Source organism: Chanodichthys erythropterus, chromosome 23, assembly GCF_024489055.1.
Source record: "Chanodichthys erythropterus isolate Z2021 chromosome 23, ASM2448905v1, whole genome shotgun sequence".
NCBI lineage: Eukaryota > Metazoa > Chordata > Actinopteri > Cypriniformes > Xenocyprididae > Chanodichthys > Chanodichthys erythropterus.
The window spans coordinates 11894060-11966148 of record NC_090243.1 but is presented as its reverse complement, the minus strand read 5'-3'; the positions used below and the strand labels follow the sequence as shown (position 1 = coordinate 11966148).

At 37.6% G+C, this 72089-nt stretch overlaps 3 protein-coding genes and 3 long non-coding RNA genes across 7 annotated transcripts; all 6 read left to right on the top strand.

The window, feature by feature from the left end:
• The first annotated feature begins 14684 nt into the window (after nucleotides 1–14684).
• Nucleotides 14685–16269, top strand: LOC137014228 (uncharacterized). Its single transcript, XR_010893817.1, has 4 exons — nucleotides 14685–14812; nucleotides 15245–15371; nucleotides 15490–15571; nucleotides 15699–16269. It is a non-coding gene; the product is annotated as an uncharacterized lncRNA (long non-coding RNA).
• Nucleotides 16270–36088: 19819 nt separating this feature from the next.
• On the top strand, nucleotides 36089–37670 carry LOC137014192 (uncharacterized). Its single transcript, XR_010893813.1, has 4 exons — nucleotides 36089–36205; nucleotides 36642–36768; nucleotides 36887–36968; nucleotides 37098–37670. It is a non-coding gene; the product is annotated as an uncharacterized lncRNA (long non-coding RNA).
• Nucleotides 37671–44997: 7327 nt separating this feature from the next.
• On the top strand, nucleotides 44998–47770 carry LOC137013645 (uncharacterized). Its single transcript, XM_067377600.1, has 2 exons — nucleotides 44998–46758; nucleotides 46855–47770. The coding sequence occupies exons 1-2, from the start codon at nucleotides 46684–46686 to the stop codon at nucleotides 47410–47412; spliced, it is 633 nt and encodes a 210-aa protein (XP_067233701.1). The 5' UTR covers nucleotides 44998–46683; the 3' UTR covers nucleotides 47413–47770.
• Nucleotides 45058–55906, top strand: LOC137013646 (eotaxin-like). The gene is made up of 5 exons (XM_067377601.1): nucleotides 45058–45080; nucleotides 54746–54853; nucleotides 54933–55056; nucleotides 55150–55224; nucleotides 55356–55906. The coding sequence occupies exons 2-5, from the start codon at nucleotides 54781–54783 to the stop codon at nucleotides 55459–55461; spliced, it is 378 nt and encodes a 125-aa protein (XP_067233702.1). The 5' UTR covers nucleotides 45058–45080; nucleotides 54746–54780; the 3' UTR covers nucleotides 55462–55906.
• Nucleotides 55907–57015: 1109 nt separating this feature from the next.
• ccl34b.4 (chemokine (C-C motif) ligand 34b, duplicate 4) lies at nucleotides 57016–58734 on the top strand. Of its 2 annotated transcripts, none has more exons than XM_067377602.1 (4): nucleotides 57016–57174; nucleotides 58016–58142; nucleotides 58232–58299; nucleotides 58393–58734. In XM_067377602.1, exons 1-4 carry the CDS (start codon nucleotides 57096–57098, stop codon nucleotides 58413–58415), a joined length of 297 nt encoding a protein of 98 aa, XP_067233703.1. In that variant the 5' UTR covers nucleotides 57016–57095; the 3' UTR covers nucleotides 58416–58734. The 2 variants fall into 2 exon arrangements, with proteins under 2 accessions (XP_067233703.1, XP_067233704.1); XM_067377603.1 differs by lacking the exon at nucleotides 57016–57174 and adding an exon at nucleotides 57368–57527 and having other exon boundaries at nucleotides 58393–58733.
• A 2158-nt stretch (nucleotides 58735–60892) lies between these two features.
• On the top strand, nucleotides 60893–62738 carry LOC137014132 (uncharacterized). Its single transcript, XR_010893807.1, has 5 exons — nucleotides 60893–60952; nucleotides 61619–61674; nucleotides 61920–62007; nucleotides 62501–62565; nucleotides 62675–62738. It is a non-coding gene; the product is annotated as an uncharacterized lncRNA (long non-coding RNA).
• The last annotated feature ends 9351 nt before the right edge of the window (nucleotides 62739–72089 follow it).

Genomic DNA, 72089 nt, shown 5'->3' with positions numbered 1-72089 from the left:
GAAAACAGTGTGCAATTAAAAAATATTTTTTACCTAAGAACTAATCAATACTGTGAATGTGCTTTCAACATTCATACATGACTACTGTAGATGGCGGCATATACCCAAAAAAGAAAAAAGAATGAATGAATGAATGAATGAAAGAAGTTCATCACTAGAGGGGGCTAATGCTAATATTTATCTAATTACACAAATTATAAGTTAGGTGTGAAATAATGTGTTAATCACACTTCTACACTAAAAAAAGAATGGTTGGATAATACAATGAAGGCGATTGGTTTAATAAACAAATCAAAATATTTTATCTGAACCACATTAATCATTTAAGTTGATATGACAGAAGAAAAAATGTTGTGATAAATCATAAAAATCTTTTTTTACAGTGTAAGTTCTCAAAATACAATCTTCATGGAGAGTAAATGTTAACATCAACTGCATCTGAACATAATATCACTCCTTATTTTAGAGGGATAGTTCACCCAAAAATGTAAATTCTGTCATGATTTACTCACCCTCATGTTGTTCCAAAAACTTTCATTCATCTTCAGAACACAAATGACACAAATAAACCAGTTCTGTACTCTCCATTGACAGCTACGCAACTACCATTTTGATTCTTTAAAAAGTACAGGTTCTACATTTGAGAACTTCATGACTGTTAAAAAGTATGCATGTATATAAATAAAGTATTATCAAGCATACAGTATCAATGCAATCTGAATGTACTATATCTTTCACCGTGTTGGCATTGAGCTATAGAGTGAGTTGGGTTGACTCCTCTCCCATGGATAGTAAAGTAGTAGAAGTAGAAGATCATCCAGGTAATTTTTTGCCAACTAATTTATGAATAGTGTGAATGCAAACATACTACTCATTTCACAAACTGCTTTTCACTATAGGGAGATGCATGTTCAGACACAGGGTTGCTGTCTGAGGCAAATTCCTGGCTCCGAGCAAAAAAAGTCTCAACAGATTTTTTTTAAGTAATCCATCAAGTTTCAAGAAAATAAATATTATTATTAACAAATATATATCCAAAAATACTGTGTCAAAATTCCATAGGAAATTAATAGGGGTCAATTTGACCCCCTTTATGCATTCTTAGGGTATATAGAATTGTTTCCCCATCCTATTACAAAAAAAAAAAAAAATGACACCGATGAGGGAAACAAGAAACAAGTTTTAGGAAGAATTCATAAAATATCGAATAAATAAATGTTTTTATTGATAATATATTTCAAAAATCAGAGCATGCTGGGTCAGTTTAAAGAAAGATATATGTAAATATAGCTGTGTTTCATACTGTATAATTCTGGGTACCACCCTTACAGGAATTTTTAGAAGCACCTAACCCTGATTTTAAGCCTAAACTTGACATAAACTGTAAACTTGTCCCTCAAATCTGATTAGTTGATTGGAATGTTGTTCCAGGATCAATAAAGACATTGATCCAAGAACATGCTGTAATTGGTGAAATCGCATTCACCGTATTACTCATCAGTTTCATAAAAGAAATTTAAGGAAAATGACAGAAAGATTCTAGACATTTGAAAGCGATTCTATAATAATTACTCATAGTTCTAATGACTGTAGTAGCAGCTATTATCCATTTCGGTGGAAACTATGGTTACCACAGTAAATGTTTGAACAATGACTCAGATAAACTCAGTTTATCCCCCACAAAACATAATGAAGTCATGGAGCACATTCACTGTAGTCACTGGTCTGGTGCTTTTTCTCACACAGTTCTCACACAGTTGTCACAAGGGTGATATCTCAATAACTATACGATTTTGAGTCAAATGTCCAGTTACACAAATGCATACTTTCTCATTCAGTGGTTTTGTATGTGAAAGTCTAGGATAAATGCTTTTATGTTCCACAAATAGAAATTTGTTTAGTTCAGTATAACCATGTGTCAATTTAAACTGTATAAACTAACATTAAAAATCTCAAAAAACAAACAACAACAACAACAAATAAAAACATACTGTATATCGACTTAAGACTATATGGTAGAAAAGAGTATTCCTTAATACGTGTGTGACACAGTCATAACTATTTTCGAGTTCACAACTCTTATGTCTGAATATTTCCTATTTCCTGTTATCAGGTCGCTCATCTGTGGTTTTTCTAAGTGCTAACCGCTAATCAACAAACATTTTTCTCTGAGCTGGTACAGTATGCAGAAAAGCAAGCCAGAGATGTTAAGTTATTTAGAAAGAAAACACAGGAAAATAAAAACGTAGTCTTGATGAAACCACAAAACACATAGTATACAAGTTTTACTATTAATTATAATGTCATACTAATATGACACAATCAGTATGATTTTGTAAAACTCTATGTTTGTAGTTTAATAAAGGTTTGATTTTGAACAGTATACATTTACTGACTCATAGATGTTGTTTCCACTACGCAGAGCTGCACTTAAAAATATACGAGGTAAAATGTTGTGTGGGCCACAATGATGGTGCACATACCGTATGCACAGAGCATTATTAATATCCGCCTCATTGACTCAGTTGTCAGCAATGTGTGATGATTTCTATTTGAGCAACTTCCTGAGCTGTGGTTTCTTGTCTCGCTTTGCTATCTTTGCATGCATCACCTACACTACCAGTTGATCTTTCCTTAGAAATGCTGCAACGCAAATCAACCCAAGGGTCACTCAGACTCGGTTTCATTTTTGTGAGTTTATCCATGTGTATCAGTATCAGACCTCGATGTTAGAGTAAAGGGTGCAGAATATTTCAAGATAACAGTTTGTCTCCCCCTTCAGTATGAGGTGAGATCTAGGAAACAGGTTGATGAGATCATAAGCGACCCCTCACACTGTTCTTTTTGCATTTTCCAGCTCTTGCCTTACAAGAAATGCTTAAGAAATAATGAAACCAAAACAATCAGACACATCAGGCCAGCCCATTTTCGTGAAGCCCCTAGTCTAAAATTTGTCTTATGCAAAGTTCAAAGTTTTGGCACAATCCGTTTAACATAAGGTGTCGTGGTGGTTTTTTAAACAAGAATGGACATTGAGGCACAAAAATCGATCATTCTATCTCATTGTGTGTCATAGTGGACGACAACAGATGCAGCATCTGCAACACTCACAATGTCCTAACAGAAAGACTAGCATGTTTTGGGTTTTTGTGATGTCGACCAATAGGAACACTTTCAAACAGAATGAAAAGAGACTATGGTATTGGTGTTGCTAGGGGGAATTATGTACAAAACACGCCATATACAAAACACGCCACTTCAGTAGCCTTTGTTTGTTCACGCTCATGTTTCCAGAAGTCACTCACTAGTTCAGCCTGTTAAAGGCTGCCAGAGGTGGAGATTCCAGGGGTCAGAAAGTAAAAGTCCTGCCATATTTTTATTCCACCCACTGAAGCATTAATGAGATAAATAAGTGATTAATTGAGTGATGATTGAGCATTATTGAAGACACCTGATGATAACAAGCAGAATCACCAAAGGAGAAAATCACAATTTTTAAGTTACCATCATCGAGGTCAGGGTTTGTTTTAGTTGAGCTCTTGACCCTTGCCTTTTTAGTATTAGATTTTCTTTGGGCAGTTTAAACTGCATTAAAACCAACCAGACAAGCAACGTTAAAAGATGTTAAAAGGTGTTGGTTATGTTTTCTCAGAATCATTATTTGATCTGAATCACTGAGCTCATTTAGAGCCCAGTCTCTGAGTTAGATTTACATCATTGATTACAGCAGCACTGTGATTCTGCAGAAGATCAGCTTATACAATACAATTTTTTTTTTAAAAAAAAAGTCCTTATCAGAAAAAAAAAAAAAATATTTTAGGCACACACAAACATCAAGTATCAGCCTGTGAATCTCAACAACGGTGACAAGCAACATATTCTGATCAACAGATCAACTCTGAACATTAGAAAACAAGCTACTAAAAAGTCACAGAAAAACAGCAAAATTTTAATAGTGAGAATAAATTAAATTACTAAGACAATTAAGCTCATAATTTATTCATGCAGCAATGCATGATGGGAGCCATGGATGAATTTTGATTGGTGGCTCCCAGAATGCACTGCAACATGCTTTATGATGGCCACCACTGTTGAGATTCACAGGATGATTCTTGATGTTTGTGTGTTTAAATGAGCTCTGACTTTATTTAAATCAGAACTTTTAAAAAAGCTTATCTTGTGCTGCAGAATCACAGTTCTGTTGTAATCAATAATGTAAATCTAACTCAGAGATCTTAATGAGTTCAGTGATTCAGATCTAATAATGTTTACGTAAAAACATAACCAAGACCAGATCATCTTTTAACTTTACTTGTCTGTTTGGTTTTAATGCAGTTAAAACTGCCCAAACAAAATCTAATGTTAAAAAGTCAATGATCAAGAGCTCAACTAAAACAAACCCTGACCTCGATGATGGTAACTTAAAAATGGTGTTTTTCTCCTTTGGTGATTCTGCTTGTTATCATCAGGTGTCTTCAATAATGCTCAATCATCACTCAATTAATCGCTTATTTATCTCATTAATGCTTCAGTGGGTGGAATAAAAATATGCCAGGACTTTTACTTTCTGACCCCTGGAATCTCCACCTCTGAAGGCTGCATGAGATGATTGGTCAGGAAGACATGTTTTATGTCCATGATACAACAAGATTTTATAAGTCAAAATTGCATAATCTGACACAGTGATTATTGTAACAGACAAAAATATTGTGTATTCTGGCATTAATAATTAATAAACTTTATATAAGAAAGCACTGAAAATAATCGTCTTAATCGTCTTAAATCTAAATATCTTAAATCTTAAAGCTAAATTCATCCTTGTGTCAGAGAAACAACAATAATGTAAAACACAATAACAATGGCAGCACTGGGACTGAGAAAAATGGAAATGGTTTTAATTTTGTCTAAAAAAATTAAAAAGAAAGCACTTAAAAATTAAAATCAATCATTGTAAATGCTACATATTACTACGGAAGAGGATTAGGGCCAAGCAATAATAAAAAACTAAAACCATCTCGAGATTAAAGTTGTTAAATGTTGAGAATAAACTCATTAAATTATGAGAAAAAGTCGTTAAATTATGATAACAAATTTGTTAAATTATGAAAAAAATGACGTAAAATTTAGAGAAAAAAGTTGAGATAAAATGTTGAGAATAAACTTATTAAATTATGAAAATAAAGTCATTAAATTACGAGAAAAAAGTCGTTACATTATGAGAACAAATTCGTAATTCAACAAATTTGTTCTCGTAATTTAACGACTTTTTTCTCATAATTTAATGACTTTATTCTCAATATTTTATCTCGACTTTTTTCTCGAAATTTAACGAGTTTTTTCTCGTAATTTATCGAGTTATTCTCAACATTTTATCTCAACTTTTTTCTCGAAATTTAACATTTTTCTCATAATTTAACGAATTTGTTCTCGTAATTTAATGACTTTTTTCTCGTAATTTAACGAGTTTATTCTCAACATTTTATGTCAACTTCTTTCTCGTAATTTAACAAGTTTATTCTCAACATTTTATCTCGACTTTTTTCTCGAGATGGTTTTATTTTATTATTATTGCTTGGCCCTAATCCTCTTCCGTAAAATTACAAATTGAAAAATGGATATTCACTTGCCGATTTGCTAGATTACTTTTTATATAAGTTCCAAAAACTTATATGGGAAAAAAAAAAAAAAAAAAAAGTTGTGAGGAAAAACTACAGTATATCTCAATGCTTTTGTGAGCAAGCACAAAGATTCTAAGAGTAACACAAAACTTTTGTGAGTGATTGCAAAAACATTAATATAGTTTTCTCCCATCTCATATTTTTACACCATATTCTCTTAGGGTCTCTAATTTTAATCTAAATGTAAAATTTAGGGAATGAGCACTTATTGGCACAATTAAATATCTAAAATTGGCCAATATAATTAAACAAAATCTTTTGATATCAGACAATAACCAATATGGTGCCAATATATCATGCATTCCATGCCTAATTCTGATCGATTTGATAATTTTCACACCCCTTTTTATGAATCAAGTTGCTCAAAATCACATTGGTCCATTATATTGTATTGTATACTGTGTATTGTATTGTATGTTCATTATTGTATGCCATCTATCATACATGTATAGTTTGTGTATTGATATACAAATCTTTAATTGATATGGCATGTTTACCATGTCCTTTGGCACAACCCAGCAAATTCTTTTCAAGTTCAACTTTATAAACGTAGGGTGAATTCAGGTTGATTGGGACACTTTTTCCAAGTCATATCAATGGCAAAAAGTGTCCCAATCACCCTGAATTCACCCTAACTCTGAATCATTTGGTTTGCTTGAGAATGGAGTCTTCTGACTGAGCAAAAATTACATTCCATGACCATTGATCAAGTTCCCCAATCTACTCTGTGTTGGTAAAGCATGCAGCACAAAAAAAAAATTCTGCATGTTGGCACTGTGGCTGATCTGTAAGCCACACAAAGTCAACGAGGGGAAAAAAATAGCCACTCACGTTTCTAAACTGGTTGAAGCTGTGATGTTACTAAAATGATGTAGAACAAAGGTCTCAAGACAGACTTTTAAAACCTATGACTCTGCTGTCATGTGACTATGGGGATTTCCTGCTCTGACTGTGACTAAAGTCTCAAACTCACTTAGACTATAACTGTCCACCACATATAAAAATAACTCCTCTTGGCTGGAACTTATTGCATTTATTGCTAATTCTGTAGGTGGTATATTCCCGTGTTCCAAATATGTAAAAGAGAAGGATGTTTCGAGTAGTGACAGACCGGACATTATGGTCAACTTAACCAAATAAGGCAATGGTAAAGACCGGGGCTAGTTCTCACATGTGAAAGTTGTCACAAAGGCTTTTTCTCAGTAATTATAAGGTTTAGAGTCAAGAGTCTATTCCACAATTTGAAATTAATTTTCAAATACATAAAATTATGTTATGAATGAACCTTTAACATCAATGGAAACTTTGCATTCTTTATGGTTAAAAAAAGTTACTTTAGATTTTTAAAATGTTTACACTTAGAGAAACAAGGTTCTTTTAAGAACTGTTCACTGAATGGATCTTTTGGGAACCAACAATGGTTCTTCTATGGTATGAAACCTCCATTTGGAACCTTGGTTTTTAAGATATGTACTACACCAACACCTTTTAACACTAGAAGCGCCACGGGGTAAATTTTACCCGTGGCTGTTTTTCAAATGTACATAACAGGTTTTCAATAAAGCATTCAAGTCTCCCACTAATTGACTTTTACTAAAATTGTGTAATTTACAATCCCTTGGTGTTAAAAATTGTTTAGATAAAACCAGATCAAAAAACGGGGCATTTATACCTATAAGCGTTGCACGGGTCAAATTTACCCGCTATATAATGCATGTATTTTCGCGCTGTCATTTTCGCGTCCCCTTATGTTTAAACATTGTACATTGCTAGGCAACGCCTTTCACTCACTGAATTAGAGGTCATCGGTTCATAAATAAAGTCACAATGAGTAAAAGTCGGCGATTTATGGATGCCGAAGAGGTAGAAGCCCTAACTGCCATGAAAGAACGAGAGTCTGATGAGATCAGCGACGCGTCCTGGGAAGGCTGACAGCGATCCAGAGCCTCCGAGAAAAATTAGACTGAGTCTGTTCTTCAGGACAGGATTGCTAATAGTTACAGAGAGACAACATCAATAAACTTTGGATATAAATAATTAAGGTGAAGCTGCGCGCTTGAATTTGTCATTGCATCAGTGTGGTGAATTATTATTGTTCATTATTGTCTATAGGCTATTTTATTAAATAACATGGGTTATCCTAATATATGATTAATTATAATATTACACCACGCAAATATGTATTTACTTCCTTCTAATTATCGTTGTCAGTGCAGACTTGTTTAGCTTTACCGTTATGAAAAGTGATTAGTGTAGCCTGCATAAAAAAAGCCTTGAACATAAAACAACAGGACAAAAATATAGTTGATGACAAAACACAATCATTTCATGACTCTAGACACTTATTTGTAAAGACAGTGACATAATACAGTGAAATAATATGTTATTTAGCTATATAAAAACGGGCCTAATGTGCGTGGGTAAAATTTACCCGCATGGCAGTTTTAGGTACAGCGACCCCCGTCGGTTCTAGTGTTAATATTCTGCATTTATTGCATTTTATATCATGATTTACATTTTTTTTAATGATCTTATTATGGTCACATTCTAAAATGTGTACAGTTATTAAGCAAAGCAGCTGGCGAAACTCTTTTTAAAAGGTCCACTGTGTAGCTTTTGACCCTCTAGAGGTTAAAAAACAGAACTGCATGCATTTAGTGGAAGAACATTGTTTTGATTGTGCTTTCATGAATATGGCTCTTTCTCATAACTAAGACAGAGATTACCCTACAGCTAATAAAACATAGACTACTAGGCTTAAAGGGTTCAGCAAAAAAATGAAAAAAATTGTCATCAATTGCTCATGTTACTCATTACTTCATGTTGTTCCAAAACCGTAAGACTATAGTTCATCTTTAGAACACAAATGAAGATATTTTAAATTAAATCTGAGATATGTCTACCAATGACAGTCCATGCAACTACCACTTTATTGTTTCAAAACATTCATAAAGAGATTGTAAAACTAATCCATATGAATCGAGAGCTTCAGTCCAAATTTTCTGAAGAGACATGATTGAAGAAACATTGATCAGGTAACATAAACAGAAGCTCAACCGTACATGCTTGTCACACAAGAACAAACCTCAATGGAGCTCAAATGTGTTGTGTAACACATGAGAATGTGAGAACTTGATCTTCCGTTAACCATAACATAGGTGTATGTTGATGAATGTTAATGTGAATAAATTAAATGTTCATTATATAAAGCGATCGTGTCACTTCGGAATATTTGGAATAAAACGCTCAATTCATATGGATTAGTTTTACGATCTCTTTATGAACTTTTTGAAGCATCAAAGCTAATGGAGGCATAGAAATCTTTCAGATTTCATTGCAATTTATCGATTCATCTGTCACTGTTTATTTCAGATCCCCCAGCCAATGTTGATTCTTGTTTTATTACAAGCTCTATTCTTGTTTGTCACATTCTCTTTTTGCCAGCAGACATTTTTTTATTTATTTATTTTTTTTAAAAAAATGGGTGATTCCACTGAGGTTAGACCCTAGACAGGTGAAGGCTGTCCGACCACCTCATAAGCAAGTGAAATGGCCTCGACCACCCACTTGCTCATTCTCTGTTTAGATGCTGGTAGACCTTGTCTTGGTGCACCGAAACATATGAACAGCTGTTCATCTTTTCTCCAGTTGGCAGTTGTGACGAGCAGGGCGGGCGAGAGCCGTGAGGGAACGGCGCGAGGCCGGTGACGCGAGTGATAATGAGCGTCACCTGCAAGGCGTGCCGGCCTCGAGTCTCTCACGGAGGAGCTCCGGAGGCATAAAAGGCGGAGCGACTACAATGAAGGGCGAGAGAGGACCAGGCCGGCACGCCTCGCAGGTGACGCTCATTATCACTCGCGTCACCGGCCTCGCGCCGTTCCCTCACGGCTCTCGCCCGCCCTGCTCGTCACAGCAGTTCTATGAACATACGCATCCAATGCCCGTACTGGACATAGCAGATTTAGCTTTTCCTGGTCCGACGACGTAAACGGAGGAGGAGAGAAGGCCTGCAGCATGATAGGTCTCGCAGTATTAGTGAGAACCTTTGGAATATATCCCGGTCTGGGATGTAGAAATGCCTTCATATTACCAGGTGCAAAATCAAGACACGATGGAGCAACCGACAGGGCTTGAATGTCTCCAATTCTTTTGAGAGACGAGATAGTGATGAGAAACACTGTTTTTAGTGTTAGAAACTTTTCTGCAACCTCTTCAATGGGTTCGAAGGGAGCCATAGATAGACCCTGTAACACAGTGGCCAAATCCCATGTCGGTACCCTTGTGTGAACTGCAGGTCTTATCCTCATAGTGCCACGAAGGAAACGTGTTATATGCGGGTGTCTCCCCAAAGAGACTCCACTGAAAGGAGCGTGGTAAGCAGCTAAGGCCGCCACGTAAACCTTTAGTGTGGAGGGGGATAGTCCTGTGGAAAATCTCTCCTGCAGGAAGTCCAGCACTGCGCTAACCAGGCAGTTAACTGGATCCCACTGATGATTCTCACACCAAGAAGTGAATAATCTCCACTTCAGAGCATACAGTTTCCTCGTGGAGGGAGCTCTAGATTGGAGTATGGTCTCAACAACCTCAGTTGAGAGACCGGAATCTATGAGAGGCCACGCCCACAACTTCCATAACTCCGGGCGAGGGTGCAGTATCAGACCGCCCGCCTGTGAGAGAAGGTCCTCCCTCAGCGGTATCTCCATCGGAGATCTGTCCAGGAGAGATACCAGGTCCGAGAACCGTACTCGGGCCGGCCAGTACGGGGCTACCAATAATAGCCGAACCCCGTCCCGGCGAACTCTCTCCAGAACTCCCGGGAGCAGAGCGATCGGGGGAAATGCGTACAGCGGTAGCCTCGGCCACGGCTGTACCATAGCATCCAGCCCAAGAGGTGCTGGGTTTGACATGGAGAACCACAGTGGACAGTGAGTCGTCCCTCGAGACGCAAACAGATCCACTTGGGCTTCGCCGTAGTTCTCCCAAAGGAGCTTCACCACCTCAGGATGAAGTCTCCATTCCCCGGACCTCGGCCCCTGCCTCGACAGGATGTTTGCTCCCACATTCAGGTACCCTGGGATGTAAACTGCTCTGAGGGATAGCAGTTTCCCTAGGGACCACAGGAGAATCTGATTCGCCAGCTTGTAAAGCGGGCGTGATCTCAGACCCCCCTGGTGATTTATGTATGAGATTACTGATGTGTTGTCTGTTCTGACCAGCACATGTTTGTCTCTGAGGTCTGGGAGGAAGTATCTCAATGCTAGAAATACCGCCATCATTTCTAGACAATTTATGTGCCAAGTGAGATGATGATCCTGCCACAGACCCCTTGTCAAACGACCACTCATGATCGCCCCCCAGCCCGTGAGGGATGCATCTGTTGTTAGCGTGACGCTACGACTGAGAGCCACCAGCACAGGTCCCTGGGATAGAAACCAAGGTTGCTTCCATATGTCTAGAGCACGTAAGCATCGCCGCGTGAGTCTGATCATACGAAACGGATTCCCCCTCGGTGAGAACCCCTTGGTTTTGAGCCACCACTGCAGCGGTCTCATGTACAGCAGGCCGCAAGGTATAACGTTGGACGCTGCTGCCATCAGACCCAACAGTCTCTGGAACTGTTTTACAGTGAGTGACTGGCCTTGCCTTATATCCGAGACGGTATTGAGGATTGATGTTATTCGAGCCGGAGATAAACGGGCTCTCATAATCACCGAGTCCCATACCACGCCCAGATAAGTGGTTCTCTGTGCAGGAGAAAGCACACTTTTCTTTGTGTTTAGTCTCAACCCCAACTTTTCCATATGAGCGAGAACAACACCTCGATGTTGAACCGCTATCTGCTCTGATTGAGCGAGAATCAACCAATCGTCTATGTAGTTCAGAATGCGGATGCCCTGCATGCGCAAGGGCGCCAGTGCCGCATCTACACATTTGGTAAATGTTCGGGGTGACAATGCTAGGCCAAAGGGGAGAACCCGATATTGTTATGCTTCACCCCCGAAAGCAAACCTCAGGAATTCTCTGTGATGTGGGAGTATTGACACATGGAAATACGCGTCTTTCAGATCTATTGTCACAAACCAGTCCTCGGATCTGATTTGTGACACGACATGCTTTATTGTGAGCATTTTGAACTTGAGCTTTGCTACTGTTCAATTTAGTTGTCGTAGATCTAAAATCGGACGTAATCCCCTGTCTTTCTTTGGCACAATGAAGTAACGGCTGTAAAAACCCAACTCCTTGCTGGGAGGAGGAACCCTTTCTATTGCTCCTTTTTGCAAGAGTGTCTGAACTTCCTGTGCCAACACCAGAGCCTGCTCGGGGTCTACCACTGTGGTCAGAATCCCGTTGAATCGGGGTGGGCGTGTTCGAAACTGAATTGCATACCCCTTTTCTATAGTTCGCAGGACCCACTGAGATACATTTGACAGATTTTTCCACTCTGACAAAAAATCTACTAAGGGAATTAGCCCCTTGAGGCTGGCCTCTGGTGGAACATGAGCACCTAGCACAGAGCCCTGTAACGGCTGACCGGCAGGGAACAACTGATCTGTATGACCCATATTTAGAGATCGTGCACCACCCTCGGGTGACACGCGGGGAAGCACTGCGCCCCGGCATAGCGGCGGGGTTGGCAGAGCGCTCCCCTGAGGGCACTGAGGACACACAGGCACCGTGTAATGAGGTGAATGCTGTGTGACTTCGGTAGGGACCGCCCTCAGAATCCTGATGGTTCTTATAGTGTCAGGATTTCTTCGAAGCCCTCTTAGCGGCAATGACGGCCCTCAGATCCGTCTTGCCCTTCGAGGACTTCGGCTGCGCGCGCTGATACCAACTCCTTGGAGGGGGACCCCGGGTAGCAACACTCTGCTTTTGGTGTTGTCTGTGCTTCGAGGAGCTTGTACTCGGTCCCTGCTGCCCTCGCCCGGCAGCAGGGGGAATTTGGGCCCGTCGAGGAAGAAACTGCTGCAAGGCTGCAGACTGTTTCTTTGCCTCTTGGAACCTGTCGGTGACGGTAGAAATAGCATCACCAAACAGGTTGGAAGGATTCAGTGGGGCATCTAGGAGAAACGCCTTATCTTTGTCCTTAATCTCAGTGAGATTAAGCCACAAGTGCCGCTCCGTAGCCACCAAGGAAGACATAGAACGGCCGACAGATTTAGCTGTCTCCTTAGTGACATGGAGGGCGAGATCGGCAGTAAGGCGTAACTCCTGGATTAGATCAGCCCCAACCTCATCACTTTCCCCCAAATCCTTCAGCAGATCAGCCTGATATGCTTGCAAGATGGACATTGTATGCAAGCATGCTGCAGCCTGACCTGCTGCCGAGTACGCTTTGCCCACTAGCGCTGAAGTAGTCTTGAGCGGCTTAGTGAGCAACGTCGGGGCTTTAAGGGACGATGCCGCCTGCGGGGAGAGATGGCTCGCAAGCGTCTCTTCCGCTCTTGGCGTCGCCCCATACCCGTGTTTCCTCATTCCTGCCTCATTGCTATATATGGAGGTCTGAGGTGTGTAAACATGGGTAGATAAGTGGCAGATCTTCAGACTCCCCCGTGGCCACGCTAACAACATCTAGCTCCTCAGAACTAAACGGCATTAACGTGACCGTATACACCGGAGCGGAAGAAACCGTAACGCTTGCTTCCTGCCTCCGGATAGATACACTTCGAGATGCAACAGGTGAGGGCTGAGATAAGGCTGGGCCCATCTCTAACCCCTCTGTTACATCCATCTGCGAACCCCAAGACATAAGGCGCCACCCTGCCTCAGCAGAAGCGGGACCCGAGCCTTGAAGAACGCGAGCCGAGCCACCCTCCTCGAAGAGGGTTCGGCGGGAGCGCAGCGTACGCAGAGGCACCGGCTCACAATGCACACAAGCAGCCCCCTCGAGAGCTGCCTGGGCCCGCTGCACTCCCAAACAAACAACACACATTACATGTGTGTCCCCGTCCGGGATAAAACGCGGACAAGGGTGCACACACTTCCTGTAGAGTTGTTCACTCGCCATTTCAAAAAGCAGTTTTGCAATAGACAGACAAGAATAAATAGGACAGACAGTATCACACGAAGCGCTTGCTGAAGACACAGAAGCTAAATGACAGTGTTTTCGGGCTGGCTTTATGGTTCCTGGTCAGTGACGTCACCCGCCTATGACGTTCCGTCTCCTGATTGGACAGATTGTATACGTGCTTCAGACGACATCACGCAGAGGCGTTCCCATAGCGTTTTTACGCAGCGCGAGTTCCCTTGAAAGGGAAATAATTGTTTGATAGTGTATTACAGATCATATTTTTTCTGGAAAAAAAATGTATATGCCTAATGCCTGCAACATTTTTGCATTTCTTCCATTTGAACATTTTGTACAAAGGTTACATGCTGTGGTCACTAACTGTAGACACTTCACAAACAAACAGTGAAATTGTTAATTAGTTTCACTTTCCTTTACTTTTGTAATACTGATATCCTAGTTCTATATAGTGCATAGTGTTTAATATTTGTTTTTAATTGAATAATGTAATAATATAATACACTTGTCCACATCCGTTTTGATAGTTACTTCATTCTCAACATTTTCCTCTGATTAGCTCATTCTTGCTAAATTAAGGAACAGTTACTAAGCATCACCAGACTGTGACTGTGTATTCAGTCCTGCATCTTACACCCCTTTCACATGTCCTAATTTGAGGCTTGTCCAATTACAAATTTCAGAGAAACCCTACACATGATGATACTCTCAAATCATTCCTGTCATCCTTGATTTGTCATATAAAATAATTAGAATATTTCGCTAATCTCGCTGTGAAGCAACAAGTTAGATAACTGCAAACATTAATCTTAAGGGGGGGGAAAACGGATCATTCTGTTACATTACATTTTTGTGCATGTCACGCTACAGAATGATTAACCATGGCGTAAGTTATTCCATTTGCTTTATTCGAAGAAGTATGAACAAAGACAATACTTCCTCTTTTTCTGAGGACATAAAAAGCAACAGCGGCCCAAGAGCAGCAGACCACTCTTGGAATTTCACAGCACACAGGATCCCTCAGAAATCATGCACCTGTACTCAGCATTTCACCAAATGATCGTTTTGAGTTGTTTGGTTATGCTCCTGTGTACTTTGACATCAGGAGGTGAGTATCCTTCTCCTATTGTGCTACATTCTGCAAGCAAATTGACATTTGCACACAATATTTAGGGAAAAATTGTTTCCTTTAAAAAAAAAAAAAAAAAAAAAGGTCTAATCAGATTGGTAAAATGTTTGTTTTTAGGCATAAACCTCACTAAATTCTTTTAGTTTAAAAAAAACATATTTGCCAATGGGTTAAGAAAAATCTACATTAGATATGTTCTCTAAAAACAAGTCTTAATATCTTTTGCTTATCAAATAAAATTATCTTGTCTTAAGGATTTTTACATATTTTAAAAGGAAAAAAGACGTGATTTTTTTTCTTCCAAGTGTTAGACTTTTAACAATGTTAACACCATAAAGAATCAAGTGCTTTTGAAAACAAACAAAATGGGGAAAACTATTATTTATGGATGTTTTTCTGTCTGTTTTGCAGTGACCTCTCATGACCATAGAAAGCCAATATGCTGCACAAAGGAAAAATTCATGTTACATGAACCAAAGTTCAAAATCAAAAGTTGTCACATCTTTCCAGAAACAAGCACATGTGATGCGGCTGTAGTGTAAGTCAGCTTTGCAACATTCAGAGGAAATCTCTGCTTCTGAACTCTCTTTGTCAAAGAGCATTTTATTGTGTCAATACATGCAGTCTAAATTTACTTGTCTCTTTCATCTTTACAGGTTCGGTGATGCAAGGAAATTGTTGTACTGTATTAATCCTGAGGCCTCATGGCTCAGTAAAAGGATGGAACGTCTACAAATGGTTAGAATTTACAGATTACTTTTTTTTTTTTTTTTTTTAATCTGTGACACAATTTACTGTATACTGGCATATGTATCAAGTAAATGGCCACTTTCTAACCTGTTTTTCTTCTATTCTAATTCAATAGAATAATGTGACATGTGAAGTCGAGAGACAATATTGAACAACACATATGGGGACTACATCTGCAAACTTCACCCAGAACTTGGTCTTGATCAGCCACACCAGCAAGACTTTTCCATTCGTGTCGGTCAGTCAAGCTACACTGTATTCTGTAGTCCTGCTCTAAACCATAAATACACGTGACTCTGCTACGCTGGGGAAAATATGTTGAACATATTTCACAAAGGAAACAATCTGTGGTTTGCTTTCACACTTAGCTGCTGTGCAGTCTGAGTCTGGTTATTCCTTTATCTTTTTATATCAAACTCCTTGTTTTATTTATAATGCTTAACTTATTTACCTTTATTTTCATTTAGAATTTAATATATTACTTGAAGACCTGTTTTTTGTTTGTTTAATATGTTTAATTTATTTTATTTACTTTTAATTTAACAAAGCAACATATATTTATTTTCCTAATATGGCTATATTATATTATTTCTCTTTTTCTATCATCTAAATTATTACAAACGTTTCAGTTAAATGTCTTGTCTTGATTTGGTTATGAAAGTTTATTGGATGCAATATGAATGTAAACTTTAATAAAAATCTTTAATAAAAAAAATGTGGAATCATATTTTTCTCAATCAATTGTAATACAATATAACTACTGTAATTTTATTTATGGATTTCTGCTATTTTCACCTTTGATTAAAGACCAGAGGCCTACAGCAATGAGAAGAGGTGACCGACATTCTAACAAAATGATTTGTAACCATCAGACCATCTAGGGAGGGTCTTTGTGGTATGGTGTGTGAAGTATGACAGATTTAACCCAGAGGTCACACCGACTGTCAGATGAAACAGCAGCGTCATGCGTTTCATTTCTTTACAACACTCTAATTATGGGAACTGTGCATCATCTTCCTCTAGACTAATGACAGTCTAACATGTCTAAGAATTCTCATTTATTTAGGAAACATTTAGTCTTAAGCTGGGAGAATTGATCTCAGACAAGTCTGACATGTAAGCAATCAGTTCCATGACATTAAAGGTATAACTTAATTAGTGAGAAATTAAGAATTAATAATTAACTTAAAGAAATATAACTAAAAACATATATACAGTATATCTTTTATTATCACATGGCACATCTGAGAACAAAAACATTCTCAGATTATGAAGTACATTTATTCATGACCTCAGAATGATCATGAACTCATCACAACAATATTTCTTCTGTGGACCACAACAGTAGAGATTTTGAAGAGTGATTTGTTTGTTGTAGTTGTTGTTTTTTGCGTCTGTTGTTTTTTTTTTTTAAAAGTCCGCCATTTTGTTGGATTTTAGCTCAAAATGTGGCGGCACATTACTGGGGTAAAGAGGCCAGCTGAAACGAACAACCAACAAAAAGATGAGGATGAGTCAAAGAAAAGTAAAAGACGACGTTTTAATTCAAAGTGGACAATTGGCGACAATGACAAGGTTCGTGAGTGGCTGATTTATGACAGCAGTGCAGACGAAAGAGAAAGCGAAGTCAAATCCTTTTGTAATCGGGACTAAAAACTTAAAATTAGAAGCAATTAAGGACCACCCCAGCTAACAAAAAGGAGTTGTCAGAACGTTTTGTTAACATTCTCTTTAAGTTATGAAAACGTTATTTTGGAATGTTTTCTAAACGTTCAAAACGTCCAGTTTTTTTAATGTATCGAGAATGTTTTTTCTTGGTTTATGTAAACGTTAGAGGAACATTCCAATCTATCATTTTGGAAATGTTATAAAAACGTTATTTTGTAATATTTTCGGAACATTCAAATTAACTGTTTTTAAGAAAGTTTTTTCTTGGTTTATGTGAACATTAGAGGAACATTCCATTCTATCATTTTGGAAATGTTATGAAAACGTTATTTTCTGAATGTTCAAAACCACCTGCCCCGCTAGAAATTTTACGTTCCCAGAACATTCTCAAAACATCCCCACTGGTGTTAAGGACGCGGTCTAATAATGTTCCCAGAACGTTCAGAGACGGTCACGATGTGGAACTCTTTTAAGGTTTGGGGAACGTTATTTGGCGGACATTCACAGAACATTCAGGATGTTCTCTGAACATTTAAAGAACCATATTTTATTTTTTTAGGGAACATCCCTGCTGCCCTTGTAAAAAAAAAGTCAATTAATAAAAGCATCTGCTCAAACAAAAACTATTTTTTCTAAAATGTCTTGCAAAAAAAAAAAAAAAACTGTCTTTAAATAAAGCAACATGCAGCAGATCATCAGTGTTTCTGGATCATCACTGACTGAAGCTCAGCATCTACTCTCCAGCACAATGGTGACACAAAACTCAGATAACAGAAACAACATTAAACACTAACAGATCTCTCTAGATCTCTGCATCTTCACTTATTACAAACCACTCTGACTTTGTTTCGTTCATACAAATCTTCTTAATGAGGTGTTGATGTTTTATTAAATTTATAAATGTCACCATTACGGAGGTAAGCGCTTGTTTTAGGTGGGCTCCTGACCCTTTACACTTTTATTATTTCTCCCACAATGTTTGCAAATGTTTAAAGCATTTTTTATAAAAGACATTGTGAGGAAATGAAAGTCTGATCATATGGATTTGGCGGCTCATTGATTATGATTTTCTCATCATTCAGTGACCTTTTTATCTGATCTCTGAATATTGTGTTTTCTTTCATGTTGTTGTAGTCATATGATAATGTTTAAAATACATAATGTATAAAATCCTGTCCTGTTTTGATATTCTGAAAGTTTTCATTATTGAGGAGAAATTATTCAAACAGCATCATACAGATTCACACAGACATCAAGATTCTGCATATGATCCTCAACAATGGTGACACAATTTTCAGATAAACAGATTAACTGTGAACATCACAAAACAAGCTACTGAAGTCACAAAAAAAGTTTTGTTTAGTGTCACCATCATTGAGGATTGTACGCTGAATCATGATGTCTGTGTTGAAGTTAGAAAAAAACTCTCCTCAAACTTGTCTGTAGACTATAAGAATTAAATATAAAATCCATTAATAAAACTAACATTCAGTACATTCACAGTTTGAGACATCAATGAATCAGAACATTACATGATGAGATTGAATCACCAGCACTTAACAACCCAAACGAACTGATCAGAATTTCTCTTGCATTTTTTGCCATAACTAGTGTGTCTTGATATCACAGTTAAAGCAGCCAAAGATAAACTAATGTTATGTGTCAAAAATCAAAAGTCCATCTAAAGCAAATGCTCACCTCTATAACGGTGACTTCAAACTTTATTATTTTCTATAAAACACACACGCAGAAGGTGATGTTCTCGTGACCTTGTTCAACTTTGCCTAAAAGTTCTCTAAAAGTGACAAAAATTCTGACATTTTACAGAACATTTGTGACATAAACGTCCTCTTTTGGTAATGAAAGTGCTGCAGTTCAAGGTTCCTTATATGACTTTAGGGGGACGTTCCAGTTTGGGTCATTTTATGGTCACATAAGAACGTTCAAAACATTGAACTTCAAAAACATTTAGCAAATATTAATAACATCATAAAGACGTTACGGCTACGGCAATGTTGTTCTCACAACGTTTTCTCTCAATGTTATGAGAATGTTCTTTTAGTAAAAATAACATTGTATGGAGGTTCCTTGAACGTTGTTCTCACAATGTTTTCTCTATATAATGTGAACATTCGTTATGTACAGATTACAATGTAAGGACGCTTTTTATAAACATACTCAGAACGTATTATGATAACATTATGAAAACATTCAGCAAATAATAATAACATTAAAAGCATGTTCTCAGAATGTTATCCTAAGAACGTTTTCATTCAACATTATTAGAACATCAGTCAAGTACAAATAACATGAAAAAAACGTTACAAGAACGTTGTTATGAGAACGTTTTTGATCAACATTATGAGAACATCAGTCAAGTACAAATAACAGGGTAAGAACGTTCCAGCAATGTTGTTCTAAGAATGTTTCCTCTCAACGTTATGAGAATGTATTTTAACTATGAAAACATTATAAGAATGTTCCTGAAACATTATTTTAGAAATGTTTTTTTTCTAACACTTACAAAACTTTTACATAACGTTAGTGAAAGTTATGAAAACGTTCCCTGTTAGCTGGGACGAGTCATCAAAAAGCTACCTACACACGATAAGTTGCAAAATAGCAAAGACTGCGCTTCCGGAGGAGACCGTTGCTGTCAAGGCACTGACGTCCATGAAAGCAGCGCAGTTTGAGAGGATGCGACTCCTGTTTCGGAACGTTTACGCGATCGGCAAGAAGATGAGGCCCTTCTCTGACCATGTTTGGATGTGCGAGTAAATATTAAACTGTTGGTGAGATGGGATGAGATGAGATAAAGCAAAGCTGACGTTGGTTACGATACAATGACAGTTACACAGATGTGTGTGTGTGTGTGTGTGTGTGTGTGTGTGTGTGTGTGTGTGTGCGTGTGTATGTTGGGAGTTGGGAACCAGTGAGAAAATGTCCAGTACCCGGTAACTTTACCAGTAATATTAATATATTAATATTAATATTAATTTAGTTCTGCTTAACGGTTCCTGAAGGCTGTATTTAACAGTTGCCAGGAACTGTCTACTGACTAAATCAGCCATCAACACAGCCGTGTGTGATTTGTTTATACGAGCTGCGGTAATAATTAGGTCTAACTTATATCTGTTGAGTTAGCACGGTGTGTGTGTGTGTGTGTACCCGTTTTTCTATCCCGGTGGGGACCTCAACCTGAATGCACAAAGACTCATGGGGACTCGAGTCGTGTCACAGTGGGGACCTAAATAGAGGTCCCCATGGGTACACAAGCTTATAAATCATACAGAATGAGTTTTTGTGGAAATGTAAAAATGCAGAAAGTTTTCTGTGATGGGCAGGGTTAGTGTAAGGAGATAGAATATATCATTTGTACAGTATAAAAAATATTAAGTCTATGGAGAGTCCCCACAAAGATAGTGAACCATACGCGTGTGTGTGTGTGTGTGTGTGTGTGTGTGTGTATGTGTGTGTGTGTGTGTGTGTGTGTGTGTGCATGCATGTGTTATCAAGCTAACTGTGAATTGTCATTGTTTCTGTAGGGTGGATGAACAGAAAGGGTTAGCTGTAGGGAAGACATACAGAAATGCAAACCAAGCCCAAGTCTTCATGCACTACATAGCAGAGGTTGAAAGGAGGAAGGTAAAGGATGAGATATCTGCCACCAAGTTCATCTCCATAATGGCAGATGGATCCACAGACAGTAGTGTAATGGAAGAAGAGTTGGTCTACACTAGAATGAGCAGAGCAGGAAAAGTCAAGGTGCAGTTTGTGGGGATCCAGGCATTGAAAAAGGCAGATGCAGCATGTTTAACAGATGCAATATGCTCCCAGATGTCTGCAGTCAGTGGGGGTGAGGAGGAATGGAAGGCTAGTTGCTTGTGGGACAGATGGAGCGGCTGTTATGACAGGATCCAAGACAGGAGTTGTCAGCAGGCTTCGTGTGGAAAGGACGTACATTTTAGGAGTCCACTGCATGGCACACCGCCTGAGTTGGCATTTAAAGATGTAATGAAGACCAACAGTCATTGTAGGAAAGTTGAGGACCTCTTGACTGGCTTGTTCACCCTCTATCACAGAACAGAGCCAAATTAAAGGACAGTTTGTCACATACAAGAGCAATCTCAAACAGTACAGGCATATGGTCAGAAAATCCCGCGTCACAAATCTCTAGGTTAAGAACAGGTATACCATAAGATAGGACAAGATCAAGTGTGTGTCCGCGCTCCCGTGTGGGACCACACACAGACTGCACAAGATTAAAAGAGTCAATGAGGTATAGAAAGTCCTTAGCCATCTGGTTATCAGGACAACTCACATGAACATTAAAATCTTCAACAATAAGGACGCGATCGTATTTAGGCATAATTTCAGCCAGAAACACAGAAAAGTCATTTATAAAATCCTTATTGTATCTGGGAGGCCGATAGACCACTGCACATAACACTGTGTGAGAACGACCCAGCTCAAATAAACTCAGTTCAAAGCTGCTAAATGAGGACGATAGGGATAGCTGTTTGCATTTATAGCCATTCTTATAAACAGTTGCTATTCCTCCTCCTCGTCCCAACGTTCGCGGTGAATTAAAATAGCAGCAATCATGCGGTAAGAGTTCAGAAAAAGCGCTGGACTCACCAACCCTCAGCCATGTGTCAGTCACACAGAGAAAATCCAATCCCCGGAGAGTGAAAAAATCCTTTAGGATAAAAGTTTTGTTTTCTAGCGATCTAGCATTTACCAGGCCAATCCTGACAGGAGCCGGCGGGTCTGCGGTGCTGAATGTCCGTGGACCTCGACACAGAGGCCGCAAGTCTCGCGGATTTACCCCGCTCCAACCGGGTCGAGGAGAGCACAGGGCGCGGGGCTGGAAAGCCTCATCTGAGCCGATGACTGGTACCAACCAGGCATCGACAGGGTCCAACAGTCGCCGAGAAATACTGAGACGTGGCACCGCTCGGTATTCACTCCAGGAAGCCATGGAAAAGTGCACCAAGCAGGCCTTAACCCTCACCATCCGACCGCTGCGTTTACCTCGGCGACGATAATGTTTACGCCGGGGGTATGAAGCCAGGAAGCGGCAGAGATACGCTGGAATCCCCGATAGGAGCGGGGGCAATGTCTTATGTCCACCATGATCAAACTTTACTAAATCTTTTGCAGGGAGTCTGAGATCCAGTAATGTTTGGCGATCATACACCAATAGAGCATTGACATTTTGAACAACAAGTGACACAAACAGCATAAACATACACAGCATCAGCAGAAGCAGATGACGAGCCACACACAATGGCACCATCATGTTCAAATTCTGTCAATGGCTCATATTCATATGTCATAGTCATATATACTGACTGCTGCTAATCTGAGTCCACAAAAAAGGAGCAGATGCACTCCTCTTCCTCCACCTCTGCTGCAGCTGCATCTTCCATTAGGTCTGGTCTCCTTGACCGTATGCTGCTGGCATGCCACATCTCAGCTGCTGTGCTAGGGTCAAAGTCTTTGATTGAGGGGGAGGACAGATGGACAAAGAGCAGGTCAGACAGTGTCTCACAATTGAGACTGGACCGCCAATCAGACTTCACCATCTTCATTACATTAAACCCACGCTCACAGTCTGCTGTTGATGCAGGCATGCATAACACCAGATCCACAAGGTCCAGGAAGTCAGGGCATGTCTCCCTCAGCATCCTGTTAACTTCAGCCCAGGTGATTTTCTCCAGTGTCTGTGGCTCCTTGTAGAGGCAGGACTTGATGATGGTCCACTGGTCTGCAATCAGATCAGAGAAGAGATCAATATCGGCTTAAAGTGACTTGTGAGCCTGTCCACTTCTGAATCACCAAAGTCTGAAATTATATAAAAAGATTATTTTAAAAGTTTGCATAAAAAGTGTTATTATTCTTTGCTTCAGCTTAAAAAGTGGTTTTCTCATTCCTAAAACCTAGTCCAATTTTACCTCCTAATATGTGACCTCCCTCTTGTCATGACTCTGTCTTGACACACATGTATTAATTATAAATTTATTCTGATAAAGGCAAAACGCTCTTTACTCACACAGCATGTGTCCGACAGCATGGACAACAGATTTGGGGATGTGGGGTCTGGAATCCTGAGCGATACAAAGATAGTGAGCTTCCAACAATGGCCTGATCCAGAAAACAGTGCAGGTTAGCATCTCAAAGCAACTTGCAATAACTTAATGTACAATTTTTTTCTAATGCCAGAGAGCAGTATGATTTTCTATTATTAAAGAACACAACTTTAAAAATGGTCAAAATGTTACACTCAAAACAACATACACTTCTTAAATGTGTATTCTTACAAGTTAAAGAACAACAAGTGTTTTGTGATTTCTATTTTTCACCTTTATGAGGCAAAAAAAAAAAAAAAACTGGCTGTCTGGCTGGTAAAAAGTTACTGTGGCAGGTGGTCAAAAAAGTTAACTTCAGGCCCTGGTGGAGAGGGGAAGAAAGTATATTAATTAAATAATAAGTATATAAATAAAACTGAATACAATATGACAACCTCTAATTCAATGAATGTTGTAAAATGTGAAGACTGGACTAAATCCTAAACTACAATCCTAAACTGTGAACTTATCAAGAACTTCAGAAGAATGTTTCAGAATTTATTTTTGCCCATAAAATGAAAGCAAGTGGGGTCATTGACTTTCATTGTATAAAATAAAATAAAAAAGACCGGGGCTAGTTGTCACAAAGGCTTTTTCTCAGTAACTATAAGGTTTAGAGTCAAGAGTCTATTCCACAATTTGAAATTAATTTTCAAATACATAAAAATATGTTATGAATGACAGTGTATCACACTCCATGATGAACCTTTAACATCAATGGAAACTTTGCAACTTTAGTTCATCTTCAGAACACAAATTAAGATATTTTAAATTAAATCTGAGATATTTATGTCCCCCAATGACAGTCCATGCAACTACCACTTTATTGTTTCAAAACATTCATAAAGAGATTGTAAAACTAATCAATATGAATCGAGAGCTTCAGTCCAAATTTTCTGAAGAGACATGATTGAAGAAACATTGATCAGGTAACATAAACAGAAGCTCAACCGTACATGCTTGTCACACAAGAACAAACCTCAATGGAGCTCAAATGTGTTGTGTAACACATGAGAATGTGAGAACTTGATCTTCCGTTAACCATAACATAGGTGTATGTTGATGAATGTTAATGTGAATAAATTAAATGTTCATTATATAAAGCGATCGTGTCACTTCAGAATATTTGGAATAAAATGCTCAATTCATATGGATTAGTTTTACGATCTCTTTATGAACTTTTTGAAGCATCAAAGCTAATGGAGGCATAGAAATCTTTCAGATTTCATTAAAATACCTTCATTTTTGTTCAGAAGATGAACAAAAGTCTTACAGGTTTGGAATGACATGAGGATGAGTAAATGATGACAGAAGTTTCCACTGGCTGAACTAACTATGAAAAAGATCTCAATCTGACTAGTTTAAGATGTTTCTGTAGCTATACCCAGTAATAGATTGATATATTCCAGCACAGCGCTACAACAACCATAATGAAATGATCCTTCACAACAGATAATGCTCTATAATGAACTCTGTTAGAGAGCAACATATGAAATTTATATGCAATTTATCAATTCATCTGTCACTTTTTATTTCAAATCCCTCAGCCAATGTTGATTCTTGTTTTATTACAAGCTCTGTCACATTCTCTTTTTGTCTTTTTTATTTATTTATTTATTTATTTGTTCAAAAAATGGGTGATTCCACTGAGGTTTGAGATTTAGGATCCCCGCCCCCCCAAACAAAACACTGAAAACTTGAAAAAAAATTAAAAACCTATTTAAAAGCAACATTGCGTGATCTGGCGCAAAGCAGAAACCTACCATAGAAAGAGTGCTTTTTTATAACAGACAGATGTTCAGGGTGAACTAATTAAAAGTCCAAAAACTCAACAATATTTATTAATTATAAATTAAGATTTCTGTTGGCCAAAATAATGGTTTGATCGTGTATTACAGATCATATTTTTTCTGGAAAAAAAATGTATATGGCTAATGCCTGCAACATTTTTGCATTTCTTCCATTTGAACATTTTGTACAAAGGTTACATGCTGTGGTCACTAACTGTAGACACTTCACAAACAAACAGTGAAATTGTTAATTAGTTTCACTTTCCTTTACTTTTGTAATACTGATATCCTAGTTCTATATAGTGCATATATAGTGTTTAATATTTGTTTTTAATTGAATAATGTAATAATATAATACACTTGTCCACATCCGTTTTGATAGTTACTTCATTCTCAACATTTTCCTCTGATTAGCTCATTCTTGCTAAATTAAGGAACAGTGACAAAGCATCACCAAACTGTGTATTCAGTCCTGCATCTTACACCCCTTTCACATGTCCTAATTTGAGGCTTGTCCAATTACAAATTTCAGAGAAACCCTACACATGATGATACTCTCAAATCATTCCTGTCATCCTTGATTTGTCATAACAAATAATTAGAATATTTCGCTAATCTCGCTGTGAAGCAACAAGTTAGATAACTGCAAACGTTAATCTTAAGGGGGGGAAAACCGGATCATTCTGTTACATGACATTTTTGTGCATGTCACGCTACAGAATGATTAACCATGGCGTAAGTTATTCCATTTGCTTTATTCGAAGAAGGATGAACAAAGACAATACTTCCTCTTTTTCTGAGGACATAAAAAGCAACGGTGGCCCAAGAGCAGCAGACCACTCTTGGAATTTCACAGCACACAGGATCCCTCAGAAATCATGCACCTGTACTCAGCATTTCACCAAATGATCGTTTTGAGTTGTTTGGTTATGCTCCTGTGTACTTTGACATCAGGAGGTGAGTATCCTTCTCCTATTGTGCTACATTCTGCAAGCAAATTGACATTTGCACACAATATTTAGGGAAAAATTGTTTCCTTTAAAAAAAAAAAAAAAAAAAAAAAAGGTCTAATCAGATTGGTAAAATGTTTGTTTTTTTTTAGGCATAAACCTCACTAAATTATTTTAGTTTAAAAAAAAAAATATTTGCCAATGTGTTAAGAAAAGTCTACATTAGATATGTTCTCTAAAAAAAAGTCTTAATATCTTTTGCTTCTCAAATAAAATGATCTTGTCTTAAGGATTTTTACATATTTTAAAAGGAAAAAAGACGTGATTTTTTTTCTTCCAAGTGTTAGACTTTTAACAATGTTAACACCATAAAGAATCAAGTGCTTTTGAAAACAAACAAAATGGGGAAAACTATTATTTATGGATGTTTTTCTGTCTGTTTTGCAGTGACCTCTCATGACCATAGAAAGCCAATATGCTGCACAAAGGAAAAATTCATGTTACATGAACCAAAGTTCAAAATCAAAAGTTGTCACATCTTTCCAGAAACAAGCACATGTGATGCGGCTGTAGTGTAAGTCAGCTTTGCAACATTCAGAGGAAATCTCTGCTTCTGAACTCTCTTTGTCAAAGAGCATTTTATTGTGTCAATACATGTAGTCTAAATTTACTTGTCTCTTTCATCTTTACAGGTTCGTTGATGCAAGGAAATTGTTGTACTGTATTAATCCTGAGGCCTCATGGCTTAGTAAAAGGATGGAACGTCTACAAATGGTTCGAATTTACAGATTACTTTTTTTTTTTTGTTTGTTTTTTTTTATCTGTGACACAATTTACTGTATACTGGCATATGTATCAAGTAAATGGCCACTTTCTAACCTGTTTTTCTTCTATTCTAATTCAATAGAATGGTGTAACATGTGAAGACGAGAGACAATATTGAACAACACATATGGGGACTACATCTGCAAACTTCACCCAGAACTTGGTCTTGATCAGCCACACCAGCAAGACTTTTCCATTTGTGTCGGTCAGTCAAGCTACACTGTATTCTGTAGTCCTGCTCTAAACCATAAATACACGTGACTCTGCTACGCTGGGGAAAATATGTTGAACATATTTCACAAAGGAAACAATCTGTGGTTTGCTTTCACACTTAGCTGCTGTGCAGTCTGAGTCTGGTTATTCCTTTATCTTTTTATATCAAACTCCTTGTTTTATTTATAATGCTTAACTTATTTACCTTTATTTTCATTTAGAATTTAATATATTACTTGAAGACCTGTTTTTTGTTTGTTTAATATATTTAATTTATTTTATTTACTTTTAATTTAACAAAGCAACATATATTTATTTTCCTAATATGGCTATATTATATTATCTAAATTATTACAAACATTTCAGTTAAATGTCTTGTCTTGATTTGGTTATGAAAGTTTATTGGATGCAATATGAATGTAAACTTTAATAAAAATCTTTAATAAAAAAAAAAAAAATGTGGAATCATATTTTTCTCAATCAATTGTAATACAATATAACTAATGTAATTTTATTTATGGATTTCTGCTATTTTCACCTTTGATTAAAGACCAGAGGCCTACAGCAATGAGAAGAGGTGACCGACATTCTAACAAAATGATTTGTAACCATCAGACCATCTAGGGAGGGTCTTTGTGGTATGGCGTGTGAAGTATGACAGATTTAACCCAGAGGTCACACCGACTGTCAGATGAAACAGCAGCGTCATGCGTTTCATTTCTTTACAACACTCTAATTATGGGAACTGTGCATCATCTTCCTCCAGACTAATGACAGTCTACACTCTAAAAAATGCTGGGTTAAAAACAACCCAAGTTGGGTTAAATATGGACAAACCCAGTAGTTGGGTTAAATGTTTGCCCAATGTGCTGGGTAGTTTTATTTATCTCAACTATTGTTTAAAAATGACTATATGGCTGGCTTAAAATGAGCCCAAAATATGTTGTAAATTAAATATCAGACACATAATTACTAGAGGCAACAATAATATCAAAAGGTGAACATTCATTAAAAATAAATTTAATACATGTTTATTATTTAATTATTATTAATTAAACATATTAATAAATGTTAATTTCCAACCTATTTTGGGTTCATTTTAAGTGATCAATAAAGTAATTTTTAAACATTAGTTGAGTTAAATAAATCTACCCAGCAGGTTGGGTTTAAGATTCAACCCAACAGCTGGGTCAAAACAACCCAATTGCTGGGTTTGTCCATTTTTAACCCAACTTGGGTTGTTTTTAACCCAGCATTTTTTAGAGTGTAACATGTCTAAGAATTCTCATTTATTTAGGAAACATTTAGTCTTAAGCTGGGAGAATTGATCTCAGACAAGTCTGACATGTAAGCAATCAGTTCCATGACATTAAAGGTATAACTTAATTAGTGAGAAATTAAGAATAAATAATTAACTTAAAGAAATATAACTAAAAAAATATATACAGTATATCTTTTATTATCACATCTGAGAACAAAAACATTCTCAGATTATGAAGTACATTTATTCATGACCTCAGAATGATCATGAACTCATCACAACAATATTTCTTCTGTGGACCACAACAGTAGAGATTTTGAAGAGTGATTCAGAATGTATTTTTGTCCATACAGTAAAAGTCAATGGGGTCCAAAACAACAATGGCCATTGACATTCATTGTGTGGAGAGGAAAAAAAAAAGTATATAAATAAAATAGTAAGTATATAAATAATAGTATATAAATAAAACTGAATATAATATGACAATCTCTTACCGGGTTTATACAAACACACTGTACTGTATATTTGCATAAGTATCAAGTAAAGGGGCATTTCCTAAACCAACTTCCTTCTGTTCTAATTCAATGAATGGTGTAAAATGTGAAGACTGGACTAAATCCTAAACTACACTCCTAAACTGTGAACTTATCAAGAACTTCAGAAGAATGTTTCAGAATTTATTTTTGCCCATAAAATGAAAGCAAGTGGGGTCATTGACTTTCATTGTATAAAATAAAATAAAATAAAATAAAAAAGACCGGGGCTAGTTGTCACAAAGGCTTTTTCTCAGTAACTATAAGGTTTAGAGTCAAGAGTCTATTCCACAATTTGAAATTAATTTTCAAATACATAAAAATATGTTATGAATGACAGTGTATCACACTCCATGATGAACCTTGAACATCAATGGAAACTTTGCATTCTTTATGGTTAAAAAAGTTACTTTAGATTTTTAAAATGCTTACACTTAGACAAACAAGGTTCTTTTAAGAACTGTTCACTGAATGGATCTTTGGGAACCAACAGTGGTTCTTCTATGGTATGAAACCCTCATTGGAACCTTGGTTTTTAAGATATGTACTACACCAACACCATCTCAGGTTACGTATGTAACCATGGTTCCCTGAGAACAGGGAACGAGACTCTGCGCTGATTCCGCTTTGGGGAACGTCACGTGACCCAGGTTTCTGAAAGCAACTATCCAATAACTCCAATCCCTATTGGCCGGCGACAGCCTATGACGTCATACGGCGCGACCCGGACGTATAAAGGGAGCGCCTGGAGAGACAGAAGACATCTCATCGTCTTTTGGTCCTGTTCTGTCTGATTACGACTATATACCAACTCTGGTAGGGTTTTTTTATATGCCTTACTAACGTTGTGTTTGGATGTGTTTATGCTTATATTCACATTTTCTGGGCATTTTTCTGTCTGGAGAGGAGCGAGCATACACAGTGCTTGAGGGTGCTGTCTGTGTTTGTCTGTTGTTTACTGTGAGCGTCTCCCTTTTCGGGATGCTCCGTTCTCGTTTGACACTCTTCCCGAGGGAAGAGGTGTCTGCATCTGTGCCTTATGGTACTGGCCCCGTTTGCTGAGGCAATATGGTGGCTGCGATCATAGGGCTCGCAGATGAGTTTGTTGGGAAGTTTGAGAAAGTTGTCTCTCTCTCTCTCGGCTTCCCTGCGGCTGACGGGGATGACTGGGTGACGATGACGTTTCTGTTTGATGCCATCGCGTCCGGCGCGAGCGCTCCTCTGGCTGTTGTGTGTGTGTGCGGAGCTGCTGTGTGTTTGGGACGCGCTTCTCGGCGGGCTGCAGCTGCCGTGACAGCGCGGTAAGAAAGGGGCCGCGCGCGGATGGCTCGACGAGCGGTTCCTTTCTGTCCATTAATGCAGCGGCTTCCATGACTTTCCATTCCCTTCTGATCTTTGAGATCGGGAGGGCATGGAAAAATCCCTAGCCATCCAGATTTGTATCTGAACCCAGACAGACGGGAGGAGGAAGAAGCAAGAGTGAGGTGGTTGATTGATTGTAAACACCATTGCATTTGTAATCGATTCCCCAGCTACATAGGGCGATTTATATCTACCCTCTCCTCTTCTTCAGTCTGCAGTCAGGAAAAAGTAGGGGTTTTTGGGCAAACTGAAGTTGATAGGCTGGCTAGTGTGCAGGCCACAAAATGGCCGCCTCTTAGCCACCTGTTGTTTAGAAGTAGCTTCTCATCTACTGTATTCTAGGGTAGTTTGAGTTGTCACTCGTCATTTCAGTTATTATGCATGTTTAGGTCTGCCTTAATCGGCCGCCTGACATTGTTTGCTTGTGAGCTTCGCTTTCTTTCTCTTTCCATGAGATTTGAAGGTGAAGCCCAGGCTTCACTAGGCTTGTGGCCCTGTAAGAAGGCCCGTAGCTTAGCAGCCAGGCTAGAGCTAGTTAGGTGTGTTATTTGCGTATAACCCTATGTATACTATCCCTTGTCAGGTTGTATAGTTCCTAGTTCTGGTCTCCTCCTGATGGAGTTGTCAGGCCTTATGCCCATTATCCCCTTGCTATGTAGGTGCAATTGTTGAGTTTAAACAGCTAGGTTGTAGACTGTTTTTAGACTCCCTGATGCTGTTATCTCAGGTGGTAAGCCCTTATCTTTGCGTAGATAAGTCATGCTGTGTGTGCAAGGCCCCACTTTCTAGAACTTTTATGCTAGGTAAAATGTTTTTTTTTCCTCTGAGCCACTTGTTTCTCTAATTAAGTTTGAGTTGACGTTGCTAGGGTTTAGCATTCGTCCTCTATGGCTCAGTACAGATTTGAGAATCTGTATGGAGAGAATTATTTTCCTCTTTGAAAACAGCATATACATCAAAGCGCTGCATTTGCTTTGAAGTTCTAGATTTTTGCCCTACATCGTATGTGAGCTTACTTATGCAGCCACAGGTTAGCACCTGTTCCCATAATAGCAGGCTTTTTTATGTAGCCGCTATGGGAGACACTGGTGACCTATATTCCCCATTAGTAGGTTTAGTGGTGTTAGTGAGTGCATCACCTGTTGGATTGCATACTCAGGATAGTATAGAACCACTTTTTGAGAAAAGCTGATTTGTATTAGCTCCCTTTTTGTGATCTTGTTAACAGCTATATTGCATATAACTTTGATTGTAGGCTCTTATGGTTAATTAGCCTCCTTCTAGTTAGCAATTGTTTTTATAACAAGTGCTGTTAGCTGATCATAGTTTGCTCACATAGTTTACAGCATTTCACGGGCTGAAGCTACGTGTCATTAGAATGGTAGGCCCCAACAGGCCTCTTTTCTAGTTCACATGCTGGCACAGTCTGTTTCATTTCAACAGTTGCTGAACGCCACTTGTCGCTGAGATTTTAGGCCCCACTAGGCCTCCTTTTTAGTTGATTTGTTGGCAGGATGCTTTGAAAAAAAACCTGACCACCTTAAAAGGCCACGCCCCACCTCAACGGATAGGCCCTAATCAGGCCTGTTCACGTTGGGTGGTAGCGTTCTATGTATTTCTTCTAAGGAAGTTTCAATGCTAAATACATGGCTTTTGGGTGGACTGGTTATGGCAGCCGCTTGCTGATGCCATATGTTTACTAAGGTAGGCCTCTTCTCGGCCTCTGGTGTAGCACTTGGAGTTCAGCTGCGTACTCTTCTCGCTGTGAGAATTTATGGTGCTTTTCTGAGTACTTGAGTGGCTAGCCCCTCAGGATGTATGCTGTAGTTAAACCTTACTGAGGTTTGGTTTGAACTGCATCCGTCTCCCTGAGCCTGATCTTACGCTAGTTGAGCTAATAGCCACCTAGAGGTCTAAGGTGGATCTATTCATGCTCCTAGAGATGGCCACTGGACTTATGCCATATGTCTAAAGGTTGCTAGGCCCTATGGGCTGCCCTTTTTCAACATAGTGGTATATGTTGATGTGTATTTCTGAGAACCTTTATATACACTTCTGGTTGGCCAGGTGCCCAGATGATATTTAACCTCCTTGGTGTCGGTTATTTATCATTCTTCTGTGCCTAAGAACACTGCCACGAGCTGATGCCCACGTGTCTGTTGAGGTGATAGGCCCGCACGGGCCTTCCTCGACTATGTGTCGGCGTATGTTGTACTCCTCTTGCTTGAAAGAGTAAAAAGGTGATTTTACTGAGTACACTGCTCGTTGGATTGTGTTGGGTAGATTATCATACGGGTGCTTTGCAGTCTCCCATGCTGCCGTTGAAGTTGCCTGTCTGCTGCAGCCAGACAAGTGTTCAGGATGGCCCCTTCAGGCCACTTTTTGAATATACTTCTGTTTCACAAAAAGTTACTATCATGCTGTAGGCTCCTCTTTGGCCTCCATGATACGTGCCCATTGCATGGTCTACCTGTTTGTACTTCCCCTTTGGGGTTATGTGATAATAGTGCTTAGCTCCCTAAGCTGATCATGGTGGTAGGCCTTATCAGGCCTCCTCCTAAGATTCAGCCTCAGGCTGGTTTGTGCTCCCCTGTATCAGGGTTCTCTAGCGCACAGCCTCCTCAGTGCGTTAATTAAGCACTGAGTAGATCCTAGGATGAGTGGATTATCTCCCCTCAATAGGAGGGTTCATAGCACTCAGCTGAGTTCTGCTCTTCAGGATGCCCGTCTCTACGCGTGGGACTGAGTTGCTTCTGCCTTTCTGCAGTCACTCTTACCTGCTCTCTTCTATGAAGAATGCGTTATTGAGATTCTGTAGTTCCCCTCAAGTGACTGGACGGGGTTCCCTTCGGTTCCCTGGCCTCATTCCCTTAAAGAAACCACTTTGTCTGTGGAAAAGTTGGTTTTAGATGCCTCTAGCGGCCTTAGTAGGCCTTCTATCTCTGGAAAGCCTCTGTTTGCTCAGCTTGGGCTGTTGGCCATAGGGAATGCTGTCACTGACAGCCTGGTGTGACCCGAGGTTGAGTTGCTAAGCGTCTACTTCGAAACTGCTTGACGTTTGTCAGCCATATTATTTGGCATGCACTCTCCTCAAGCATGGTGGCATGGGTATATCGTTCCCCAAAGCGCAATCAGCGCAGAGTTGAAGTTCCCTTTCGAAAGGGAATGTCTCAGGTTACGTATGTAACCATGGTTCCCTGAGAACAGGAAACGAGACTCTGCGCTTTCCTGCAATGCTTCGGGCTGCCTGCCTGCAGAACAGTCCCTCAAGACGATGAGATGTCTTCTGTCTCTCCAGGCGCTCCCTTTATACTTCCGGGTCGCGCCGTATGACGTCATAGGCTGTCGCCGGCCAATAGGGATTGGAGTTATTGGATAGTTGCTTTCAGACACCTGGGTCACGTGAAGTTGAAGTTCCCTTTCGAAAGGGAACTTTTAATATTTTGCATTTATTGCATTTTATATCATAATTTACATTTTTTTAAATGATCTTATAATGGTTGCATTGTAAAATGTGCACAGTTATTAAGCAAAGCAGCTGGCGAAACTCTTTTTAAAAGGTCTACTATGTAGCTTTTGACCCTCTAGAGGTTAAAAAACAGAACTGCATGCATTTTGTGGAAGAATATTGTTGTGGTTGTGCTTTCATGAATATGGCTGTTTCTCATAACTAAGACAGAGATAATAAAGCTAATAAAACATGCACTACTAGGCTTAAAGGGTTCAGCAAAAAAAATGAAAAAAATTGTCATCAATTGCTCATGTTACTCATTAATTCATGCTGTTCAAAACCGTAAGACTTTAGTTCATCTTCAGAACACAAATGAAGATATTTTAAATTAAATCTGAGATATTTATGTCCCCCAATGACAGTCCTACCACTTTATTGTTTCAAAACATTCATAAAGAGATTGTAAAACTAATCAATATGAATCGAGAGCTTCAGTCCAAATTTTCTGAAGAGACATGATCGAAGAAACATTGATCAGGTAACATAAACAGAAGCTCAACCGTACATGCTTGTCACACAAGAGCAAACCTCAATGGAGCTCAAATGTGTTGTGTAACACATGAGAATGTGAGAACTTGATTTTCCGTTGACCATAACATAGGTGTATGTTGATAAATGTTAATGTGAATAAAAGCCTAAATTAAATGTTCATTATATAAAGTGATCGTGTCACTTCAGAATATTTGGAATAAAACGCTCAATTCATATGGATTAGTTTTACAATCTCTTTATGAACTTTTTGAAGCATCAAAGCTAATGGAGGCATAGAAATCTTTCAGATTTCATTAAAATACCTTCATTTGTGTTCAGAAGATGAACAAAAGTCTTACAGGTTTGGAATGACATGAGGATGAGTAAATGATGACAGAAGTTTCCACTGGCTGAACTAACTATGAAAAAGATCTCAATCTGACTAGTTTAAGATGTTTCTGTAGCTATACTCAGTAATAGATTGATATATTCCAGCACAGCGCTACAACAACCATAATGAAATGATCCTTCACAACAGATAATGCTCTATAATGAACTCTGTTAGAGAGCAACATATGAAATTTATATGCAATTTATCAATTCATCTGTCACTTTTTATTTCAAATCCCTCAGCCAATGTTGATTCTTGTTTTATTACAAGCTCTGTCACATTCTCTTTTTGCCAGCAGACTTTCCTCTGTTCAGCATTTTTTTTATTTATTTTTTTTTTTTTTTAAATGATTCCACTGAGGTTTGAGATTTAGGATCCCCTCACCCCCAGAAAGTGATTTCAACCAAGGGGTTTTAATACATTTGTCTAGCACATGATTACATTGAAAAACACTGAAAACTTGAAAAAAATTAAAAACCTATTTAAAAGCAACATTGCGTGATCTGGCGCAAAGCAGAAACCTACCATAGAAAGAGTGCTTTTTTATAACAGACAGATGTTCAGGGTGAACTAATTAAAAGTCCAAAAACTCAACAATATTTATTAATTATAAATTAAGATTTCTGTTGGCCAAAATAATGGTTTGATAGTGTATTACAGATCATATTTTTTCTGGAAAAAAAATGTATATGCCTAATGCCTGCAACATTTTTGCATTTCTTCCATTTGAACATTTTGTACAAAGGTCTGATTGCACACTAACTGCAGACACTTCACAAACAAACAGTGAAATTGTTAATGAGTTTCACTTTCCTTTACTTTTGTAATACTGATATCCTAGTTCTATATAGTGCATATATAGTGTTTAATATTTGTTTTTAATTGAATAATGTAATAATATAATACACTTGTCCACATCCGTTTTGATAGTTACTTCATTCTCAACATTTTCCTCTGATTAGCTCATTCTTGCTAAATTAAGGAACAGTGACAAAGCATCACCAAACTGTGTATTCAGTCCTGCATCTTACATCCTTTTCACATGTCCTAATTTGAGGCTTGTCCAATTACAAATTTCAGAGAAACCCTACACATGATGATACTCTCAAATCATTCCTGTCATCCTTGATTTGTCATATAAAATAATTAGAATATTTCGCTAATCTCGCTGTGAAGCAACAAGTTAGATAACTGCAAACGTTAATCTTAAGTTAATCTTAAGGGGGGGGGAAACGGATCATTCTGTTACATGACATTTTTGTGCATGTCACGCTACAGAATGATTAACCATGGCGTAAGTTATTCCATTTGCTTTATTCGAAGAAGTATGAACAAAGACAATACTTCCTCTTTTTCTGAGGACATAAAAAGCAACAGCGGCCCAAGAGCAGCAGACCACTCTTGGGATTTCACAGCACACAGGATCCCTCAGAAATCATGCACCTGTACTCAGCATTTCACCAAATGATCGTTTTGAGTTGTTTGGTTATGCTCCTGTGTACTTTGACATCAGGAGGTGAGTATCCTTCTCCTATTGTGCTACATTCTGCAAGCAAATTGACATTTGCACACAATATTTAGGGAAAAATTGTTTCCTTTAAAAAAAAAAAAAAAAAAAGGTCTAATCAGATTGGTAAAATGTTTGTTTTTAGGCATAAACCTCACTAAATTCTTTTAGTTTAAAAAATAAATATATATTTGTCAATGGGTTAAGAAAAATCTACATTAGATATGTTCTCTAAAAAAAAGTCTTAATATCTTTTTCTTCTCAAATAAAATTATCTTGTCTTAAGGATATTTACATATTTTAAAAGGAAAAAAAATGTGATTTTTTTTTTCTTCCAAGTGTTAGACTTTTAACAATGTTAACACCATAAAGAATCAAGAGCTTTTGAAAACAAACAAAATGGGGAAAACTATTATTTTTGGATGTTTTTCTGTCTGTTTTGCAGTGACCTCTCATGACCATAGAAAGCCAATATGCTGCACAAAGGAAAAATTCATGTTACATGAACCAAAGTTCAAAATCAAAAGTTGTCACATCTTTCCAGAAACAAGCACATGTGATGCGGCTGTAGTGTAAGTCAGCTTTGCAACATTCAGAGGAAATCTCTGCTTCTGAACTCTCTTTGTCAAAGAGCATTTTATTGTGTCAATACATGCAGTCTAAATTTACTTGTCTCTTTCATCTTTACAGGTTCGGTGATGCAAGGAAATTGTTGTACTGTATTAATCCTGAGGCCTCATGGCTCAGTAAAAGGATGGAACGTCTACAAATGGTTAGAATTTACAGATTAGTTTTTTTTTTTTTTTTTTTTAAATCTGTGACACAATTTACTGTATACTGGCATATGTATCAAGTAAATGGCCACTTTCTAACCTGTTTTTCTTCTATTCTAATTCAATAGAATAATGTGACATGTGAAGTCGAGAGACAATATTGAACAACACATATGGGGACTACATCTGCAAACTTCACCCAGAACTTGGTCTTGATCAGCCACACCAGCAAGACTTTTCCATTCGTGTCGGTCAGTCAAGCTACACTGTATTCTGTAGTCCTGCTCTAAACCATAAATACACGTGACTCTGCTACGCTGGGGAAAATATGTTGAACATATTTCACAAAGGAAACAATCTGTGGTTTGCTTTCACACTTAGCTGCTGTGCAGTCTGAGTCTGGTTATTCCTTTATCTTTTTATATCAAACTCCTTGTTTTATTTATAATGCTTAACTTATTTACCTTTATTTTCATTTAGAATTTAATATATTACTTGAAGACCTGTTTTTTGTTTAATGTTTAATTTATTTTATTTACTTTTAATTTAACAAAGCAACATATATTTATTTTCCTAATATGGCTATATTATATATATTATATATTTCTATCATCTAAATTATTACAAACATTTCAGTTAAATGTCTTGTCTTGATTTGGTTATGAAAGTTTATTGGATGCAATATGAATGTAAACTTTAATAAAAATCTTTAATAAAAAAAAATGTGGAATCATATTTTTCTCAATCAATTGTAATACAATATAACTAATGTAATTTTATTTATGGATTTCTGCTATTTTCACCTTTGATTAAAGACCAGAGGCCTACAGCAATGAGAAGAGGTGACCGACATTCTAACAAAATGATTTGTAACCATCAGACCATCTAGGGAGGGTCTTTGTGGTATGGCGTGTGAAGTATGACAGATTTAACCCAGAGGTCACACCGACTGTCAGATGAAACAGCAGCGTCATGCGTTTCATTTCTTTACAACACTCTAATTATGGGAACTGTGCATCATCTTCCTCTAGACTAATGACAGTCTAACATGTCTAAGAATTCTCATTTATTTAGGAAACGTTTAGTCTTAAGCTGGGAGAATTGATCTCAGACAAGTCTGACATGTAAGCAATCAGTTCCATGACATTAAAGGTATAACTTAATTAGTGAGAAATTAAGAATAAATAATTAACTTAAAGAAATATAACTAAAAACATATATACAGTATATCTTTTATTATCACATGGCACATCTGAGAACAAAAACATTCTCAGATTATGAAGTACATTTATTCATGACCTCAGAATGATCATGAACTCATCACAACAATATTTCTTCTGTGGACCACAATAGTAGAGTGTTACATATTCCGTGTCTCCCGGACTCCATTTCCCACAATCCTCCTGTTCTCCACACCTGCACTCACTTCCCTCGTCATCTCCCCATCATCACTTATCATCATCACTTGGACTTCCTCATTTGAACTCCCTTTATATTGGACTCACTCCCTTCACTCCTTGTCTTTTCTGAATGTTGTATAGTGTGCATGTTTGCTTCTGTTCTGAGTTTATTCATTAAATACCCATCATTGTGGATATCCGCTTATGCTTTGTCTCTACTGCAACATAGACACGTAACAGGAGAAGAGACCAAAACTGGAGGATATTCAAAAAGGAAGATGGGAATTTTATTGACTTCCTTGCACCCCGAATCTCTCCGGGCGGACGAGATCGGCTTTGCCTTTTGTGGCAGTGGCAGGCCGTTGGAGAGGTATGTGGAGGAGTTTTTGGAGATACGTTATCTGGTGAGCTAGCCTGACGCCATTCTTAATGCTGTGTTTCTGATGGGACTGGACAAGGATGTAATTCGTTATAACGAACCAGCCTGTAATTTCTCTTCAGTTGATTCTCTAAATATAATTCTCCTTTTAAATGGTTCTTAGTATGAAGAAGACAAACTTCTAGAGAACCAGTGTAGTCCTTGTCCAGCCCCATCAGCAGCCTATCGAGCCTCGCCAGCTCACCTCGCCCCAGAACCCTGCACATACCGCTTCAACGGTCCTGCCTACTCCTGGCCACCAGTCGTCGCAGCTGAACCCTCTGCTCCAGCCCTCTCAGAGCCTGCCGCTCCCGTTCCAGTCAGGATTATAATCGTGTATGAGGGGATGGACTGGACCCCTCTCCCAGTATCTCCAGTCCCAGCCGCCACCGAGTACCCATGGGTGGGGGACATGTGGACACTACACATGTGGGTAGGGCTCAAGATCCACCATGGCGGCCCACGGCCCCTGACCTGCCATGGCCTACCGGACTCATGGACCCGTCCTGGAGACCTCCGGTCATGTCCGCCCCTCTCCCTGCACCGGCGTGAGGTCTCCAGGATGCAAAGGGGCAAGTAAAGGGGCATTTCCTAAACCAACTTCCTTCTGTTCTAATTCAATGAATGGTGTAAAATGTGAAGACTGGACTAAATCCTAAACTACAACCCTAAACTGTGAACTTTATCAAGAACTTCAGAAGAATGTTTCAGAATTTATTTTTGCCCATAAAATGAAAGCAAGTGGGGTCATTGACTTTAATTGTATAAAATAAAATAAAAACGATGCAGAGACATTTGAGATGATCGTCATACAGGTTTGGAATTGCATGTATTGTAGGTGATTCATGACAGCATTTTCATTGTGGGGTGAATTATCACTCTAACCACTTTTTGTTCTTTGTCAGTTAATTTTATTATATCTTTAAAAATTTTTTTTTTGAAATGGCCTTTCAGTAGTGGATGTCTTACATGCATATGCCTTCGGAGGCATTTCATTGCTGAAAGTTCAATACCCTACATTGTAATATATTTGCAAACTCCGTTGATATTTATTCATATAATTCATAATACTGTAAATGATGACAGTGTCTTGCATTTCAGAAGAATTTGACAGTTATGGAGAATTGGAGTTTGAGAATATTGTGAAATGGAAAAACTTGCCAAGACTCATGCCATCATACTGACTAGCAAAACAAACCTCTTAGATGAAGAAACAGTAGGGCGTCAGCTCTTCCCTTTTTTTTTTTTTTCTTTTTTTTTTTCTTACAACTGGTCAACGTTACAAGATAAAATATATTTGAATCACTGAATAAAACCACTTTTTGATAGTGTTTTTTTTTTTTGTTTTTTGGTCCTATTATAATTAAAAGCTAGTCGTTTTTATCAGCATACATTGAATTTGTATCAATTAAATGGCTGATAGCAAGGTTAGAAATAACATCCAAGAAGTTCATCAGACAAAGGTCCCCATCTACATTTACATATATTCATTTAGCAGAAGACATTTACACATACCATGACAAATTAATTCACTCCCAATCTAAACTACAAGGAAAACCAGATATGTTGATGAAACCGAACAATGATGAAATCATCTCTAGTACAAACCGTTTAAGTTCCTCTTCATTGACTATTTAAGGCGAACTAGTAAGAGTCTTCAAAATATTCTCTCAGACACAACAAGTGAGAGTTGAAGATCGACTGAGACAATGGAGACACAAAGGATCCTCATGAGGAGTTTGGCTGTTGTGTTCATTGCATCTGTGATCTGGACTATAACAGGTAAAGTGCTTTAAACTGTTTGTATATTATTCTGTCTGATAGAATGATGCAGAACATTGAGGTTTACCTTGTTCTTCTGTATTAGCAGATGCAGAAGGGAAGGGAAAAGAAAATGGGTTCTACACATGCTGTACTGCCGTCTCCACAGTAGAGTTGACTGATCCAGTCATCGGTGTCAGGATACAAAAAGAAAGTCTTCCATGTGTGAAGGCCGTCATGTAAGAATCACAGTTCCTCTAAAGAAAACATGCCATGATTAGATCAACAGCGTCTGATGTTATATTTCTGTGTTTTCATTCTCTGACAGCTTTGAGACTAAACGAGGAAAGTTCTGCATTGATCCTAGACAACCATGGGTGAAGGAGAAAGTTATGCAGTTTATGTAAGTTAAACCCACAAGTGTGGTGAAACACAACACTTTATAAGCTTCTGTTACATATTCTGGTAAGTATTTAGTATGGTGTTCTTGTATTTGTTTTCATTTATTTTATTTTTTTACAGCAGAGCTAAAAAACCCTGACTTCGACTCCAGCACCAGCACCATCCAGCTGAGCACACTCATGTGACAGGATCTACCCAATCAACTTAGAGCTTATGAATCATGAACATCTCAAAGTAAATTCATCTTGAAGTAGTTGTGTTTTGAAACCATTTTTAAAGTTTAAGAGATTGATAAATGGTGTAAAATGTGAAGACTTGACTAAATCCTAAACTACACACTCCTAAACTGTGAACTTATCAAGAACTTCAGAAGAATGTTTCAGAAATTATTTTTGCCCATAAAATGAAAGCCAGTGGGGACCAAAACAATACTGGTCATTGACTTTCATTGTACAAAATAAAATAAAATAAATGAAAATGCTGAGTGCTGAGATATTTTTGAGATGATAGTCATACAGGTTTGGAATTACATGTACTGTAGGTGATTAAAGGATTAGTTCACTTTGAAGTTTACTCACCCTCAAGCCATTGGGTCAAGGTTGACGCACTTGACCCAATTAAAAAATTTCACTACAACTGCTTAAAAGCTTTTTTTAAATTCATGATTAATATTGCATTGCATAATGTGTGCCTATAGACCCTTTTACAGCCCACGTGATCAAATAGTTGCCTAAATTTTGGCAACGGAAGTGGTGTTGTTGCCTATTGGTTTTAACGTGTAAAGTCTTTCAGGGCTCTCAAGTGTAACGCACTGAGCGTGACAGTCACTCATTTCGGTCTTTTGTCACGCACTCCTGCCACACATTGTATTTCTCACGCAGAAAAACTATTTTTCATATATTTAATAATGCCGCTGCTCCGGGCAGGAATCAAGCGTGTCTCCCCTGGAGTAGCCTGCCACTTATCAGCCAATCAAAAAAAGAGGCTACACAGATACAATAGTGCCATTTTCTGATTGGCTGAGTAAGATTTAACGCAACAACCAATGAAAAAAAAAAAAAAGCATATCCTGGAATTGTTAACCATTATCCTCGTTCACCCACAGAGGAAACCACTGGAGCTCTGAGCATCACTTTGAGCACAGAATAAGTCATGATTTGACACAAACAATGACAACTTGACCGCTGTTATAGAATGTTTCCCAGATAATCAGCATCAGTTTTTCATGAGTGTCTGAACTTAGTCAACCGTTTTACAGCCTGTTCACTGAAAACACCTGCTCAGTAGTCTAGACCTAGTTATATTTTCGTTATCACACGATGACTGACATTTTGTCACATTAAACATCTCTCTCCAAATAGGCTTAATAATTTTATTAGCACTAAATAAATTATAGTGTATTACATCATTGATGTTATTGGTCACTTTAAAAATCATGTCATTGTTGTTGGATATTTGTCATTCTTGCCTATCTTTAAAACTTGAGAGCCCTGGTTTATGTATATATATCTGGCCACTGTATTTGGCCATCTTCTAACGTCTTCTATCCACTCGACTACACAAATCTGATAGCCGGATACCATTTGATAAATTCAACTTTTTAAAATAACTTTATCTGTCTGTGTTGCTTAATCCGCTCGCGAAGCTGTAGATATATGTCACTTTCGGAGTTGCTAACACGTTAGAACCTATGGGGAACAACACCACTTCCGTTGCCAAAATGCGCGCGCATACGTTGCTACGTCATCATTGTGTACAAACAGTAAAAGGGTCTATACAAACTGACACCTGACAACCTTGATTTGAGTACTATGCGTGCACAGAGCCAGATTTTTGCGTAGTTTAGAGTGACAAATCGTACCAGCATACGTAGTTCAATACCCCACTGCTTAGTGCAATATTTTGCAAACTCAGTTGATATTTATTCATGTACTGTAAATGAAGTCAGTGTCTTGCATTTCAGAAGAATTTGACAGTTATGGAGAATTGTAGTTTGAGAATATTGTGAAATGGAAAAACATGAACCATGTGATCCCACTGAATAGCAAAACTACCTAACAAACCTCTTAGGTGAACAAACAGTAGGGCGTCAGCTCTTCCTTCCTTTTTTTTTTTCTTACAACTGGTCAACGTTACAAGATAAAATATAGCTGAATCACTGAATAAAACAAAAACACTTTTTTGATACATGTCCTATTGATATTTTAAAAAATAACTAGCTTTTTTCAGCATACATTGAATTTATGTCAGTTAAATGACTGATGGCAAGGTTAGAAATTAAATATCATCCAAAAAGTTTATCAGAGGTCCCCATCTACATTTACATACAGTTGCAAGAAAAAGTATGTGAACCCCTTGCAGAATCTGTGAAAATATGAATAATTTTAACACATTCAGAGAGATCATACAAAATGCATGTTATTTTTTTGTTTAGTACTGTCCTGAGTAAGATATTTTACATAAAAGATGTTTTACATTAAGTCCACAAGACAAGAAAATAGCTGAATTTATAAATATGACCCAGTTCATAAGTATGTGAACCATTGATTCTCAATACTGTGTGGTTACCTGATGATCCACGACTGTTTTCATGTTTTGTGATGGTTGTTCATGAGTCTCTTGTTTGTCCTGAGCAGTTAAACTGAGCTCTGTTCTTCAGAAAAATCCTCCAGATCCTGCAGATTCATCAGTTTTTTTCACCCCCCGGCTCTCAATGCATCGTGTTTCCTTCTGGAGCATCAGTGAATTTTTGAACCTTTTTTAATAGTTGTGTTTGAGTCCCTCAGTTGTCCTCAGTGTGAAAAGATGAATCTCAATATCATACAGTCACTGCTGGAAAGGGTTTAAATATGCAAAGATGCTGGAAAACTGATGAATCTGCAGGAGCTGGAGGATTTTTCTGAAGAACAGAGCTCAGTTTAACTGCTCAGGACAAACAAGAGACTCATGAACAACCATCACAAAACATGAAAACAGTCGTGGATCATCAGGTAACCACACAGTATTGAGAATCAATGGTTCACATACTTTTGAACTGGGTCATATTTATAAATTCAGCTATTTTCTTGTCTTGTGGACTTAATGTAAACATCTTTTATGTAAAATATCTTACTCAGGAGAGTACTAAACAAAAAATAACATGCATTTTTGTGTGATCTCTCTGATTTTGTTAAAATGATTCAAATTTTCTCAGATTCTGCAAGTGGTTCACTTTTTTTTTTTTCTTGCAACTGTATATTAATTTAGCAGAAGACATTTACACATACCATGACAAATTAATTCACTCCCAATTTAAACTACAAGGAAAACCAGATATGTTGATGAAACAGAACAATGATGAAATCATCTCTAGTACAAGCAGTTTAAGTTCCTCTTTACTGACTATATAAGGTGAACTAGTAAGAGTCTTGAATATATTCTCTCAGACACAACAAGTGAGAGTTGAAGATCGACTGAGACAATGGAGACACAAAGGATCCTCATGAGGAGTTTGGCTGTTGTGTTCATTGCATCTGTGATCTGGACTATAACAGGTAAAGTGCTTTAAACTGTTTGTATATTATTCTGTCTGATGGAATGATGCAGAACATTAAGGTTTACCTTGTTCTTCAGTCTCAGCACATGCACAGAAGAACACGGTTCCGAGGGTGAACACATGCTGTAAGGCCGTCTCCAGAGTAGAGTTTACTGATCCAGTCATTGGTGTCAGGATGCAAAAACAAAGTCTTCCATGTGTGAAGGCCGTCATGTAAGAATTACAGTTCCTCTCTAAAGTAAACATGTCACAATTAGAGATCAACAGCATCTGATGTTGTATTTCTGTGTTTTCATTCTCTGACAGCTTTGAGACTAAACGAGGAAAGTTCTGCATTGATTGGACACAACCATGGGTGAAGGAGAAAGTTAAGCAGTTTTTGTAAGTTAAACCCACAAGTGTGGTGAAACACACCAGAATATGTAACAGAAGCTTATAAAGTGTTAAGTATTTAGTATGTATTTAGTATTTTTTTTTACAGCAGAGCTAAAAAACCCTGACTTCGACTCCATCACCAGCACCATCCAGCTGAGCACACTCATGTGAGAGGATCTTCCCAATCAACTGAGGGCTTAAGAATCATGAACATCTCAAAGTAAATTCATCTTGAAGTAGTTATGTGTTTTGAAGCTATTTTTAAAGTTTAAGAGATTGATAAATGGTGTAAAATGTGAAGACTTGACTAAATCCTAAACTACACACTCCTAAACTGTGAACTTATCAAGAACTTCAGAAGAATGTTTCAGAAATTATTTTTGCCCATAAAATGAAAGCCAGTGGAGTCCAAAACAATACTGGTCATTGACTTTCATTGTACAAAATAAAATAAAATTATTTTATTACCCTATTAGTGATAGGGTTCAATAAATATGAGCTGAACAAAGTGCTTCCATCCACATCCATCCATCATACTCCACACGGCTCCAGAGTGTTAATAAAGGCCTTCTGAAGCAAAGCAATGTGTTTGTGTATAAAAATATCCATATTTAATATTCATATACATCCATATTGGAAGCACTTGACCCAATTCAAAAATTTCACTACACCTGCTTAAAAGCTTTTTTTAAAATACATGATTACTATTGCATTACATAATGTGTGCCTATACAAACTGACAACCACAAGTGAATCGCATTCAATTATTTACAGTTTTTTCCAATTGCTAACACACTAAAATGACATTCACAGCACAATTATTTAAACTGACACACAGAGAGCAAAACTTCTTCTCAAATCTCCAAAAGTCTAAACACCTTTTCTGTTTTACACACATTTTGCATTTCAAAATAGCACTTTTTAAATTCACTAAATACAGTTCTCTGCATAAGACACAACAATCTGACATAAAGTCACATGTTTGCCATTTCAAAACACTGCCATTCAAAATGACACTACATGAGCTAATTGGCCAATTACATGTGCTACCTGGCCAAACACCTCAGTGGTTAATTGTTAACACTTCAATCAGGATGTAAGCACTATGAAAAGACCACAGGTGAGAACCTTTTTTTTTACAACAACAATGGAAGACATTGCAGAGAGAGGAAGAGGAAGAGGAAGAGGGAGGTTGAGAATAAGAGGGGGAGGAAGAGTGAGAGGTAGGGGTAGAGCAGGTAGAGGAGTTCATGGCCAAAGAAGACAAACACTTTCAAATGAAATCAGAGCAACCTTAGTAGATCATGTCATCAACCATGGGTTGACAATGCGTGAGGCTGGACAGAAAGTGCAGCCAAACTTGATCCGTTTTACTGTCGCCTCTGTCATCCGGACCTTTAGACTGGAGAACAGGTATGTAACCAAAATTTCATGTAGTACACATGTAGTATACCCCATGTCATAGTGTATCAGTTGGGTGACACCTGTTTACTTAGTGTATGACATCAGCCATTCATGAACTGTACAAGTTTCCTGTACAATGTACTCTACTGTGGGGGAAAATATTTAGGCTGCATTGTCCAAGCCCTATATATATTTTTATTTTATTTTTTCTAAAGGACTGAGAGACGACACCATGGTGGAGGAAGGGGCCAAATGTTCACCGGGGTACAGGAAGCTGCCATTGTAAACTTGGTTTTGGAAAATAATGAAATCAGATTACGAGAAATTCAAAGCCACATCATCCAAGACAACACCTTATTCAACAACATTCAACGAGTCTGTCCACATTGGCTCGCATTCTCAAGCGAAACCAAATCAGAATGAAACAACTTTATAAGGTGCCGTTTGAGAGAAACTCTCAAAGAAACAAAGAGTTCAGACGAGCATATGTGGATGTAAGTACTATATTGACTGCAGTACACTACACACAACATTGTTTCCCAGTGTACTGGATAACACCATATTGAGTGATTTTTGTTCTTTGTTTTCAGGGAGTACTGGAAATGGATGCTCATGCAATCCCACATGAGTTCATCTTTATAGATGAGGCTGGGTTCAACTTAGCAAAGACCAGAAGAAGAGGGAGAAACCTCATTGGCCACAGAGCCATTATAGATGTTCCTGGCCAACGTGGTGGGAACATCACAATGTGCGCTGCCATCTCCAATATGCATGGTGTCCTCCACCGTCATGCCAAACTTGGACCATACAACACAGCCCATATTCTCACATTTCTGGACAGACTTCACAACATTCTCATACCACCAGAGCGTATGAATGATGCAGACCATCAAAGAAACCGGTACGTTGTAGTATGGGACAACGTGAGCTTTCATCGTGCAGCCTCAGTCCAAAACTGGTTTGCTGACCACCCAACATTTCTCGTGCAATACCTCCCACCATACTCACCATTTCTGAACCCCATAGAAGAATTCTTTTCGGCATGGCGGTGGAAGGTATACGACCGGCAGCCCTTTGTGCGCATGCCTCTTGTGCAGGCCATGGAAGAGGCATGTGATGAGATTGATGAGTGCCTTATCCATCCCTGAATTGCACCCACAAGGCGCTTCTTCCCTCGATGTCTGGCAAGGGAAGATATTGCCTGTGATGTTGACGAGGCGTTGTGGCCAGACCCGGCTGTGCGGCAAGATGCTGCCTAATAATTTTTCTTGCCTTTTTTTTTTTTTGTTTTTTTTACTGTAATATATTTTTTTTCAGAAATTTTCTTTTTCAGTTTACTTTTTTTGTAAGAATATTTTTGTTCAGTCCCATGTAAATATATCTGCTGTGCTTATGTTGTACTGACTTGTTTACTGTAGTGAAGGAAAAAAAATAAAAATATTGCAACAGCATGTGTGTGTATCTGCAAATATTTCTGTGCATGTGAACAATCTGATACATATTTTAGTATTATGGCAAAGCATACTAAAGATGGGGGTGCTTTTCATTATGCCCAACAGTGTGTAGGTGGTTAGGCAAAAATCTGGTAATATGAATGAAGTGTGTGCCAGTTCATGCAAAAGTTTGATTTTGATAATGCTCTGTGTAGTTTCGGTTGCAGTGCTTCATTTTGCAGGATATATGAGGTATTTTGCAGTTTGGGTGTGTGGTTTTGTGAATTGTGTTAAGTGTTTTGATAAAACCAGACTAGTTTGAAAAATTGTGTGTTAGCAATTGGAAAAAACTGTAATATGAACTAAAATATTTTTTTTGTTTGCAATTTCAAGTAGGCTATATTTACATACTACGACTAAACTGACAGTCCTTTATACAGGTTTTGTAATGAAAACTAATCTAAAATTAACAAACCTTTAGAAAAAAGTAAAAACATTGGGTTAAATAATTAAATTAAATAATTAAAATAATTATTCCAATATCCAAATATTATACTAAATCCCACAGAAAAAAGGGTGTCTATTTGTAATGTAAAAACACGGGTGGATAATTCAAAATGCTTTCTGACAGAAAAATAACACAAGCAAGAACAAATTTTAAACCAAACATGTCAATTTTCATTTTACAATGAACTTCCCTCTCTTTGTGTGCACATTTGTTTATGAGAGAGTGCTCACGCAGCACTGAGGCAACGGTACTTTTAAATGCATCAGTAACTAATATGCTAGTTTTCATACATCTCGAAATTCAACAACTTAAATCTCGAGATGGTTTTATTTTTTTTATTATTGCTTGGCCCTAATCCTCTTCCTTAGTTAGAAGTAAAGTACTGCCCTCGCTTGAGAATTCAGTCACTGTCAGACGGCGGGAGCAGAAGAAAGGAGATCGAGCGGATTTTGTGTTGCAGTTGATTTGCAGTCTCTTTTTAATGTTAGGCCTTATGCATTAATTTTGTCAGTCACCCAGTAGCGTGTTTACCCACCATGCAAAGCACGCAATTGCATGGAGCCCTGTGGGGCCCCTGCGATTTCTCCCAAGGGGGACCTGTAGTCTATGTGATATACAGGTATATGCCATATACGAGGTAAGGAAAAGGATTTCCATATCCCCACTTAAAAAAAGTGCGAGGACATGGATTTGCCGCTCTTTAATGTAGCGTGACAGATCACTGTTGCGCCTCAGTTCAAGAGAAGCGGCAGCCTGAAGCACACGTGAACTGATCCTCTCCTCCGCTTTAATACCAGATACAGTGTGAAATAAACATGAATGAACATCTAAATGTATGTTAAAAGATACAGTACAACTTACCAAAATCCGTATAATGTCTTGTGTAATCGCTCAATCAGCATTTGTAAACAAACAAACGTAACGTCACATTTACATAACGAAGGTAGACGAGTGCAGATTCACAATAATAAACAGGGTTTAATTCAACAAGCAGGTAGAAACGAAAAAGTGTGCTCACACATAAACAATAACCGACAATGAACATAGAACAGACAAGAACTTAGGGTGCGTTCACACTTGTCATGTTTGGTTCGAACCCTGGTGCGATTGCTCCGTTAGTGCGGTTCATTTGAACATATGTGAACGCTGCCATCCGAACCCTGGTGCACACCAAACAAGCGGACCGAGACCGCTAAAAAGATGCGTCTCGGTCCGCTTCCAAACGAACTCTGGTGCGGTTCGAATGATATATGAACGCAACACGGACCAAAGACATGTAAACGAACCAAAAACAGGAAGACGAGACCCTAAAAAGGACAGAATCCTCACGCATGTCAGTTTTTCTCGTCATAGTCGCGAGTTTGCTCATCACAGACATCAGACGCGCGTCTCCACGCAGCAGATCGTTTGTGTGTGTGACGGATGGATTCCCGCCGCTGTTTTCACGAGTTCCCAGCTGGCCAAAATACCATCACATGCAGGCTACGCACACACAACGAACGCATTTACCTCAGCAAACAGCATTGTTTTGGATGTTCAGTAAGTTCCGTTTCAAAATAGGCAATACGTCATAAAATCCGACCAATCTCATTGTGAATGTATCCCTGTGCCTTTAGGTTCGGTGATAAAATTGCCAATCTGAACGCTAACGGGACAAGGACTAAATGTTTTTTTTTCTTCTTTGGTCCAGACCAAATGAACCAAACGAACCGAACTACAAGTGTGAACGCACCCTTAAATACACAGAAAAATGACTACTAAACGGAAACAGCTGACAAAACTTGACTAATTAGAAACCATAGTGACTAACGAGGGCTAATGCAGACAAGCCAGGACTGTGGCACGTTCAATCTCAAACCGGTGCTCAACGTTTTGCTACGTTTTCCGGGTTGAACCATAGACTGTAAAAAAAGATGGACGACGCGACGTCGCTTCCTTCCATTGTATTGAACTGAAGCCAAAATGGGCTGATGAATGGGCGCTGACACGTTACGCAATACGTCAAAAAAAAAAAAGTTTGGAGCCTGGGCATGCGCAGAAGTAATCGTCCGTTGAGCCGGAGGCGGAGTTGCGATATCAAACTTCCGCCCAGACGACTGCGTCATCATTCATGTATTTTAAATAGACAATAAAAATTATACACAATTTAAAAGTCTACCTATAAAATAATAGGTTATTCTGTTTCTAGAGCAATAATATTTTTGAAACAGCAAATTCAGTAGATAAAATCAATATAATATGCCACTAGAAACAACTCTAAATCGTCAGAAACGGTCCTGCCATTTTAAATCAAGTTCAACTAACGTTACAGGAGATCGATTGCTGTAATTAGAGTAAGCTATCATTAGTTTTGTCCTGCTAATTATTATTTTATACCCATAAAAATAATAAGTAACTGCCAGATAACGATCACCTGCTTTTTCCCGACATGGTTAACATTAGGTGTGTTATCTTAACTAATAACATTTATTAATTAGCTTATAACGCCCACATTTGATGTTACAGAAAAAAAGTTCAGTGATCCGTCAGATCCTGTAGGTCGGTTAGTACAGTTTACTGCTGAACAACTCATTTTGTTGGTGTTAATGACAAAGAAATCGAAAATTAACAGTTAGTTAATACATCTTCAATCTCCCCTCGAAGCTCCGACAGTCCTCAGACAACCTGTCAATCAACTTCGAATCATGACGACACGCCCCGTTTTTATAGAATCAAATTGCTAGCTAAAATCTAAATCATCACAAAAACGAACAATTGAATATATATCAGTGTGATAACAACTACCTTAAATGACCAAAACCATCTTTCAGAAAGTTTTATTTGAAGCAGACTTTATTTTTAAGTTTTCACTGAAGTCTCATTCGACTGCATTGAGAGGGCGGGGTTTATGACCTGTACTGCATCCAGCCTCCAGGGGGCGATCAAAGAGCCCGTGGCTTCACTTTTCAGAACGTATGAGACACACCCGGGTTGAACGCCATGTTTCCTGTAAACGGTCTGCAACGGTGTGCAACGGGTTTGAGATGCGTTTTCTCTTGTTTGGTGGGTGTGTCAGAAATGCCAGTCCAATCAGTGGCAAGATGTATAGCCTAAACCACGCGGTATTAAAGAGACAACTCACACAATGGGTATTAATGTAACATAAAAATACTATACTTATATATTTTGCTCTTGTATTGTGATGTGACACTTTAATAAACTTTTCTATAATCAGAGGAGTATAGTTGGTAAATATTACAATATCATATATATAGATCACAACAACAGTGATCAGCAATAATGATAAGCCTATACAAACAATAAAAATAATATAAGTTAGATCAACACTGTCTCGGAGGTAAGAAGTGGATTATCCTTCACCTGAAATGTTTGTCTTTTCATCATGAAGTGAAATTCAAATGTTGTATCACAATAATTAGAAGTTTCCACAAATCCCTTAACTCGATTAGGTTGTTCTCTTTTATTCTGCACGGCAAGGGCAGTGACTGTAACATTGAGCGCATTTTGTAGTATTAAACACGTATTTATAACGATTTAATCAGGCTCCGAAAATACCTCAAAAAGAACACAAGGAATGGCCTTCTCAGCTGCCATAGTTTCAACTCTTGCGTCATCAGAACAGGGTGTTCAATGCGCCACCATTTCTGTTTCCGCAGCCCTGAACTAAACTGAACATGTGACAAGTAGGCCTATTATAACTTTATTATTATAAAAATTTCCCTAAGTTTGTATACAAATCAGTTCATTTTAACCTTCAATATTAATGTAGTAGCCTACCAACTGATTCCCATGTATATTTTACAGCATTAGTTGAGAGATTTTTTCTTGAGAAAATCTGCCATGTACTGTACCTGATATACAGCATATCCAAAGTAACTGAAATCGAATCGAATTGCAAGCTTCTCTCAAAATGCATAACTATGATGACAGACTGGCAGGAAATGTTGCAAAACAGAAAAGAAGGTCCAAACAGGGTGATATTGTGACATACTGATAAGCCTCATCTTTCACTCTTAAATGTGAACCTAGACTGGGTAAACCCAGCCTGATCTGCCGGCGATTTGATTTCGCCCGGCAACTCAGTCTGGAAACCTGTACATTCATTTCTGCTGCATCTGTTACACTTTTGCAGGAACCAATCACGGACTGGCTTATCCACCTTGCTCGCTATTGGCGGGTACAGAGCTCTTTCTATGGCTCTAGGTGGGTATAACACAATGACGTCTCTCGCACGACCGTCAATCCAATTCCTTTTAACCTCTCGACGATACTAAATGACTTCTTTAGTTTAGCAAACAAATTGCTCAACTGGGTGTAAATATCACTAACTTTCATGTTTTTTTGCACAACCTGCAAAAATCGCTCGATGCCATTGCTGCTTCTGCAAACCGCTGATCAATGCAAACCAATACAAACTAAACCTGTCTGGAGTTTTCGCATCGCTCTGCAAAAGTATGTCACCCGGATCGTTGATCTGATTGGTTGAAGGACTATCCAATTGTGTGAATAATGCTCGTTGATCACGCCTCTTGTGCAGTAGGAAATACATAGCAAACTCCCCAGACCAATGTTCAATTTTAAATTGAGCTTGGTCTGGTGATAGCCAGACTACCAGGGACCATATTCATGTAAAATCTAAGGCTAAATGTAGATCTTAACTGACTGAGCTGGTGATTGACACTAAACAGTAGAAAATCAGTCCAATCTCTCAAGCTGTAAATTGTTGTGTTAAGCCGAGTTCAGACTGCACGATTTTAGTCCTGATTTTGGCTCGCCGACAGGTTTTGAGAAATCGCCGACAAATGCCCGAAATCCCAGGAAAATCGGTGCTCGTTCATGCGAGTGACAATCACGCAGTGTGAATAAGCAAAGACGTGATCTGAGAGAATCGCAGACGAGTTGCTGACACCCGTGAGATATTTGGCATGCTAAATATCTGGACCTGTCGGCGATTCAAAATCCTGCTGTGTGAAAAGTGTTCTGACTGAAAACTACATCGGCGATGACCGACAGCCAATGAGAGAGCAAGATACAGAGCAGCGGGGAGGAGTTATAGACCACTCTTGTTGCAGAACACACAATCCTTGTTCCTCGCATCTCCCCAACCATTTCCTCCTCGATATTCTTCTTTTCTTTTTCTTGTTTTCGCTGCAAATCAGCGCACAGGCAATTCGTATTGCAAGCTTCTTGCGGGCTACCATTTTTAATAATAATCCCAGTCTCATGTGAGAACTCCGGTCTTGCACGTGTGATATCGCGTTGTTTTCTTGTCACATCTCGCGTGTGTTTGGTTGTGAAACGTAGTTTGCGTGCCAGACAGAGTTGTCGGCGATTCTTCCTATTGTAAAGTCATGCAGTGTGAAACCTTTTGTCGCCGATCCATTGTGCAGTTTGAACACAGCAGCGACTGAATGCTGGCCAAGATAGTCATGCAGTGTGAAAAGAACAGTGACCCGACTACTTTGAAAATCATGCAGTCTGAACTAGGCTTTAGCTGTTGAGTTGTTATAAGTATAATGCTTATAATAAATTGACCTGTTGATAACATACACATAATCAGTCTTTCAGAAAAAGATCAGTTGCCTAGATCAGTTGCATACCATATGCATTAGTGAGTGTGGTGGTGCTTATGGGGTGTTGCTCTGGGAAGGGTGAGTATGAGGCTGGAAGGGGAAAAAAATTACAGTATAATCACTACAAATAATACGGGGACGTGATCGCAAGGCACCATCCCGGAGATCCCCCATAATATGGCTATTTGATTAAATGAACCTAGCTCTATGATTGGTCGAACTCTTTTTCTTTTGCTTGATTTGAGTACTATGCGTGCACAGAGCCAGATTTTTGCGTAGTTTAGAGTGACAAATCGTACCAGCATAAGTAGTTCAATACCCCACTGCTTAGTGCAATATTTTTGCAAACTCAGTTGATATTTATTCATATCATTCATAATACTGTAAATGATGACAGTGTCTTGAATTTCAGAAGAATTTGACAGTTATGGAGAATCGGTGTTTGAGAATATTGTGAAATGGAAAACCTGACCCACGCGATCCCACTGACTAGCAAAACTACCTAACAAACCTCTTAGGTGTAAAAACAGTAGGGCGTCAGCTCTTCCTTTCTTTTTTTTTTTTCTTAACTATGGGTCAATGTTACAAGATAAAATATATTTGAATCAGTTAATAAAACAAAAACACTTTTTTTTATACACTGTCCTATTAGAATTTTAAAAATAACTATCTTTTTCAGCATGCATTGACTTTATGTCAGTTAAATGACTGCTGGAAAGGTTAGAAATTAAATATCATCCAAGAAGTTCATTAGACAAAGGTCCCATCTACATTTACATATATTCATTTAGCAGAAGACCTTTACACACATATGACAAATGACTTCACTCCTAATCTAAACTCCAAGGAAAACCAGATATGTTGATGAAACAGAACAATGATGAAATCATCTCTAGTACAAACAGTTTAAGTTCCTCTTCATTGACTATATAAGGTGAACTAGTAAGAGTCTTGAATATATTCTTAGACACAACAAGTGAGAGTTGAAGATCGACTGAGACAATGGAGACACAAAGGATCCTCATGAGGAGTTTGGCTGTTGTGTTCATTGCATCTGTGATCTGGACTATAACAGGTAAAGTGCTTTAAACTGTTTGTATATTATTCTGTCTGATGGAACGATGCAGAACATTGAGGTTTACCTTGTTCTTCAGTCTCAGCACATGCACCACAGGTGGAGTACTCATGCTGTACTGCCGTCTCCACAGTAGAGTTTACAGATCCAGTCATTGGTGTCAGGAGGCAAAATGAAAGTCTTCCATGTGTGAAGGCCGTCATGTAAGAATCACAGTTCCTCTAAAGAAAACATGCCATGCTTAGAGATCAACAGAGTCTGATGTTATATTTCTGTGTTTTCATTCTCTTTGACAGCTTTAAGACTGAACGAGGAGAGCTCTGCTGTGATCCTAGACAACCATGGGTGAAGGAGAAAGTTATGCAGTTTATGTAAGTTAAACCCACAAGTGTGGTGAAACACACCAGAATATGTAACAACACAAGCTCATAAAGTGTTGCATATTTAATATAGTATTCTTGTATTCACATAGTTTTTTTGTTTGATTTGTTTTGTTTTACAGCAGAGCTCAAAGAAACAAACACCAGACCTCCACTCCACCACTAGCATCATCTATCAGTGAGCACACTCATGTGACAGGATCTACCCAATCAACTGAGAGCTCATGAATCATGAACATCTGAAAGTAAACTCATAATGAGAACACATCTCTTAAGTAGTTTTAAAAATATTTCTAAAGTTTAAGAGATTTCGCTGTTGTATTTCGAACATTTTTAAAGTGACAGTTAGTAATTTGAGTATATTTATATTTTGTCAAATACATATGATGTTATGCAATGTGACAGTGACAGTTGCTAATTTATTCAGTTTATTCAGAAACTGAATGATAATGAAACTGTTTTAGAACAAATGTGTGTAATAAAAATATGCATATATTGTGTTTCACACGGAAATATATTTCACTCATTGTACTGGAAATGAACCTGTGTGAAGAAGGGTGATGCAAGTCTGAGTGAATGTCAAACTGATTTGTATGAGAACAAACACGGAAATTTTTGTCAGTTGAATATGCAAAAGAACGAGCGCAATCTGAAACTACAAATAAACAATGATCAGCAACTTCTGGTTTTGCATGTGGTTGATGTTTCTGAATGTGTGCAAGAGGTCCTCTGTCAGGAATGAAGACACCTTTTCTCTGTAGCATCTTTATTCTCTCGTTCCCTCATTCCTCTTCCTGCTCGTGTTGGTACGTCTTGTGAACTTGAGTCCTTGAATCCCTCCTTTCCTGTTAAAAAAAGAAAAAGAAAAAAGAAAAGAAAAACGAACATGATTTTCTCAACGAATTTGACAAGCCTAACATATCAGCCTCCACATGTCAAAAAGCATTTTGAACATCTCCAGCATAATTTATAATTACCCCAAAATCAAACATAGTTCACCCCTCACGCTCATTACCACATCTGTCAAAAACTCAGGCAGGCTGACGGTTGGAATATTAGAACTAAAAACAACAACATAACACACTCATGGGCATCAATCACATCACTGAATAATTGCCAGCTAAGAAATAAATAATTATTACCTTATGATCTATCCGTTTTAAAATGCACATGAATATCACAACATCAATGTCTGTCGTTATAATCAACATAATATTGAAAATAGGTGATAATAGTGGGACATTCTTTTAGCTTCAAGTTTTTTATGTTCCAAGGGTTCATTTTTATTCAAACTAACACATTTTTTACTTCAATCATATGAAGGTCACATTAAAACTGTCTTAGAGATTTTTCAAGATAAACACATCATGTGAGAAGTTGTGGAAATGAGCATGTGGTTGAAATGTTTCTGAGAAGAAAAAAAAATCCACAGAATTAAAAGTGCTCATAGTTGAAGAAACACCCGGATATAGATGTTATAGATAAATATAAAAGAACTACAGGGCATCAAATGACACACACATCAGAAACTCAACACATCAGCTTCAAGTTGTGTTTTCACCTGCAGAAAAATAATAAAGGAGGTATTTGTGTCATTTTTTTTCCCCAAGGGGGGGATATATTGGTTTCTCATAAATTATGCTGACGGGTAAAACTGACTGTATTGTGGGTGAGAGGTGTGAATGCTTGTGAGGGTAAATGATCACTTGATGCAATGCTTTCAAAAAGGTTGTGGTAAGTTTGTGACGCATTATTTCAACTGCCTGCTACGGTCTCTTAAAAAGACCTCCTCATAATAACATACCCACATTATCAACACCAACTAACTGACCAACACTCCTTTGATCTGGACATAAAGAGCTATGGCCTGGACTTCTAGATTAATCAGCATCGCTGTTCTGATCACCCTCATTGGATGCTTCACTGGTGCACTGGGCAACTGTAAGTAACTAAACATGTAGTATACATTATGCTGATAATGAGAAATCTTATGAAGGTCCCTAAAACTGCAGATTTCACACTGCTGTGATCATGAATTCGACTGGTTTGTCACATGGGGTTTGCAGGCCACTCTTACTGGTTAGAGATGCAAAGGAAGTCAATATCCTGTCTTGTAAAAGACCATATAAAAGGACTCGAGTCTGGATAGCACCTGCAAAACAGAATCTATCCTGCAGACATCTTCTTCTTTTGGTTTTTTTGAACATTTTACGCAAACATCATGCACCTCTGCTGGAAATTAGCTCTGATGATGATGGTTCTTGTGTGTGTTACTGGGCAGCATGTCAACGACTGTAAGTTTTGTTATCATTGGATTGGTTTTTTTGTTTTTTAGGAGTCTTTTGTACTGATTGCTATGGATCTGCTGATTTTAATGAACTTTTTTTTATATTAATACTCCGATTTTGCATTTATGATCCATTTAATTCACACCAACATGCTTTCATAATCCAAAGGCAACCAAAGTCTAACCATTTTCATCATTTACTCATTCTCTTGACTTTCTTCTGTCAATGGGAAGTCAATGGGAAAAAAAACTATTTGGTTATTAATGTTTTTCAAAATATCTTATTTTTTGTTCAGCTGCAGAAGAAAAATTCATACAGATTTGGAACAACATCAGAGAGAATAAAGAATGATATAACTTTCATTTTCATTTCACGGTTTTGTTTTCAATGATGGAGCCCTTATCATGATCAAGATCTTCTTGTTTTCACACATACTGTATACAGTACGCACTGTACAAGTACGTTGGAGATTTCAATCTCTTTTTCTCTTTCAGTTCGTCGGCCCACTAGAGTTGGAGTGACCTGCTGTAAGACGGTGTCGAGGGGAAGAATTCCTCCTGAAATTACACTGATTGGATACAAGCATCAGAATGCTCTGAGTCCGTGTGTGGATGCTATAATGTAAGCTTTCTCGACACAGAGCAGTTTCACAGACGTTACTATGCCTGATATTGTGTTCATTTCAATAGTACTGTATATCTATCCTGCAGATTCTACACAGTGAAGGACAAGTACTGCTCTGATCCAAAAGCGCGCTGGATTCAACAGAGACTGGAAGGTACAACCCTAATATTAATATGACATCTTAATATGATGCTTATGTATTGATAAAAAATAAAAAAAACTCATAATATGATTATCTTTTCTCCAGGTCTGAAGAAGATTGAGGACTGAGCCAATGGAGGCATAGAAGATGCTGCAAAGCTATATATATATCAGTCTATTAAAAGAGAATATATATTATGTTTATTTTACCAAAACAAGTACCATTAGATACCCTTCTAGCTTATGTGAACGTTAAAAGATGTCTCACTTAATTGCTTTGTTTTATATGCTTTAAAATTAAATGCACTTTTGAAAAAAAAATGAAACTGTGCTTGCTTACTTTCATACAAACATTCAGCCTTTTTTCTGTAACAGCTTGGACTGTATTTAATCATATTTAAGCTGAATCATTAAAGAAGTAGTTCACCCAAATATTATTATTATTATTTTTTTTTCACTCCCACGTCATTACAGAACAGTATTACTTTGATCTCTTCTGTGGGATAAGCTACTACATTGATACTTTTGCTTTCGAGTCCTTTTTGAAGTTCATAGATTCAATCCTCATTGACTGTAACTGAATGGAGGGGGGGGGGGGGGGGGTAATTTTTTCCAATTACAAGAGAATATATTGTGGTACAGTAATAGAATGTGCGCCATCTAGTGGAGTAGGTCATGAAATGTAACAGCCAAATAAAGTGTCAACCCGTTTTTACTTGGCTAGCAACTAAACAAATGAAACATGTTATGGGATTCATAAACAGTCAAAGAAAAAATGATGTTAAAAAACAAAAGGGGTAATATTGGGAAGTTATATTATATTATATTAAGGTAACTATGGGCTACAAGTATCTATAATATAATTTAACATGACAGTTTCTCAAAATAAATAAAAAATAATTAAATAAAAATAACATAGGGCCTACTCTAGCAGTTGCACGTATGTAACTAACACACATACACACGCACACATTGTAATACCATGGTACTTTAAGTGTCAGTGTGGTACTCTGTGGCCAGAAACTGTATTTACCTCATTCACAAGACGCTGCACGAGCAGGTGTTGACACTAAAACAAATGCAGTCTTCATCGCAGGGAAACGATATAAGGCGATTCTTCTGCATGTTGTTTCAGTTGATTTTAGGGAAATATTCAGTTCATCTAAAGATCTTTTTTGTTGTCATTTTTTTCAGTTACTGATTTACAGAGTAACACATCGCCCCAAATGCTTCAGTGCCTGAGGGAGTTGCCCAAGCGTGCCGCACAAGTCCTCAAAAGTGAAGCCAAAGCGTCTCGATCGCCCCCAGGTGGTTGGTCCCAGTGTAGGTCATAAACCATGGGACGAAAGATAAAGTAAACAATTAAATTACACTTCAAATATTTTTTTCTTTTTTGTCATTTTTGTAATTTTTATGACACTGATGTAAGTTCAAGTGTTAATTAAAAAAAAAAAAAAAAAAAAAAAGTTTGGTTTTAGTTAGTTATATGATGCTATAAAAAGGGGGGTGTGATGTCATGACAGCTGAAGCAAAGTAGTCTGAGCAAAGTAGTCACTGAGGCACCAATAGACTTTTTTCAGGATTTTCAGAAGGAGATTGGAGCTTTAACTTTAAATTCTACATTTCCAGTAGGGCACTAGGTTGGGTTGACCGACTACAAAGACATCAACATGCTGAAAATACACCAGTACACTACATGATTATAAGGGCTTTCACAGTGCTAGTACCCAGTGGGAGTTCTAAGAACTTAATTCTATGGGAACTAGGTGGTTCCCCGAAAACTATTAGCTCCCCTTGGGTCGTTTTCTAGGGTGCATTCACATTGCCAGTAGGAACTATCAAGTGACATTGTGTTTGAGGTTGACAGTATATGAAAAAACTTTAGTTTTTGATATCCAATGTCTCTAGCTGAGCAGAAATATAATCATGTTTCACTTGGTTTCATTTTCACAACTGTGATTGGTTGGTTTACATGTCAGTCAAACATCCTCTTGGGCGGTCCTTGGTCAATGAAAGCTGCGATAGAGTCCAGACCTTAGTCAGTCTGAAGGTCTGGTTATGAGACTACACTCTAAAAAAAAATGGTTCTTCAGCAGTTCTTCAGCGGTTCTTTGGGGTGGTTAAGGTGCTATATAGCACCGCTACCTTATAAAGAACCAGTAAAGCACCTGTATGGTTCTTCAGCGGTTCTTCAGTGGTTCTTCAGCGGTTCCTTGCTGTGGTTAAGGTGCTATATAGCACCACTGCCATACAAAGAACCTGTTAAGCCTCTGTATAGTTCTTTAAAGGTTCTCTAACTCTCTTATTCTCTTAGTTTAGTTGGGGAAAGGATTAAAAACAACATTAAATTACAGTGTATTTTCTAAACATAACCTGGTTCTCAACCTTTTTGTCCCCAAGCCCCTCTACACTGTTAGTGAATAAGGGTGTAAGTTGGATTGCTATAACTATTTGAGTCTGATTACTTCGTCTTTCTGCGAATTGCTCTCAATATTATAGTAGGCTACACTCAACTGCTCAAATATCTCACTTTCGGCCAAAGGATAATTTCTCTTTAAGGACCCCGTGACAGACGGTTTTTTTTTTCTGACGTCATGACTCAAGTGACTTTCTGGAGTTTTCTGCTCGGCCGCCATTTTCTTTCCCCTGGACTCGGATGAAATAAGGTAGGTTGGAAATGTTTTAATTAATATACTCGAAAATGCAAAGGTTGAACATGTGTTTTAGCGGTTTAGAGTTAATTAGCGTTGTTTGTGAACATGAATACTAACGAAATCGTAACTAACCGAATTTTTGAATTTTCGCGGCCTGCAGTAACGTTATAAAGGTTAGCGCTAATTGAATATTTCTATTCTATACAAGATGTTGCATTACTCGTTTTATTCTATAGAAATGTATTGTTGTAGTGTTTGGACCATGTAAATATGTCTCTAAATAATTTTTAAAAGAAACGTCTCCTTTACCGTGTAAGCAGCGCGTGCTATTTGAAATGATGCGGGCAGGAAGTGCGTGGGGAGCGGGTGAGACGCTCGAGTCGAGGCTGAGGGGATCCTCGCATTACAATTATTGAGTTTAGGTTTTTAAAGTAATGTTTGTCAGTTCTTTTATTTGTCTTTTTCACGTTAGCTCTGATTTGTTCAACCAAAATGACGAAGAAAGTGTGTGAGTAAAGACATATTTAAGGCTTAACGTTACTTCATTTGACTAGTGCGAGGTGTTTTTTTTTGTAGAATGAAATGGCTGAGTATTTACACTACTAATTAATTACTTGCACTGCAGCAAACAAGTTTTTTTTTTCCATTTATAAAGACTGATTCCCCTCCCCCTTTTAGGATCTAAAGCTCCTCAATGTTTGACGACTAAGGACACTTTGCAATAACTTTACATGGTAAGTAATTTCTATAAAAACGGCTATAATTGTTAATAGATAATATGAATTACCAGTGTTGGACATGTTTGAATAAAATCCATCTAATGCTGTCTATTGACTTGAATGTCATCCTCATTAACAAACTTTAGACTAAGAATTATCCATTCCAAAACATTCATCAACTCCCTCTTATGCCATCTCAAATGCATGCGACTTTTTTTCTTGTTGTTTTGTATTAATTATTTTTTTTTTTTTTTTGACAGTAGCCATTGACATTAAATTAATCACAGTTCCAGCTAAAAATCTTTACTGTTCTACTGAAGAAAAAAAGTCAACTTGGATGGCCTGATGGTAAGTAAATTAACAGCTAGCTTTCATTTTTCGTGAAATATCCCTTTAATCAAGAATGATTAAATATATTAGGGTGTAAAGCTAATTTATTAATTGATGCATGTCTTATTTTCAGACTTATAATTATATATTATAAATTCATAATTTTAAATGAAACCAATGACTGATTCAGATGCATTTCTTAATTACAAATCTGTAGTATTTTAGCACTGACGAAGGCCTGTGTGCTGAAACGCATTGGAAAAATAAAGAATTGATTTTTTTTTTTAGCTCCTTTTTATTTATTTATTTATTTATTTGATCCCTCAATGCCACAAGTGTTGCTGGTATTGTCCATAAATATATTAATTGCAAATTTGGCCAGTCATTAATATGAATTATTTTCTTTTTCTTGTCCTTTGCTATTGCATATCTGCAAAAATTTGATTTCCTATTACAGATTATTGTGCTTTTTTTTTAATTAAGAAAATTAATCACAATTGCTTTATCACAGGCTGAAAACATTCACCTGAGAGAAAGTCCTGAAGACCTCATCAAGGAGTACTTTCTGAGTTGAACGTAAGAACGTATTTTGGTTTATTTTCAGAAAAATAAGTCTAAATTTGTGTATTTTGTAGTTATGCTAGCAAAAGGTGACCGAATTTGTTTTTTTTATGTTTACTATTAGGATAACCAGACAGATGATTGAGGAGCAGCTCACCATGGCAATGTTCATTATTTGGAAGGAGGGGAGAACTTCATGAACCATCTGCTGACATTGAGGGAGTTAAAGTTTTGAATCAACTTACTTCAGTTACATCAGCTTGTGCCCTGCTTCTAGGTATGACATACATCATCAACCTGGCTTGTCCGAAACCACTTTGATTTACTTTGTATGTATATGTTAGAGCTGCACAATTTATCGTAGAAAGGTCGCAATCTCGATTCAAACACCCACGCGATCCTACTTTATTAATGACAATGATTCGCCTGCGTCTGTTAAACCTTTGACAAAAACATTCAGTGTTCATGCTGCCACTGATCCAGAGACAGCAGTTTTGAACCACACTGTAGTTATTCAAGGATTTGGTTATTTGATTTCTTTCACAAATATTAAAATTATCACATAAGTAATAAGACAAAAGGATATAAACACTGGACATCAGACAGCGATCAAAATAGAGAAAATCGAAACTAACATGATGCTTCAAATAACTGTTGTATATAAATTACCTTGTTAAGCCACTAGGTGGCAACCAGTGACATTGTCATTGAATCATTCATTCAATAGATTGGATAAGGTTAAACCCTGATTCATCCAGTAGTGAAACAAGTATTTATTAATGAGCCATTAATATATTCAAAACCATTTTTTAAAAATAATTCATTCAAATTAAACATTTTCCGGCAATTAGAGTCCAGCTATTAATATTTTGCTAGAACTAGTAAAATAAATGTAATTTTTAGTTGTCTATTTAGAATCGTGGGAGAATTGCGATCTCTATTTGAAACCAAAAAATCATGATTCTCATTTCATCCAGAATCCTGCAGCTCTAGTGTATGTCTCGTACAAATGTGAAGTTGTATGAATATCCAGATTTGTGCAAGGGTAATCACCTTTAAAGGATTAGTTTACCCAAAAATGAAAATTCTGTCATTAATTACTCACCCTCATCATTGGAGGAACAGAAACCTCTCAGACTTCATCAAAAAGATCTTAATTTGTTTTGAGTTCAGAAAAAGCATACGCATAAAATACGAAGTATACTTTGGGCTTTACACACAGTAATGAATGTTTAAAAAGCAAAACAAAAAAGTATTGGGTAAAAGCATCCCCCATGTTATGTTAACCTGATGATGTTATTTTGTTTAAAGGCCTACAGTTGGAAGCAGCTGTTCTCCTCTTGCCTGCACTGTTCAAGGTGGACCTGGGGTTGCTGTTTGACATTGAGGTGAGCCATGAACAGTTGACTACAGTGTGTGAAGCACAATCTAATCAAAGCACGACACTTATTGCACATTTTGTTATAATTTAGCTTATAAGGTTTGCCTTTCAAATAAATATGTGAAGATGGTTAATGCTATTATCCCCTCTTCTCCAGGGCCATGCTCAGACCAGCCCTCCTGTCATCCCAACACCTAAGATAGTGCCTGAAGCCTGCGGGAGGATCATCTCATGCAGTATGACCACATTTTGTTCACGTTGGATGGCCAGTTAATCACAGAGTAGAGTGAGGACGTCTTGATGGCACTGGGCCTCCTCCTATGTGTATATTTTGCGTTTGGAATCGAATCCAATCCAGTGCCCTAAAGGACTGAAAAAGACACTGATCTTTTTGAAGTATGTTGTTTTGAAATTGAAGTATGCAGTCGGACTTCCAGGCACTGTAAAATGAGTGTACAACTCAATCTGTGAGTAGACTTTTGGAGTCAATACTCTCTCTTGCTCCCTTTCTTATGGTTTAAGTTCCAGTTTTCTATATTTTTTTTTGAAATCCCGAAGGACAAAAAAGAAACTGCAGGACTTCAGAGCATAACTCAGTATGTAAAAACAGGACTATTGTCTTCAAAAATGTACATATTTCAAGCTTGTTGCATTATTTTGTATGTGTATAAAAGGGGAGTATAATGTGAGTTTATTTGCTGCTGAAAGAAATAAATTAAAAGGTTTTGAAAGTGTAATGTATTTTGTTTTTCAGTAAGCATTTAGTACATGATTTTGAATCTTTGAAGTCATGATTTGGTAAGAAATTATTAATTATCGTTCATAAAAGTGTAATTTAGAAGCATATTGACTCATCTACAGTAGTACCTGGCATGATAACAGGCCCTGCTAGCTCAAAAAACAATATATGGCACCTCTAATTTGACAAATGTGCTAGAAAACTTTAAGAATAGGTGCTATATAGCACCAGAAAAGGTTCCCCTATCATAACGAGCCAAAGAACCACTGCTGGTACTATATGGCACCTCTTATGGTTCTATATAGCACCATACGACAAGGTGCCATATAGCACCTTTAAAGATAGGTGCTATATAGCACCAAAAAAGGTTCCGCTATGATTACGAGCCAAAGAACCATTTTTGGTGCTATATAGCACCATTTTTCTTTAGAGTGTAGTTTAGACTCTGAAGTAGGAGCTAATTTAGTTCCCCTAAAAGGAGTTCCTAGATCTAAAATCGTTCCTAGTTCCTACAGTACAAACAAAGCAAAATCTGGGTACTTTCTAGGTTCTAGGAACTATTACAAGGTGGGAAAGCCCCTTATGGTTTGAAACTCTGGAGAGCAATTAATAATGTTCAAGGCAACAAAGACGACTAATATCCCTCCAGAGTTCTCTGTTCTTCTTCTCTCTTCTTCTTCAGGTAGTGACAGATAGCTTCATATCTCCAGGTATTTGATGCAGTAATCCAGGAAGGTGGACAATGATGATGTCAGAGATCAAATTTGAGTAAGGAATAACAACATTTTATTCAGAACAGGCAAACTGATTACAATGGGTATAAGTCTGATCACAAAAATATCAAGAAATATAAGTAAACCAAGTAAGTATGCAGGTTGCTGAAGTAAATAGACTTCAAGATAAAATTTGCTATCTTTGCTAATTTGTTAACTTTAATTTTTCTCCAGCTGCTTTAACTGTGTTTCTAACGCACATAGTTATAACAAAATGGACTGTAATAAGTATCAAATATTACATACACTGTATTCTTAAATTACAAAAATTACTTTAATTTGTCATTTATGTCATAATACTTAAGATAACAGCTGAGCTGTTAATTTAGAGATAATTCTACAGAGTTTGGACTACAATTTAAATAAAAAAACCCTGAAAAAAATCTGTTATTTTCTGTAAAATTAGTAGTTTTACCTCTCGTGCTGATTGGATAGGCAATTTGAATGTGTTCCTCTCAAACTTTGTTGTTGCTAGCATGTTTTAACAAAATGCTAATATGAATTAACATGTAGCATGAATTATGTTTTAGAATTTTGCTAGCAAGAATTAACATTTTGCTAGCATGTTTACCACATTGCTAGCATGGTTTATCATTTGTTTCTAATATGAATTTGCATGTTTTAGCACATTGCTAACATGAGTTAGCATGTTGTTTTAACATGTTAACATGTTTTATCACACTGCTACCATGATTAATATATGGCTAGCATGAATTTGCATGTTTTTGCTCATTGTTAACATGAATTAGCATGTTGCTAACATGTTTTGCCACGTTGCTAACATGATTTAGATACTTGGTGGACGAAGCTTTACTCCATCCACCTTATTTTCCAGGTAAGAGCGGGCGCGGCCATTTGTACATTAAATGTGTCTGGCTTCCGGTGTCATTCGGTGTCAGTTGGAGGAAAGCTGCTCTCTCCACATCTGTCCCTCCATGCCAGTCAATTATGCTGCCAAAGTAAGGGAAGCTATCCACTTCCTCTAGTGCCTCCTCTCCAAGCGTGATGGGCATTGCACTGACTGTGCTGATCTTTAGTACCTTGCTTTTCTCTCTATTGATGTTGAAGCCCAGACTTACTGAGGTATCCGCAACAGTGCTGGTCGTTTCCTGCATCTGTTGTTGGGTGTGAGAGAGCATCATCTGTCAAAAAGAATTTGATAGGCCTACATGGTAAATGCTAATATTATTAAACAGACTAATGTATGAGCGATTCTGACCTGAACAGTATTGTGAATCCAGTCCTGGTGCTGATCACTAGTTCCTGATCAACCTAAATAAGAACATAATGATATAGTAACACATACATGGAACAAAACCTGTTTCCATGTATATCTAGTTCATTTTAATATATATTTTAATATATCTATGTAGTTTGTATATATTTCTGTCATTAAAGGATGACAATGTCTTGCATTTCTGAAGAATTTGACCATTATGGAGTATCTGAGTATGAGAATATTGTGAAATGGAAAAACTTGACCCATGCCATCATACTATAGCAAAACCCAACAAACCTGAAAAAGCAGTAGGAGGTCAGCTCTTCCTTCCTTTTTTTATTTATTTTTTTTTATTTTATTTTTTTATTTTTTGCTTTATTTAAATGGTATTTAAATCTAATGATTATATTTACATACTACAATTAACTGGTCAAAGTTACAAGATAAAATATATTTGAATTACTGAATAAAAAAACAGACTTATAAAAATGATGATCTTTTTGCAGCATATATTGAATTTGTATCAATTAAATGACTGACAGCAAAGTTAGAAACTATTAAATATCAACAAAAGATTCATCAAATGGAGATATTTACTTATAATTATAACATTTACTTATTATATTTATTTATAATGACTTCACACCCAATATAAACTACAAAGAAAGTACATGATGATGAAACAGAAAAATGATGAAATCATCTGCAAAAATAAATGTCCACAATGGAGAGGATGTAGCCCATACAGTTTAAGTTCCTCTTTACTGACTATATAAGGTGAACTAGTAAGACTCTTGAATATATTCTCTCAGACACAACAAGTGAGAGTTGAAGATCGACTGAGACAATGGAGACACAAAGGATCCTCATGAGGAGTTTGGCTGTTGTGTTCATTGCATCTGTGATCTGGACTATAACAGGTAAAGTGCTTTAAACTGTTTGTATATTATTCTGTCTGATGAAACGATGCAGAATATTGAGGTTTACCTTGTTCTTCAGTCTCAGCACATGCACCACAGAAGTTTAGCACATGCTGTAAGGCCGTCTCCACAGTAGAGTTGACTGATCCAGTCATCGGTGTCAGGATGCAAAAACAAAGTCTTCCATGTGTGATGGCCGTCATGTAAGAACCACAGTTCCTCTAAAGAAAACATGTCATGATTAAAGATTAACAGCATTTGATGTTATATATCTGTTTTCAAATGTTTTTCATTCTCTATGACAGCTTTAAGACTAAACGAGGAAATTTCTGCATTGATCCTAGCCAACCATGGGTGAAGGAGAAAGTTATGCAGTTTATGTAAGTTAAACCCAACAATCGCAGCATAATTTGTAACAACACAAAAAGCTTATAAAGTGTTTACATATTTAGAATAATATTAATCTTTTTCTTTATCTTTTTTTTCCTTTTTTTTACAGCAGAGCTCAAATAATCAAAAGCCAGACTTCCACGCCACCACCAGCATCATCTATCAGTGAGCACACTCATGTGACAGGATCTACCCAATCAACTGAGAGCTCATGAATCATGAACATCTGAAAGTAAACTCATAATGAGAACACATCTTGAAGTAGTTACGCATTTTGAAACTATTTTTAAAGTTGAAGAGAATTTGCTGTTGTATTTTGAAAATATTTAAAGTGACGGTTAGTAAATAATGTGTATTTAAATTGAATATTTAAAATGTTGTCATACATATCATGTAAAGAAATTTGGCAGTAACAAATCAGTTCTTATTTATTCAATTTATTCAGAAATTGAATTATAGTGAATTTGTTTTAGAACAAATGTATTGAAATAAAATATTAGCATATATTATATTTCACATTGAAATATATTTCATTCAGTGTACTGGAAATGGACTTGTGTCATGAACTCCTGTGTGAAGAAGTGTGACGCAAGTCTGAGTGAATTTCAAACTGATTTGTATGAAAACAAACCTGAATTTTTTTTATTATTCAAAAGAACGAGTGCTCTCTGAAACTACAAATAATAAAACAATAACCAGCCGCTTCTGGTTTTGCATGTGGTTGATGTTTCTGAATGTGTGCAAGAGGTCCTCTGTCAGGAATGAAGACACTTCTTTCTCTTTAACCTCTTTATTCTTCTCAATATCCTGTCTTGAAAAATACCATATAAAAGGACTTGAGTCATTCTAAACAGAAACTAGCCTGCAGACATCTTCTTCTTTTGGTTTTCTGAATATTTTACGCAAACATCATGCACCTCTGCTGGAAATTTGATGATACGTATTGTGTGTATTACTGCAATTTGATACATTTGACTTTTTTTTTTAAATATATTTATACTCAGATTTTGCAATTAAGATCCATTTAATTCACACCAACATGCTTTCAAAATCTGTAGTCTGACCAAAAATGAAAATGTTGTCATCATTTACTCAACATTCTTGTGTCAATGGAAGTCAATGGGAAACGAAACTATTTGACAGAGACTGGATGGTACAACCCTAATATTAATATGGCATCTTAATATGATGCTTATGTATTGATAGACAAACAACAAAAAAAAACTCATAACATGATCATCTTTTCTCCAGGTCTGAAGAAGATAGAGGACTGAGCAAATGGAGGCAAATCTATATCAGTCTATTAAAAGAGAATATATATTATGTTTATTTAACCAAAACAAGTACCATAAGATTAGAAAAAAATTTGAATACTTCATAAGAGCAATAAAAAAAAGGATATTTTAAACAGAAATATCAGGCTTCTGAAATGTATGTTCATTTCCATCCACTCAATACTTAGTTTGGCCTCCTTTTGCATGAATTACTGCATCAATGTGGCGTGGCATGGAGGGAATCAGCCTGTGGCACTGCTCAGGTGTAATGGAAGCCCAGGTTGCTTTGATAGCGGCCTTCAGGTCATCTGCATTGTTGGGTCTGGTGTCTCTCATCTTCTTCTTGACAATACCCCATAGATTCTCTATGGGGTTCAGGTCAGGCGCGTTTGATGACCAGTCAAGCAGTAACACCATGGTCATTGAACCAGCTTTTGGTACCTTTGGCAGTGTGGGCAGGTTTCCTGCTGGAAAATTAAATCAGCATCTCCATAAAGTTTGTCAGCAGAAGGAAGCATGAAGTGCTCTAAAATTTCCTGGTAGATGGCTGTGTTGACTGTGGACTTCAGAAAACACAGTGGACCAACACCAGCAGAAGACATGACAGGCCAAATCATCACTGACTGTGGAAACTTTACATTGGACTTCAAGCAACATGGTTTCTGTGCCTCTCCACTCTTCCTCCAGATTCTGGGACCGTTATTTCCAAATGAAATCCAAAATTTACTTTCATCTGAAAAGAGGACTTTGGACGACTGAGCAACAAGTCCAGTTCTTTTTCTCCTTAGCCCAGGTAAAACGCTTCTGACGTTGTCCTTGGTTCAGAAGTGGCTTGGTACGTGGAATGTGACAGTTGTAGCCCATTTCCTGAAGACGTCTGTGTGCGGTGGCTCTTGATGCACTGACTCCAGCTTCAGTCCACTCCTTTTGAAGCTCTCCTAAATTCTTGAATCGGCTTCACCTGACAATTTTCTCAAGGCTGTGGTCATTTCTTTCACTTGTACACCTTTTCCTACCACATTTTTTTCTTCCAGTCAACTGATTGTAGAGGGTCTTGATGATCGTCTTCTGGACAACTGTTAAGTCAGAAGACTTTCCTATGACTGCTTTTGAGATTACTGACCTAAGTATTTATACCCTGAGAATGGTAATTTAATAGAACTTGAAATTAAATATTCTAATAATTTGAGATACTGTTTTTTTATTTTTATTTTGGTGAGCAGCAAGATGTAATCATGAAAATGAAAGCAAAAAAAGTCTGGAAATATTTTACTTTATGTCTAATAAATCTAGAATATACTTAAGTTTTACTTTTTAAATTAAATTACATAAAAAAATTAAAAAAAAAGATTCATGATATTCTAATTTATTGAAATGCACCTGTATTGCGCCATCTAGTGGAGTAGGTCATGAAATGTATCAGCCAAATAAAGTGTCAACCCGTTTTTACTTGGCTAGCAACTAAACAAATGAAACATGTTATGGGATTCATAAACAGACAAAGAAAAAAAAACAGAAATAAACATGAAGCAAGAAACCACTATGTACACACATCCCCAAACAAGATGTTAAAAAACAAAAGGGGGAATATTGGGAAGTTATATTATATTAAGGTAACTCTAGGCTACAAGTATCTATAATATACTTTAACATGACACAGTTTCTCAAAATAAATAAAAAAAAATAATAATAAAAAAATAACATAGGGCCTACTCTAGCAGTTCCATGTAGCCTAACACACACACACACACACACATTGTAATACCATGGTACTTTTAGTGTTTTCGTGTACTGTCAGTGAGGTACTCTGTGGCCAGAAACTGTATTATGCGTGCAATCTGCCAATCAACATACACTTGCGTTGGCTGAACATCTAATGCAAATGGCACACTTAACCAGAAATACTTCAGGATATTCTAAGTCGTCATCTGGTTGGTTGAATTCTACAAGATGTTCAGGAGCTGTATGTGTGTCGCGTTCTTTAAAGGTCATCAGGAAACAAATGCCGTGACTCCTGAACTTTGTTGTTGCTAGCATGTTTTAACACAATGCTAACATGAATTAACATGTTTTAACACATTGCTAGCATGTCCTAACACATTGCAAACAGTAATTAACACATATTAGCATGTTTTAACACATTACTAACATGAATTAGCATGTTTTGCTAACATGTTTAACAGGTAACTAACATAACTTAGCATGTTTCTAATGTTTTTTCACATTGTTAACACGAATTAGCATGTTGCTAGCATGTTTTACCATGTTGATAACATGATTTAGATACCGGTAGATAGATACTTGGTGGAGGTTTACTCCATCCACCTTATTTTCCAGGTAAGAGCAGGCGCGGCCATTTGTAATTTGAATGTATCTGGCTACCGGGGTCATTCGGTGTCAGATGGAGGAAAGCTGCTCTCTCCACATCTGTCCCCCATTCCTGTCAATTATGCTGCCAAAGTAAGGGAAGCTATCCACTTCCTCTAGTGCCTCCTCTCCAAGCGTGATGGGCATTGCACTGGCTGTGCTGATCTTTAGTACCTTGCTTTTCTCTCTATTGATGTTGAGGCCCAGACTTACTGAGGTATCCGCGACAGTGCTGGTCGTTTCCTGCATCTGTTGATGGGTGTGAGAGAGAAGGGCCAGGTCATCGGCGATCATATTGTCAGTTGCAAACCAGATTGCAACATTACGTATCATCTTAGAGCAGTGGCTGGAGTGGAACTCGCCTCTCTATGTCAGTTTCATAGACTATAAGAAGGTGTTTGACAACATGGATAGACAGACCCTCTGATACTGAGACACCAGCAGCGTGGACAACTGCATCTCTCAGATAATGTTAC

What these genes read in the sequence shown, in the direction of transcription:
- LOC137013645 (XM_067377600.1), top strand. Translation starts at nt 46,684, where the DNA reads ATGAAACAACTTTATAAGGTGCCGTTTGAGAGAAACTCTCAAAGAAAC. An exon ending in TCAGACGAGCATATGTGGAT is followed by an intron (nt 46,759 to 46,854) that starts GTAAGTACTATA and finishes CTTTGTTTTCAG; the next exon opens with GGAGTACTGGAAATGGATGC.
- LOC137013646 (XM_067377601.1), top strand. Translation starts at nt 54,781, where the DNA reads ATGGAGACACAAAGGATCCTCATGAGGAGTTTGGCTGTTGTGTTCATT. An exon ending in TGTGATCTGGACTATAACAG is followed by an intron (nt 54,854 to 54,932) that starts GTAAAGTGCTTT and finishes CTTGTTCTTCAG; the next exon opens with TCTCAGCACATGCACCACAG. An exon ending in GAGAAAGTTATGCAGTTTAT is followed by an intron (nt 55,225 to 55,355) that starts GTAAGTTAAACC and finishes TTTGTTTTACAG; the next exon opens with CAGAGCTCAAAGAAACAAAC.
- ccl34b.4 (XM_067377602.1), top strand. Translation starts at nt 57,096, where the DNA reads ATGGCCTGGACTTCTAGATTAATCAGCATCGCTGTTCTGATCACCCTC. An exon ending in CACTGGTGCACTGGGCAACT is followed by an intron (nt 57,175 to 58,015) that starts GTAAGTAACTAA and finishes TTTCTCTTTCAG; the next exon opens with TTCGTCGGCCCACTAGAGTT. An exon ending in CCGTGTGTGGATGCTATAAT is followed by an intron (nt 58,143 to 58,231) that starts GTAAGCTTTCTC and finishes TCTATCCTGCAG; the next exon opens with ATTCTACACAGTGAAGGACA.